Source organism: Nicotiana sylvestris, chromosome 8 (genome assembly GCF_000393655.2).
Source record: "Nicotiana sylvestris chromosome 8, ASM39365v2, whole genome shotgun sequence".
Classification (NCBI taxonomy): Eukaryota; Viridiplantae; Streptophyta; class Magnoliopsida; order Solanales; family Solanaceae; genus Nicotiana; species Nicotiana sylvestris.
Genome location: NC_091064.1, coordinates 47,031,165 through 47,103,253, shown reverse-complemented (window position 1 = coordinate 47,103,253; position 72,089 = coordinate 47,031,165). Strand labels below are relative to the sequence as shown.

Sequence of the window (72,089 nt, the reverse complement as noted above, 5' to 3'; positions counted from 1 at the left end):
CAGGTACTTCCTTCTTCTATCCGTTCGAGGACGAACGGTTGTTTTAGAGGTGGCTGTTTTCTTATCCATTCTGTGCTTCTAAGGCCCTGAAAACCTCATTTAGAGTCACCTCGATTTCGTGCACAGTCCGGGCGCATAGCCGGAAAGCTTAAATATGAAATTTTGTGAAAAATGCTAAGTTTTGATGTTAAAATGAATAAGTTTGACTTTGGTCAACATTTTGGGCAAACGGACCAGGACCCGTGATTTGACGGTCCTCGAGGGTCCGGAATCGAATTCTGAGGTCCCAAGCCCGAGAAATGAATTTTTAAGTAAAATTGTTTTCTGAAAATGTTTAAGGAAATTGGAAATGAAATCTTATTAGAAAGCGATGGTATCAGGCCCGTATTTTGGTTACAGCGCCCGGTACAAGTCTTATATATGTTTTAAGCTCTTCCTGTAAAATTTGGTTGAAATCGGACGTCGTTTGACGTGTTTAGGACTTAAATTTCTAAATTGGAAACTTGAGGATGTTTGAGGAAATTTTTTTGATTTTGAGGTTATTTAGGCGATTTGATCGCACGGATAAGTTCATATGATGTTGTTGACTTAGTGTATGTGTTTGGTTAGGAGCCCCAAGGGCTCGGGAGTGTTTCGGAATGGTTTTTGGCTTTAGAAGTGTTGCAGATTTTCTGCTATTGTGCCCAGGGATTTTGTTCTTCGCGTTCGCGTGGTCTCACTCGCGAACGTGTAAGGCAAAGATCCTAGGTGCCCAGTTTCTTCTTCGCGAACGCGGAGGTTGAGACGCGAACGCGAAGCTCATGGGGGAGACCCTTCGCGAACGCGTCCTTCCACTTGCGAACGAGTAGGGTTCAGGGGGAGGGGCCACCAGTTTTTTCTACACGAACGTGGCCACTGGCCCGCGAACGCGAGGGCTCGAGGAGCTAAAGCATCGTGAACGCGAGCCCAGTGTCGTGAACGCGAAGGTCTTCAGACCTGACTCATCGCGAACGCATTGAGCTTATCGCGAAGGCGAAGAAGGATTTTGCCCAGTTATTTTAAAGTCCCAAAACAGAACCCATTACGGGATTTCACCAAAATTTCACAAACTCTTTCTTCTCCAAAGTTCTTGGGCGACTTTTGAAGCATCCTTTCACCATAAACTCTTAGGTTAGTAATCTTTAACTTATTTACTTCCAATTTCATCAACATCTATTGAATTTCTAGGCCAAAAACATGTAATTAAAGGTAGAAATTAGGGAATTGGGTAGAGTTAGGGCTTTTTAATTAATTGTGATTTAGACCTCGTTTTGGGGTCGAATTTTTGAAATAATTATATATTCGGGCTCATGGAAAAATGGGTTATCGGATTTTGGTTTGAACCTAGTGTTTTGACCAAGCGAGCCCAGGGTCGATTTTTGGGATTTTGGGAAGAATACTTGGGAAGCTATAATTAGGCATTGGATTCAAATTGTTTAGCATTTATTGATGTTATGAAGTCATTTGTGTATAGATACAATCGATTTGGAGCTGAATTCGAGAGGAAAAGCGGTAATTGAGGATTGAATTAGCCGTGGAAGTTTGAGGAAAGTGTTTGGTCTAATCTTAGCTTGAGAGATTAGGAGTTGAGTCCTATTTTCTATGTGATAATTATTGAGTACGCCGTATAGGCATGGTGACGAGTATCTATACGTTGGTGTCTAGCATGACCGTGATTCGTTATGTTGTGAATATCCTGATTTTGTTTTGCCTTTCATGCCTTAGTGATGATTTCTTTATGTTGTGAAAAGCTTGTGAAAGAAATTATGACCTTTGAACTTCGAGGAGCATTGGCTCGAGTTATATTACAAAGTGTGAAAGTATGAGATGATTGAACCCTTTGGAGCATTGGCTCAAATGGTATAGTGAGTAATGAAGTAAAAGTGAAAGTGTCACGACCCCAACCCCGGTCGTGATGGCGCCCAACACAGTGCTAGGCAAGACTGACCAACTAACAACCTCAATCCATTTTTTTATTAAAAAAACATTATCAGCTAACACAGTTAAATTGCTAAATTACCATAATAAGAGTTTAAGACAACGAGTTAAATATGAAGAAATTCAGATGATAATACCACTACATATCCCATACAGATCTGGTGCCACAAGTCTCGAGGATCTAGTACAAGTTTAACAGCCTAATACATAATCAGTCTAGGAAATGCGGATAAAACGAAAGGATAGAAGGGAGAGATTCGGGTTGTGGACACCGTGTAGCTACCTCGATGCTCCCGGATATGAACTGATCGATTAAAAATCCTCACTTAGCCTCTGGAACACCTGGATCTGCACGCAAGGTGCAGGGAGTAATGTTAGTACTCCGACCCAGTGAGTAATAAGCATAAATAATGACTAAGAATAAGAAATCACGGAAACACACAGAGTAATCTATAATGCAGCAGTTTAAGCAAGTAATATGAAAGCAATAAACCAATGGAAACGAAATGTTGTAATGCTACAACAAATAAACAGTTAAGTGACAGACATATAAAGAAAATCAACACATAGAACGGCACCCTATAGTACCCGCTGCGGCGTGCAGCCCGATCCATATATTTCTTCGATGGCGCTCACTGGGGGTGTGCAAACTCCGAGAGGGGCCCCTTACGGCCCAAGCGCAATATCAAGCCATCTCGTGGCATCAACTAGGCCATCAGCCTCATATCAATATCAGTATAACACTACTGCGGCGCGCAACCCGATCCTATAGTATCCTCACATCTGGCCATTGGTCGTACTCAGTCCAGAAATCATATAAGCCCCTCGAGATTTGTAAAATAGTAGTTCTCATCCCAAAACATCAATTAATATATCATTTTAGTTTCAAAACTGAGTAAAAGTGGCTGAGTTGTAGAACAGTGGAAAACGGTACAACTGAGTTCCAGTAGTAAATTAAAACAGTAAGGAAATAGTGATAAAACTCGCCGGAGGGTTCAAATAGTTGGCACGAAGCCCAAATATGGCAATCAGTCCAACTAATGATGATAACAAATAAGCTTTAATCAAATATGCGGTAAAAGCATCACCCGGGACAGACCAAGTCACAATCCCCAATTGTAAACGACCCCACGCTCATCATCAAGCGCATGTCTCACCTCAATATAGCACTACGATGTGTAAATCCGGGGTTTCAAACCCTCAGGACATCGTTTAAATTCATTACTTACCTTCAACCGGCAAAAACTCAAGCTCGCTACACCTTTGCCTCTCAAATCGGTCTCCTCGCACGTCGAATCTGACCAAAACCAGAACGAATACGTCACAATATGCTAAGGTAACATAACCCAAGCTAAAACAATCGAAAAATATCAAAAATCCTGAAATTAGCAAAACCCGAGCCCCGGGCCCACTTCTTGAAACTCTGAAATGTTTACATCAACGGGTTCCTTATCCTTCCACGAGTCCATACACGTCAAGAGTTCTCAAATCCGACCTTAAATGGCCCTTCAAATCCCAATTTAAAATTTCAAAATCTCAAGCCCTAGTTCTTCCATTTTTAGCTAAATTTCCATGAATTTCTAGGTTAATTTCACAATAAAATCACGTTTTATGCTCATAAATCTTACCTCCAATCACTTCTACTCGAATCCCTCTTCAATTTCCCTCAGAGAGCTCTCAAAATACTCAGCTGTGGTGGAAAAATGACTCAAAATCGTGGATGAAATGTTTAATAAACTCACTGCCCAGACATAACTGCATCTGCAGTCCAATAGCCGCTTCTGCAGTACCGCTTCTGCGGTCATTTTTCCGCATCTGCGGAATTTCACTTACAGGGCCATCACTGCATCTGCGGTCCTCTCGTCGCTTCTGCGGCTCTGCAGGTGTGGTCCCCCTTCCTCATCTGTGGTTCCAGGCATTCCTCAGCCTTTCCGCTTCTACGACCCAAATCACGCATCAGCGATACCGCATCTACGGTCCCCAAACCACAGGTGCGAAAATGCCAGAAGCAGTAGAAAATCTGCTATCACCCAAGTTCCAAAACTTTCCCGTTAGCTATCTGAAATCACTGCGGGACCTCTATTGTTATTTGTTTACTCCTTTGCCCCTTTGTTTGTGATTGTTGTTTGGGTGAGGAAGAGCATTAAAGTGTGATGACCCAACCGGTCGTCTCATGATTATCGCTCCATTTCTCCCATTTCTGCTTGTTTATGCTTCGTTATCCGTGTTTTATATGACCGAGTTGATTATTTTGCGTTCGGGGTGGATTTGGTAAGAAATGAGACACTTAGTCTCTTTTAAGAAGATTTAAGTTGGAAAAGTCAACCGTATGTCGACTTATATGTTAGAGGGCTCGGATGTGAGTTCTGATGGTTCGGTTAGCTTCGGGAGGTGATTTATGACTTAGGAGTGTGATCGGAATTTGTTTTGGAGGTCCGGTGTAGAATTAGGCTTAAATTGGCGAAGTTAGTATTTTGGCGATTTCCGGTTGGTAGGTGAGATTTTGATCCGAGAGTCGGGATGGAATTACAAGAGTTGTAGTAGCCTCGTTATATCATTTGGGATGTGTGTGCAAAATTTCGGGTCATTCGGACATGTTTTGGTTGGGTTTTTGATCAAAAACGTATTTCGGAAGATTTCTAAAAAATTAGGCTTTAATCCGATGTGTTTTGAGTAATTTGATGTTGTTTGAGGTGCTTTGATTATTGGAACAAGTTTGAATAAGGTATTGGGTCAGGTTGGTGCTTTTGGTTGAGGTCCCGGGGGCCTCGGGGTGAATTTGGATTATTAACGGAGAAGTTGGAACCTTGTTGCAGCAGCTGATATTGCTGCATCTGGTGTTATTGCACCTGCATTTTGGGGGCCGCAGGTGCGGCGCCACATATGAGGTTGGGTTGTTGCATAAGCGAAAATGAGCCTGGCCAGCAGGCACCGCAGAAGCGGTCAGGATGGCCGCATCTATGAAGCCGCAGATGCGAAAGTCCTACCGCATATGCGATTTTGGATCTTAAGTGAGGGACCGCAAAAACGATGGTTCAACCGCATATGCGGTACTGTAAAAGCAGCAATGGAGGCCGCATATGCGGAACAACTGGGCAGAAGAATTAAAAGAGCCCTTCGCGAAATTTTGGGTCATTTCACCATTTTTTACCTGGGCTTGGGAGCTTCTTGGGCGATTTGTGAGAGGGATTTCAAGAGAACTTCATTGAGGTAAGGATTTTGGACCTGAAACTTGTTCCTATGCTATCATTTCATGGATTAGAGCTAGAAATCATGGAAATTAAGGGTGAAAAAAAATGGAGGTTTAGGGCTTGAGTTTAAGAGGGTTTAAATTGAGGATTCGAGGGGTCATTTGAACTCCGATTCTTGTGTTTTTAATATGCATGAGCTCATAGAGAAACGAGGAATCTAATAATGTGAAAATTTTTGAGTTTCGAGAAGTGGGCCCGGGGCTCGGGTTTTGCTAATTTCGGGATTTTTGATATTTTTCGATTATTTTCGCTTGGGCTTTGCTCCCTTAGCATATTGTGATGTATTCATTCTGATTTTGGATAGATTCGACGCGCGTGGAGACTAATTTGAAGGGAAAAGGCATCGCGAGCTATAGATTTCGCCGGTTCGAGGTGAGTAATGATTGTAAGTGATGTCATGAGGGTTTGAAACCCCGGATTGCACAACGTAGTGCTATATTGAGGTAAGACACACGCTTAATGGTGGGCGCGGGTCATTTACTATTGGGGATTGTGACTTGATCCATCCCGATTAATGTTTTTACCGCGTATTTTACTGAGACTTAATTGTTATCATCATGACTTGGGCTTATTGCCATATTTGGTCTTTGTGCCAACTATTTGAATCCTTCGTGGACTTTTATCACTGTTTCCTCACTATTTTGATATACTACTTGAACTCAGTCCTATTGATTTACACTGCTTTACAAACTCAGCCACTTTTACTTGAATTTGAGACTTAAATGATCTTTCAAATGTTGTTTGGGCTGAGCACTACTGTTTTACTGATGCCCATGGGGCTTGTGATGATTTCTGGACTAAGTGAGGTCGAGGGCCATATGTGAGGACATGCTGAGTGATATGAGATACTTTCTATGCCACGAGGTGGCTTGAGTGATGTGAGGCCGAGTGCCAAGTGATGTTGCCACGAGGTGGCTTGATATAGCGCTTGGGCCGTAAGAAGCCCCTCCGGAGTCTGCATACCCACAGTGAGCGCGGGTACCCATTGTGATCTGAGAGTGAGCCCGAGGGGCTGATATTGTTCTGAGAGTGAGCCCGAGGGGCTGATACTGTTCTGAGAGTGAGCCGAGGGGCTGGTGCTGTTCTGAGAGATTGCCCGAGGGGCAAACCTTTATGTGTTCATCTTTCATATTGACTTGGCATTTTACCTATTATACTGTGGTATTTTTGCCCGAGGGGCGGATGTTCTGTGCTTATCGGCACTAAATATTTTGCATTTATTTGCGTAATTGTTGAAAAAGTCATTTTCGAAAGAGGTTTTTAACTGAGCTAAGATGTTTCTAAAGATTTCACAGCTTCATTGTTTTTCTCAAAGGTTTTACACTGCTTCTATACAGCATGTTGGTTTGCCTTACGTGATTTCTTACTACTCAGTCTTTATTTACCTTTATTACCCACAGAGTTGGAGTACTCACTTTACACCCTGCACCTTGTGTGCAGATGTAGGTATTTATACACCCGGTAGTGGGTTTTGGCTATCGGTGGCAGAGTTATCAGATTTTAGCAAGGTGGCTGCCAGCGTTCGCAACACCGTTTTCTCTCCCTTTTTGCTCATCAGTCCTATTTTTTTGTATATTCAGATCTTGTAGTTGTATTTATACTCTAATAGATGCTCGTGACTTGTGAAACCCTGGTTTTGGTTGTATTTCGCACTTAATAAAGAAAACTTTTGTTTAGACTGTGGTTATTTAATTATGCTAAAATTGTTTATTAATATTAACTATTCTCAAAAGGTGAAATGGGTTGGTTGGTTGGCCTTGTCTTCATGAGAGGCGCCATCACGACCGGATCAGGGTCTGGGTCACGACAAGTTGGTATTAGAGTCTAGGTTACATAGGTCTCACGAGTCATGAGCAGGTTTAGTAGAGTGTCATGGATCGGTACGGAGACGTCTGTATTTATCCTCGAGAGGCTGCAGAACCTTTAGGAAAACTTCACATTCTTGAATTCTTATCGTGCATCCTTGATTCAGCTTGAAAAGTAACTCTTGAAATTCCTTCCACGCGTTCCCATGCGCGCATGAGCGCTCAGTATCAGATGTGCCTTGATGGCTTGTGATCCCCTGATCGAGGAGCGAGATGTTATCTCTGTGAGTTTGATGTGGGGCCAGTATGGAGGACTTGAGGCCGGATCTTTGCCTATGGCTTGGGCACCGAGGTGTTAATTGTGTGAGTAAGTGTTTTGAACTTATATGTTCGGTATCGTCCCTATTAGTGGGAGTGACGGCTAGATAAATATGTGATAAGTATGTTAGTACTTCAAGGTGTATTCATATGATTTGGAAACGACGAGAAGGGTCTGCTGGAGGATAGATGAACTATTAAGTGTTTGATTTCCATTGTGATTGGATGTGTAGCCCCGAGTTATGGGTGCGTGAAGAATCTTTTCATGTCTCCTGGTTGGGAGTGAAGTAAATTTCATGTTGCGGTATGAGTTCAGACTCAAGAAGACTAAGTGACTGCGTACGGTTTATGACGGTGAAAGGTATACAAAAATGTTAATTGAAGGCAAAGCAGGTGGGTTATCTCTTGCAAAGAATTCTGGGGTTGTGTGATCCTAATATGTTTGTTAGAAGATCTCATTTACCAGTGAAATATAAGTGTTGAAATTTGAATGTGGGTCACTTCAAAGAGCAGGCTTGACTGTTGCGCGAGTGAATTGCGAGATTTGCAAAAGAGTTAAAATTCTAGATGATCTGTGTTTTCCCCGGCTTATAAAGGATTAGAGTTTAATCTCACTATGGTATTGTGGCATCAATAGAGTATAAGTGCTATGAGTTATCGAGTGTATCTTGATCTATGGCTTCGAGCCAAGTGAGGGAGTCTGCTGTTGATTAGTTGAATGCACGGTTAGGTGCCATGTTGGTTCCAGTTTGAGGCGTGCGGATGAATCAGTTATGACTTGTGGAAATTGAGACCGAGGATGGTTTGAGTAAGGGAAAATTTTGACAAAGGTTATATTATGCTTCATAGGGTAAGAAAACCACGGGATGTCTTAAGTTGTGGTTGGTAAGGAATGCTCGGTGCATAGAGCAGGAAGTTGCTTAGTTTTATTGGGATGAGGACTTCATTCTGCGGTGTCGGAGTTCCAATGAGGCACGGGTGGTTCTGTTTGTTGGGTCAATAAATTGCAGTTTGAATAAGAGTGAATGACTCTCGAGAATGATTCAAATGTGTTCAAGATTCTACAGGGAGCAATCGGGTATTTTAGAGTTGTATATACGGTTAGAAACTGAGTTTTCATTGAAAGAGGTTAGAACTTGTGGTATTTCTATGTTACTTATGGGATTCTATGTATCAGTATTAGGAAAGTAAAGGTAACGGAGTTAGATTTGCAGGTTGCTCTTCAGAGTAAAGTATTTTGGGATGTGGTGTTTCTGGGAGTATTTGAGAGAGTATTCAGCGGCTTATGGGTCTTAGACAATGTGTTTTTATGCTTAGGTCTCATGTGGTAAGCCTGGGTTGAGGCATTGTGGTGCTACATCAAGAGGGAATATCCAGTTGAAGATGAATCAGAAGGAAATTTCGATAGATGGAGTAGCTTGATAGTAGATCGGACCGGTAGGGTAAGGATATGATTAATTTTGTGTGTGTGTTCGAGGTAATGGGTTCTTGCAGGTATTTTGCGGCAATGCTCTTAGGTGTTGATGGCTTGCTTAGCTTGGTCGAGTTAGAAGGATTCAGTCCTAGCAGGTCTGATTTGTGCAAGGGGAACCCGGAGAATTCTTGATGGTTTTGCCGCGGTCTGGAGATGTATATTTTCTATGGGCATGCGGAGCATGGGATGTATAATGATTTTCTTCTAGATGGGACCAATGGAAATCTCTTGACTAGTTGAGTATGTAGATGTCTGTGGCTCGGAAGGGAGATGAAGTTCTCATGTTATCCTAGGATGGTATGGTATATGCGGTATGTTGTGAGGATCGAGATTGCGTGTGTAAGGTTATGGTTCAGTTCAGAAAAGAAGTTCATGAAACTCTTAAGCAGCGGGTAGCCTCAGATGATTAAGGAAATGGTATTGCTAATTGGAACTGATTTGACGAGAGTATATGTTCTAGAAAAGGGGCAATATGATTAAGTTGATGGCACTTCGGTGGTATTGCGGCACTTTCTGGCTAGATCGACTATTGATATTCGAGTTTTCTTGGTGGCACAGAAGAATTTTTGAGTATCTCCCGTGAAATGATTGGGCATTAGAGGTGTGGTATGTATTCGGACGGCAAAATTGGGATCGGATTTGGTGATTCATGTTCCGTGTGGAATTGGAAACGGAAGTTCTCATATTCAGTCTATGTTGTGGTTGTAGATCATGTGTATCGGCACTGTCTATTGACTATCAGGGTTTGTATCAGGGTTTGGAGACTCGAGAAACCTTTTGTTGCTTGGTAGACTAGATTTTGGATGTGATATTAGGTTCAGCCTAGTGGTCTCCGTGTGGTGTTATTCTGGACTATTGCGCTGCCACGGGTTGAGTGGCGATGTTCGACGGAGTATGTCCTATTGGAGAGATTTTATATTTCGAAGACCCAGCGGACGGCTGGAAAGGATTTGTCTTTCTTATTTGGGCTCTTGTGATGGGTGCCAGTGCTGAGGCTCCTCATATTGATTTAGTTCCGGTGGTGAGAGACTTTTCGGATGTGTTTCTTGTGGCCAGGCATGTCGCCGGACAAGGTTGTCGATTTCGGTATTTATTTGGTGTTGGGCACCGTATCGTATGGCACCGGTAGGAGTTATAGTAGTGGGAGAAGCAGCTTCAGGCTTCTTTGGTAAGGAGTTCGTTGGCAGGCCAATGTGGATGCGTGTTCTAGCTTGAGTTGGATTGGTTGTCCCCGAATTGTAGTGTTGACGGATAGGTTGATTCGACTATTAATGAGTTTATTAGTGATCTGGGGAGATCTATGAGTTGCCTTTCTGAGTTGCGAAACTTTATGAGTTGTTGGTAATGAGCACATATGGTGCGGTTCATTTGGGGGTCTCATAGTGGAAGTCAAGCGGGAAGAGTAATTGGGTGTTGCTCGGTGAATGGCGTATCAGTTATGTCCTATCAGATTTGCGTGGTATATATTATTTACTTCACCGTGGGTATGACAAGTTGCTTTGGTTCCAGACATCAAATTGTGCATGGTTGGCAATTTCGAGCATGGTGACTTGAGATGTTTCATGCGGAGCAGTGATTGGGTAGGATCGCGCATTTGTAGCGAAGCTACGTGGAGATATGACCTTGCGGGTTAGGTTCATGTCTTCTATTTCTATGATGTGAGCTGGGTTTTCAGCCTTGTGTTGTGGTGGTTCTGGTGAGCTTGAGGTGCAGCTCTTTCGTTTAAGTCATTTTCATGATTTGAGTATGTTAGGACTGTTGCCTATTGGTGCATGTATTATACAAGTTGTGGCTGAAGCCTGTATTGATGTGTCCTGTCGCCAGAGTAGTGTGTTGGAGTAGAGGAGATCATTGGGATAATTAATAAATACGGACAGATTCGATTTCAGTGTGTGGACGGATAATATCGAGGTTCGGCTCGGAAATTTGCTATGGTATTTGCCAAAGGAGAAGTGGCTTCATGAATAGTTGATCTGAGAAATGGTTATGGTTTATTGCGTGTTTCAATTATCATTGGCAGTATATGGAAGTGATGGAATGAGACATTAGTTGATAAGAGGTTTTCTACCAGTATTTGGTTTTGTGGGTAGTTGATGTGAATAGAAGTATCGCTATGAGTGTTTGAGTTATGTGGTATATCAAGTGATTGCACCTGAGATTGCGAGTATGGGTGATTACAGCTTGTTCGGGCTTATTCTAAAAAATAGGTGTGAGATTCTGATCTTGTGAATGATTTCAGAAGAGGAAATGTGGTTCTAACGCTTATGGGCTAGATTGGGTTGTGAAATTTCAGTTGCAATGTGTTATCGGACCTATATGAGATAGGGTGATGTGGGATCACCCCCGGGTATATGCATGGTAAGGTTATTCAGCGATTGGTTGGCTATTAGAACAACTCTGGGCACGTTCGAGGATGAACATATGTTTAAGTGGGGGAGGATGTGATGACCCAGCCAGTCGTCTTATGAATTACCGCTCTGTTTCCCCCATTTCTGCTTCTTTATGCTTCGTTATCCGCATTTTATGTGATCGAGTTGATTAGTTTGCGTTCGGGGTGGATTTGGTAAGAAATGAGACACTTAGCCTCTTTTAAGAAGATTTAAGTTGAAAAAGTCAACCGGATGTCGACTTATGTGTTAGAGGGCTCGGATGTGAGTTCTGATGGTTCGGTTAGCTTCGGGAGGTGATTTATGACTTCGGAGTGTGATTGGAATTGGTTTTGGAGGTCCGGTGTAGAATTAGGCTTGAATTAGCGAAGTTAGTATTTTGGCGATTTCCGGTTGGTAGGTGAGATTTTTATCCGAGACTCAGAATGGAATTCCGAGAGTTGTAGTAGCCTCGTTATGTCATTTGGGATGTGTGTGCAAAATTTTGGGTCATTCGGACATGTTTTGGTTGGGTTTTTGATCAAAAACGTATTTCGGAAGATTTCTCAAAAATTAGGCTTGAATCCATGTGTTTTGAGTAATTTGATGTTGTTTGAGGTGCTTTGATGATTGGAACAAGTTTGAATAAGGTATTGGGTCATGTTGGTGCTTTTGGTTGAGGTCGGGGGCCTCGGGGTGAATTCGGATGGTTAACGGAGAAGTTGGAACCTTGTTGCAGCAGCTGATATTGCTGCTTCTGGTGTTTTCGCACCTACAGTTTTGGGGCCGCAGGTGCGACGCCGCATGTGCGGTTGGGTTGTCGTAGAAGCAAAAATGAGCCTGACCAGCAGGCACCGCAGAAGCAGTCAGGATGGCCGCATCTGCGAAGCCGCAGATGCGAAAGTCCTACCGCAGATGCGATTTTGGATCTTAAGTGACGGACCGCAGAAGCGGTGGTTCGACCTCATATGCAATATCACAGAAGCAGCGATGGAGGCCGCAAATGCGGAACAACTGGGCAGAAGAATTAAATGAGCCCTTCTCGAAATTTTGGGTCATTTCACCATTTTTGACCTCGGCTTGGGAGTTTCTTGGGCGATTTGTGAGAGGGATTTCAAGAGACCTTCATTGAGGTAAGGATTTTGGACCTAAAACTTGTTCCTATGCTATTATTTCATGGATTAGAGCTAGAAATCATGGAAATTAAGGGTGAAAAAATGGAGGTTTAGGGCTTGAGTTTAAGAGAGTTTAAATTGAGGATTCGATGGGTCATTTGAACTCCGATTCTTGTGTTTTTGATATGCATGAACTCGTGGGGAGACGAGGAATCTAATGATGTGAAAATTTCTGAGTTTAAGAAGTGGGCCCGGGTCTTGGGTTTTGCTAATTTCGGGATTTTCGATATTTTTCGATTGTTTTCGCTTAGGCTTTGCTCCCTTAGCATATTGTGATGTATTCATTCTGATTTTGGATAGATTCGACGCGCGTGGAGACCAATTTGAATGGCAAAGGCGTCGCGAGCTATAGATTTTGCCGGTTCGAGGTGAGTAATGATTGTAAATGATGTCCTGAGGGTTTGAAATCCCGGATTGCACAACGTAGTGCTATATTGAGGTGAGACACACGCTTAGTGGCGGGCGCCGGGTCGTTTACTATTGGGATTGTGATTTGGTCCATGCCGATTGATGTTTTTACCGCATATTTGACTGAGACTTAATTGTTATCATCCTGACTTGGGCTTATTGCCATATTTGGGTTTCGTGCCGACTATTTGAATCCTTCGTGGACTTTTATCACTGTTTCCTCACTATTTTGACATACTACTTGAACTCAGTCGTATTGATTTACACTGCTTTACAAACTCAGCCACTTTTACTTGAATTTGAGACTTAAATGATCTTTCAAATGTTGTTTGGGCTGAGCATTACTATTTTACTAATGCTCAAAGGGCTTGTGATGATTTCTGGACTGAGTGAGGCCGAGGGCCATATGTGAGGACATGCTGAGTGATATGAGATACTTTCTATGCCACGAGGTGGCTTGAGTGATGTGAGGCCGAGTGCCGAGTGATGTTGCCACGAAGTGGCTTGATATAGCGCTTGGGTTGTAAGGGGCCCCTCCGGAGTCTGCACAACCACAGTGAGCGCGGGTACCCATTGTGATCTGAGAGTGAGCCCGAGGGGCTGATATTGTTCTGAGAGTGAGCCCGAGGGGCTGATATTGTTCTGAAAGTGAGCCCGAGGGGCTGATACTGTTCTAAGAGTGAGCCGATGGGCTGGTATTGTTCAGAGAGATTTCCCGAGGGGCAAACCTTTGTGTGTTCATCTTTCATATTTACTTGGCATTTTACCTGTTATACTGTGGTATTTGTGCCCAAGGGGCGGATGTTCTGTTCTTATCGGCACTAACTGTTTTGCATTTATTTGCGTAACTGTTGAAAAAGTCATTTTCGAAAGAGGTTTTAAACTGAGCTAAGATGTTTCTAAAGATTTCACAGCTTCATTGTTTTTCTCAAAGGTTTTACACTACTTCTATACAGCATGTTAGTTTGCCTTAGGTGATTTCTTACTACTCAGTTGTTATTTACCTTTATTACTCACTGAGTTGGAGTACTCACTGAGTTGGAGTACTCACTTTACTCCCTGCACCTTGTGTGCAGATGCAGGTATTTATATACCCGGTAGTGGGTTTTGGCTATCGGTGGCAGAGTTATCAGAGTTTAGCAAGGTGGCTGCCAGCGTTCGCAACACCGTTTTCTCTCCCTTTTTGCTCATCAGTCCTGTTTTTTTGTATATTTCAGATCTTATAGTTGTATTTATACTCTAATAGATGCTCGTGACTTGTAACACCCCGGTTGGGCTGTGTTTGGATTGTATTCCGCACTTAATAAAGAAAACTTTTGTTTAGACTATGGTTATTTAATTATGCTAAAACTGTTTATTAATATTAACTATTCTGAAAAGGTGAAATGGGTTGGTTGGTTGGCCTTGTCTTCATGAGAGGCGCCATCACGACCGGATCGGGGTCTGGGTCGTGACATAAAGCACGAAGGGTGATGCTGTGCATTGTTTGCTATGGTGAGGAAAGAGTGTAAAGCACGAAGGGTGATGTTGTGTCGTACGATGTACCATTTTGTACCGATTATCATTGACTATATGGTGAGGAAAGAGAGTAAAATCACGAAGGGTGATGCCGTGCACACTTTTGTTATAAAATATTATTTGGTGAGGACGAGAGTAAAAGCATGAAAGGTGATGTCGTGCACGTTATTATTATATGATTGATTTAGTGAGAACAAGAGTAAGAGCATGAAGGGTGATGCCGTGCAAATTGTTGCTTTATGATTCTTGATGATATTCTAGTTATGTTGTTACTTTCCTTACCTGATGCTTTCTATTCGGAACCGTTATTTCCCCACAACATGTTTTCCCTTCCCAAATTTACTGGTTATTTCTGCATTTTCCTTTCCGCTGTATATATTTAAATTGCACAGGTTTATTTGGTAGTCTGGTCCTAGCCTCGTCACTACTTCGCCGAGGTTAGGCTAGACACTTACCAGCACATGGGGTTGGTTGTGCTGATACTACACTCTTCACTGTGTGCAGATCCCGGCGCAGCTTACGGACAGTAGTTGGAGGGCTTCCTTCATTCCACCCGGACCTGCAGGCGTTCGCGGGCCCTGGCGTCTCCCTCTATCTCTGTTCCCTATTTCATTTTCTTTCGTTCATAAACAGTATATTGTATTTTCTTCAGGCCTTGTTTGTGGTGACTCTTAGACAGTCTGTGACACTGTGACACCAGGTTTTGGGTATGAGGTTTTGAAAGTTGTAAGAGACGTAGTCTTGAGTTATAAAAATGGTTGACTTTCGCTTATTTATTTAATTCCGCTGCTTTCATGTTATCGCTGGTAATTGAAAAAATAATAATTTGTTAATGAAAAAGGTAGTTGAGGGTTGGCTTGCCTAGCTCTCATTAGTAGGCGCCATCACGACTCCCGAGTGTGGGAAATCTCGGTCGTGACAAAAAAATCTGGGTTGTGACAGCGAGTCACTTACAATAACCTATACGCAGTATAAAATAATTACAGGAAAGAAAATATGGAAACAAAATAAGGCAGTTAACTCATGAAACAACTCAATCCTCAAAGGAAACTAGTAAATGCCAAAATTGCCAATCCTTGGAATCTCATACGAAAGTACCGAAAACAACACAATGCAATAAGGAATGTAAATCACATAAAATGTTGCAGTGCACAACACGATCCCACCGTACAACACAATTCTCCCTTATTCGTCCATATAGTTATCAGTAATAATAAATAAATATGTGTTGCATCATGCAATCCGATCCCACCATATAATCAGAGTCAATATCATAATTTACTTTTATTTCACCATATCAATCTACCCTTATTTCACTTGTTGCGGAGCGCAATCCAATCCTACCATATCCATATAAATTCACTCTTATTTCATTTGTTGCGATGTGCAACTTGATCCATAAATATATCAACAAGTGTAATCGATTTAACTGCCCGAATCACAAGAATTTCTATGATTAACGAATATGAAAGCTATAATTCAATAAGGAATCTCGTAACAAATCATAAAGGGCTACAATTAACACTGAACAATAAAACAAGTCAAATATATGGTGGTTAAAGGGTAGAAATAAGACAATTATCAATTAAGCATGAAAATATGGAAGGAAATCTACATTTAATAAGCGAGAATAATAGATGACAAGTAGCAAGTTAAGGCATAAGAAGCAACTAAGGCATGTAACAATTAAGACACAAAATAATATAATTAATAAAATATGGGTAGGCATGGAAACAAGTAATTGGCGGCGTATAGACACTCGTCACCTTGCATATACGCCGCTACATATGAAATTCACATTGCACATAGCTCAAGAGCTCCTATTTTCTTAAATCGAGGTTAGACCTAATACTTACCTCACTTCGAAATCAACTCAAAGTTCAACAACGGCCTTATCTTTCGAACAAGCCTCTAAACCAACAAAATCTATCAAATTATTTGACCAAACAATTCAATATAAGCTTTAGAATCTAGTTATGAATGAAAGAAACTCAATTTAGATGATTACTAAGAAAGTCAACCCCGAACCCTCTTTGTCAAAATCTAAAATTCGGACCTAAATTCGATTATCCATTCACCCCCGAGCCCAGTTATATAATTAGTTTCGAAATCCTATCTTATTTCGAGGTCTAAATTCAAATTTTATAAAAATCCCTAATTCTACCCAAATCCCCAATTTCTACCATGAAAACCTGATATTTAATACTGAAAACTTGTGAAATGTAATGGGTTGAAAGAAAGTGGATTAAGGTTACTTACTAATAAATTTAGGAAGAAAAGCTCTTGAAAAAATCACCTCTAAGGTGTTTAGGGTTGAGAATTTGAAAGAATGAGCTAAAATCCCGTCTTTTCCTTCTTTTGTCCAACGCAAATGTCACAATTGCGATGTTGCAAACCCCGCAAATGCAAGAAAGCCTTCGGAAATGCGAAGTTTCTTCATCTCTACTTCCATCGCAAATGTGATGGTTTTGTTCAATTGCGAACTTGGATTATCGCAATTGCGACCGTTTGATCGCAAATGCGAACCACTCTCCCCCAGTACTCCTTCGCAAATGCGAACTACTTGTTCGCAAATGCGAACTTGACAGAAGAAATGAACGCAAATGCGAACAATGACCTCGCAATTGCGAGATCAGATGTTGTACCAAAACCAAATTTTCACCAACTATTTTTCTTAAGTCCAAACCACTCTGAAGCCTATCCGACACTCACCCGAGACCTCGGGGATCCAAACCAGATATGCACACAAGTCCAAAAATATCATACGAATTTGCTCTCTTCAAAACACCAAAATAACACCTAGAACTACGAATTGGATACCAAAACGAATGAAATTTTCAAAGAAACTTAGGAACTTTCATTTCAACAACCGAACATCTGAATTACGTCAAATCAACTCCGTTTTGTACCAAATTTTGCAGACAAGTCATAAATACAGTAATAAACCTATACCAAGTTCCGAAACTAAAATCTGGGCCCGGTAGAAACAAAGTCAAACTTCGGTCACACTTATTAATTTTTTAAACCTTTAAGCCTCTAGTTTTAAATAAATTGCAATAATTTGAGCTAGGGATTTCCGAATTCGATTCCGGACATATGCCCAAGTTTCAAATCACACGGACCCGCCGAAACCATCAACGCATAGATCCAGATCCGTTTGCTCAAAATGTTTACCGAAATCAATTCAAATGAGTTTTAAAGTACGATTTCACATTTTAATCAAAATTTCACATAAAAACCTTCCGGATTAAGAAGTCAACCGAAGTCAACTCGAGAAAGGCTAAACGGAACTATTCTGGATTTCGAAACACATAATTAAATGTTAAAACTATAAATGACCTATCGGGTCATCACAGATCATGTTATTACTTGCTTGGTCTTCCAAGCCCATAACGGGTTTCATAACACATACATGGACAGGGAATATTTAGAAGTAAAAGTATTATAATAATTTTGCGATGGACTTTTGGATAACTAATGCAAAAAAAATCTTATAATACTAGCAACAGGAAATTTATCCGCTCAGTTTAAGTTTTTCTTCGGGATGAAATTACCAGAAATTAACTATGGAAACCGTTGCTTAACGAGGGATTTTCAAAACCGTTGCTAAATTCTTAGCTACGCTGGTATTGTCTATTGATTGAAATCCCTGGCTAATCCATCACTGGAAGAGGTTTTAATAAGGGAAAATAATATTGTATAACTGCTATCAAAATAATAGTCGAATATATATATATATATATAATTCTGTATGTTATATACAAAAATTATAGAAATTTTATACACTTTTTCGGCTACCGAATGTAAATAGTTTCTGGCGAGCGCTGAAAGTGAAAAAAGCCTTTTTAATAAACTGTCGCTATATCAATTTTTTTTGTATAGTGAATTAGTTCTAAATGTGTTCTGGTCATGGTACATTTTATAGATAGCCCACGATTCATTTGAAGTAATATAATCAATATATCAAACAAATATTACTTTATTCGTTGTGTGAATGTATGTATAAAGATTTAAATATATATTAATAGAAAAAATAGAGAACCTCTATTACGATAAAATCACAAATTATTGAATATCAGGATGAAATAGGTGCAATAAGAGTAAAATGGATAGTGTTGTGATTCATATAGAGATACCAATTAGATTAAAATTGAGTTTGTTAGCGTGTTATATGTGTCACACCTCTTTTTTCTGCCCCGCGAGGGGTGAAGGAGTTTTTCCAATTAAAGGACAATCGAAACGGGATTTGTTTATTTATTTCAGAGTCGCCACTTGGGAGATTTAGGGTGTCCCAAGTCACCAATTTAATCCCGAATCGAGGAAAAGAATGACTCTGTATTACAGTCCGCGAACCAGAAATCCGGATAAGGAATTCTGTTAACCCGGGAGAAGGTGTTAGGCATTCCCGAGTTCCGTGGTTCTAGCACGGTCGCTCAACTGTTATATTTGGCTTGATTATCTGATTTTATACAAATATGGACTCATGTGCAAGTTTTATCTTTTTACCGCTTTCATTATTATATTTTTTAAAGAATGTGAACATCGTTTAAAAACATGTCTTTGGATTGCGTCACATGAAATGCACCCGCAATCCGGAACACATTTTTATTCAATGTTTTGGGATTTGGATTTGGGTCGCATGAAATGCACACCCGAGTTTAAGAAAATAAGATTAATTGAGACGCATCCTAAAGAACTAACGTGTTATTATTTGCGGGGAAAAACCATGAAATTTGCTAAACGGTCCGTCCCAGGATTTAAATGTTTAATATATACATCTAACGAGGGCCCCGCCATTTATGCGTTTTATTTGGGCGAGGCTCATCTCCTTTTATTTAAAGGCAAACCTAAAAGCAAACTATGATTTCCTATCTTTGTTTATCTCTAACAAAATGGAAAGGTCCTACTGTATTTACATACTTATGAGTTATTATAGTTAAGCTTCAAACGTGATTTATTGAAAGAGGGACGTGATACGGGCAGCCCATTTGGCAGTTATGGGCCCAGACTTAATGTGCATGGAGCTAAATTCGGCCTGGGCCGCTCTTATTCTAATTGGGCCTATTCAACTCATTTGATAGGCGTTTAACATTTATAAACAAACAAGGGGGAAAAAGCTGAAATGCGATGTACTGTTTGCCTTAATCAAACCATATTCCTAACAACTTAAAACAGATCATTTGTTTAAAGAAAGAACTGTTGGGTACCTAACATGCTTCTTGATAAACAAAATAATGAATTAATAGAACATGGCTACTACAACATCAATCCCTTTCCCTTATAAGCAACACATATAGTTTTCCAACTAAATGATAGGTATAAAAGTTCAACTACATCACAGCTAACCACATAGTTCTATTAGGAAAAATAAACTATCATGCAGGCAACCTATTCTTTCAATACATTTTCTAAAGCTAATTCGAAGTAACTTCAACATCTTCCAACTTTCTTTGTATTCATGCCTCAAATTTCTGCTTACATTGATAGTTTATCAGTCGTGTACCTGGTATAGGAAATCAAAAGAAGAAGGAGAATGATCAGCAGAAACAGTATGCAACAAACACAGCAACAGCAGCAACAGGGACAGCCCAATAATAGACCAAAAATCAGCAGCAACTTAAGTGAAAACCCAGCAGAAATTTCAGAAGAAACCAACAGCAACAGCCAGTGGACTTCTAGTCCAAAACAGAGAACCAAAACACTTAACTGGAGCAGTTTTTAGCAAGTAAAGAACCCAGGGAAGCTAACTGAAAACCAACAGTGTGTCCAAACAAACCAGACCAAAGCAGAGAAAGAAACAGGTGCAGAAACACAGTGGTTTCTGCTTGTTATGTTCAGAAAACCAACACTCTTTTTTAACTCTCAATACTTAAAATTATCCAGCCTCTAGTTTCTGATTTTTCCCTAGCCTTAAACTCTGATCTCCAGCCTTTTTCTTTTTATTCTTTTATGTCTAACCTCTTTTCTTCCCTCAAATGAACCTATTTATAGGCTAAATACAGGCCAGCCCTGCTGCCTTGTTTACCCCAACCCTCACATTCTGCCCATAACTCCTTAAAACTAAAAAAATGCCCAATGCCCATCCTCCTGACAACCCCTTAGCATGTGCTTTCTGCCCAAAGGCATGGGCAGCCTATAACTTTTAATTACCCCCATGCTACCAAGTTTGGTTCCCTACTATTGTATTAGTTTAATGCTATTTTAGTACCCTATTGTTAGCCCATCTTAAACTACTCATTTCTGCTCTTTTCACACCCCAAACTACCCCTATTAGCTCCTAATTATTACTGTATTACCCCACTGCAGCAGTAGGACATTTTGAACTTCTGAAAGTTCAAATTCAAGCTGCCCAAAACTGAATTCTAGCTATTATAGTGCAACTACAATCCATTCACAGATAATGTCAAGCAATCAACTAAACGACAATGATTCGATCAGTCATATGAAGCTATACAAATCAGAATTTTTGTACATTCAGTCTTATGAAACTAATCGACATCATTTATCTAATCGACTATACTAATTATGACATGGAATAATTAGTCGACCCAACAAACAACACGAACGGGGCATCAACTGCCTTCAACAACTTTGCACGACACAGGGAATCTATATGAATTATCTATTCGACGACATTAATTAACTCGAACATGTATATCACCATACGCATTCAAAACATAAACAGAATAACAATCGACCGGATAAAAGGTCTTACGAAGATAGAGAACAACTGACAGAAAAATAGAAATAACAAACAAACTGACTAAACATGTTGACAAACTCAAGCAACATTTAAACAAAAAGAGAAAGGAAAGAGGGAACTCACTCTGAAAGCTCAACAACAAACGACCCCAGCTTTGACTGGATTTGCCCATTTGAGGCCGAACAGACCTTAATCGAGGTGTTCTCAACTGAGAACACTTCGATTAAGGTCTATTAGACCCCAACCCTCATTTTAATCTGGCCGGATTCCAAAAATTCTTGAGTTCTAGGGTTCGAACAGTCCGATTTGGGGCTCGAGGATTTGTGGGTAGATTCGGAGCAAACCAAGCTTGGTTTGGTCACGAGTGAGGGCAGGATAGTGGCTGGTATGAATCCGGGGTGGGTTGGTGTAGATCGGGGTTGGGCTCGAATCTTCAAATCAAGATTCGAGATGAAGGGGGATGATTCGAGGCAAGGGGGTAACAGATTTGGGTTCAGGGAGTGAAGGAGGTGTTATGGTGTTAGAGGGGTGACCGGCGGCGTAGATGCCGCCGGGTTTCAGGCGAAGGAAGCTTAGGGCGGCTAGGGTTTGGGAGGTCTGGGTTTGGGACGATGAAGGGGGGGTGTTCGGATGGGGGCGTGGGGTGTGATGAATGATTTATATATGGGGTAAGGGATTAGATCCTGGCCGTTGGATCGAGTTGGATCTATGGCCAGGATCTATCTGGCACCAGGAAACGACGTCGTCTCCCTTAAATGGGAATGGGTCGTCCTAAGGTTTAAACGAGTCGGGTGCTGGGGAAATCTAGGGGATCGTTGGATTAGGTGGGACGGACGGTTCAGATCAAACGCCTCATACGGCATCGTTTGGGGGGCGTCCCTAGAAGACCTGGTTTGGACTGGGTCACTGTATTGGTTTGGGCCCGATTTTCAGTTGAATTTTCGGCCCAAATCAGATATTTTCCCTCTTATAATTTAGACAAAAATTCCTAAAAACCAAAATTAAACATACAAATATTAATTAATACCTAACAACAAATATCACACGAATTAAAACATTTTAATAAAATTACGATGACAACAAAAATGCGTATTTTGTGATTTTCGCTTTTAAACAACCAAAGTATAATTAACTAATTCCTAAATACACCAATTATTCCTAAATGCCTGCAGCATGTATTTTTGTATTTTCTAACTATAGCGAGGCGAGCATTTACGGACAGAACAATTATCAAAATGTCACATAAATCCTCAAAATTGTACCCGGGGGTAACTTGTTTTATTTCTTTTCCGATTTCTTTTGGAGTAGTTTCCATGAAGCAAAAATCATGTGCTCACAATATGGATTGCTGAAAACAAATAGAAAACAGGTAAAATGTTCGCCCGTATAATTAAAGAGAATTTTTCATAAAGAACCATCTTTTAGGTCTAATTAGCTATTTATAGATACCCTTTGCTATATTACGTGTTATAGATATCTTTTATGTTTTTATAAAATGTATTTCATGTATTTGAGATGTTGTATTCATTAATACAACAAAAAAAATAGGCGTAAAAACAGGAATTCCAGCTAACTCTGATATGTATTTAGTTGTATTTAAGCGGCTTTAACGTGAAATACAGTAACATATCTGCGCAGAATCTGGAAGGTTAAACTGGTTAAAAATGAAAGGAAATCAAATCACATGATATTCTCCTAAATTAACTCAACGAACTAAAACTAGTACACATTAATCTGTATTCTGCTCAAAGACAGCATCTCAGAAACGTGAATACAGCGAAAAAACAGAGCAACATCTGATCGAACTTCTTCCATTCTCTTCTCTTTTTTTCGATTGATACAAATTATATACAAAATAAGGTATTCATCCTCTATACATATGGAAAGTTTAACAGTTTTTTTGCGTCATTCTGGCAAGTGGAACGATGAGGGCAATTACATCGATTTTTCAATTGAGGGAATACTGATAAAGGAGTATGCCTCCTTTAATGATCTGGTTGTTTCAATTTCAAATCAACTGGGTATCGATTTGAGCTCCAAGACCATTAAAATACAATACAAAGTAGAAGAAAATTGCACACCAATGGAAATACACAATGATATGGGTTACAGAGTGTATGTAGAATTGAAAAAAGAGAACAACGAATTTGGGATGTATCCTTTGTGCATAACAACTATCAAAAAAGATCTTACATCCGGAGGTAGTTTAAATCAAGGCGACATTGTGCAAATAGACGAAGGAGTTCAAAGGTACGATTCCGATACAGATAATACACTGGCTCTAATTTTTGTCAATTCAGGAGAAGCGATTGGAGTGTTCGAACTCCACAAGGATTTGATAATTTCAAAAACTAATCAAAAGGAGGTTATGGCTGGAAAGGTTTATAAGGATAAGGCTACATTGAAAGAGGTGATGGAGAATTATGCTATAGCTCAAAGGTTTCAATTCCAGGTTGATAGGTCTAATGCTGTCGGGTTTGCATGTATTTAAAAAAAATCCGTTGTACTTTCGATTATTGGTTCGAGGTGTAAGTTTGACGTCGTTGTATTTATGCGTATTTGTGTATTTCATCTAGATGATCACAGATGAAGTAAACATATGTTTGTTTAGGGCATTTAAATACATGTATTCATATGTATTTTACTAGTATAAATACACAACAGTGGCTCTAATTATTTTCTTATTATGTCTACTATGGTATTAAGTGTATGCATATACAAACAAGTGTATTCAGTTGTATTCATTGTATTCAAACGCATATAACTATAATGGAATTCAGTAGTATAAAAATTTATATATAGAGATGTCAGGATGTATCTATGTCAGATTATATTTGTCTATATATGAGCTGCATTTTTTGTAAACACTTATGCTAATCAAATGTAAAATAATTAATTCTTTGCAGCTATGCATTATTATGCATTTCAGAAGATTGTGAATGGAGGTTTAAGGCTTCAAGTATTAACAAATCAGAACTATTCAAAGTGAGAGAATTCAATGATAACCATACATGTCCGCTGAAGGATAAGGTGTATGAGCAGCGGCAGGCTAGTAGCAGCCTTATAGGTGGTATGATAAGGCCTAAGCTTACAAACCATAAGAGGAAATACACTCCAAGGGATGTTATTGATGATGTGAAATCAGATTTAGGTGTAGATGTTAGCTACATGTTGGCGTGGAGGGCTAAAGAAAAGGCAATGAATTTTCTGAGAGGTGAACCGGCTGATTCATACAAAAAATTACCAGGATACTTATATACGATGGATATGACATATCCAGGTTCCCACATAAGAATGGTAAAATCACCAAAAAATGAATTCATGTACGTGTATATATCATTGTATGCCTTTATAAGGGAGTTTGATCATTGTAGACCCATTGTTATTGTGGATGGAAGTCACCTAAAATCTTACTACACCGGGACATTCATTTCGGCAAGCACGTTGGATGGTGCAGGTGAGTATCTGAATTATAATACAATCTGTTAATATTTTTAAATATTGAAATGCATGTTTTAAAAATAATTATATTCAATTGTATTTACAGGTCATATATTGCCACTAGCATATGGTGTTATTGATTCAGAGAACGATGTTGCTTGGACGTGGTTCTTTAAGCAATTCAAGATAGCATACGGTGAAAGGGAAAACATGTGCATCATTACAGATAAAAATGAGAGTATCATTAAATCTGTATCGAGAGTGTATCCATATGTACCGCATTTTGCTTGTATATGGCATCTATGAAACAACGTATATAAGAAATTCAAAAAGAGCCATGCCAAGTTGAGCTAGATATACTTCTCGATGGCAAAAGCATACACACAAGCTGAATTTGACAGTCTGATGGAGAAGGTGGAGAAGGTAGATATTAGAGTGAAAGAATACTTAGAGTTAGCTGGTTACGAAAATTGGACTAGGTTGTATGCACCTGTTAACAGGGGATGGAAAATGACGTCAAATATTGCTGAGTCAATCAATGTCTCACTAGTTTCAGCAAGGAAATTGCCAATATACGACTTCCTCAAAGAAGTTAGGAAGATGTTTGGACGTTGGAATTGTAGTAACCGCAAAGAAGCTACACAGACATACACGACGATTGGAAAAAAATACCAGGAGATGCTGACTTTGAATGAGGCAATGTCTACACGTATGACTGTAAGTTATATTTTAATGTCATTGTTGTATATAGCTTAATTGTTACTGAATTAATGGCATGAATACAACTGAATACAATGATTTTTTAAGTAGAACTACCATTAATACATATGAATACAACTATATTCAAACTCATAAAAGATATATTTATCCGTAGATCTGATATGAATACAACTGAATATAACTAAAAGCATGCTGCAAAAACTATTGGAATACATCAGAATATAACTAACAAAGATGTATTATCTGTAATTTTAATATGTATTGTCAATACGTATGATTCTAATGCTTTTGTTAGCATCCTTTTGCCTAAAGTACAGCAGAATTCGGATAAGTTCTGCACTAATTACATATGGTATTCTGTTGGTCTAAATATTTGATATATTCATCTATATGCAAAAATTTCAGTTGTATGTAACTTATTAATTCAGCATTATACATTTGGTAATTCAGATATATGTGCTCAAAATTTATATTTCTACTTTTAAATGTAGGTGGTACCATCAACTGAATACTTACATACGGTTAACGATGGTGGGAGGAATTACACAGTCTGCCTATTAGAGAGAAAATGTGTTTGTGGGAGGTTCCAATTTGATGAATTGCCATGCCCACATGCTTGGGCTGTATTGAAGAGCAAGTTTCTAATGCCAAAAGAATATTGCTCTAACTATTACAAACCAAATACAATTGTAATGACATATGATTTGCCAGTGTACCCGCTACCGGACAGAAATGACTGGAATATACCAGAACATGTTGTAGAGGAGGTTGTACTACCACCCAAATGGAAAAGACCTTCTGGAAGGCCAAAGAAGAAGCGCGATAAAACTTTAAGTGAATTGTTGCAGTCAAAAAATCAACATTCATGTAGCATATATGGGGGAGGACATAACAAGCGAACGTGTAGAAATGCTCCACGTAATAAATAGTTAACACTCTGACATGTATTAGTGCTTCAACGATTTGTCAATACTTATGTTAACATTGTCAAGTAATAAATTCTCATTGTCAAGTAATATATTTTGAAATGACTTTCGTGAATAGTTTCTGAATACATATAGTTGAAATATTTTTATACAGATAAATACATATGCACTATATAGTTGAGTATAACTGAGTATAGATGAATACTAAAAAATACAACTGGATACAGCTGAAGTATTTTTATGAATAATACAGTTGAGTAGCACTGAATGTAAATGAATACACCAAAATACAACTGAATACAGCTGAATAATACACTTAAATACAACTAACTACTGCTGAATAAAACAAGCTGAATACAACTGATTACGTAAAACCTGTTTAATACATTTGAAATTGTGTTCTTTAATATGTGTTATCTGAACTTGGAAGATACAGCTGAATGGATGTTGCTGAATACAACTGAATACAACTGAATTTGACAGTTAAATACGACTGAATACAACTGAATCCAGAAAAAAATACATCTAAATTCTTTTATATAACCTACCATCAGCATACATAAAGTTTCTGACTTTGACATTAACATGTTCATTAACTAAAATGTGTTCAAGCAAAGTTGCTTGGTATTAACATATACTTGAATCCTGTAAGATAAATATGTATCCAAACTGAAGAATAAGCATGAATACTTATGAATAAACCAGTGAAACAGTGATTGAAAAGTTACAATTGTCATACACTAACATTGTTGATAAAGTGATAAGTTTTTCAAACTAAATACCATCTACACCAAAAACTACTCAAAATAGTATTCATCTTGAAACTACACTCCAAAACTACAATAACCTAAAGCTACTCTAACACTATCTGCATATTTGAATCTGACTCCGTGATTTGTCTAGCAATCTTTGAAGGTGATTCATTCTCACTTATGGCATCAACGTCTATCTTTCGCATAGCATAGTCCCAGAGGAGATCACCATATCTTTGACGAAGTAGAGAGGAATCAAATGTTATTTGTGGAATCTCTCCAAGAGTGCTCAGAAACTCTGCGTATGCTGCAACATGCACCCCACAATCACTAAAAAATAATTGATTGAAACAATTAAAAATAATTCATACAATTAGATTTGTATATAACATACAATAATGATGCTTGAATACTTACATGCTACCAGCTTTCTGTTGAGGCAGATCTGAAATGAAAAAAACTTCAAAGGGATCATTATGTGACTTGTCAGTATATGCTGAGTAAGTAGACCAATCTATGCCTTGACTATCTCTGTAAAAGCCACTGATTGATAGATATAGAGGTACAAGCTTAGCTATCTTATAAATCTCAGAAACTACATAAGCATCATGACCTGCAGATCTGTACGAGTCATACACTTTGGTACATCTCTCCTTGAATGAGACAACAGCCAATACCCAGTGTAGTTTGTCCTTCAAGTTGACTGGTATCATGACATTATCCACAGTATGCCAAGGTACATTTGCATGCAATTTGTAGCCTCTTATGTACTCACATACCACATCCTCTTCTTTGGCTACATTAGCATTACTATCTGTATCAGCATACATGTTGAATATTTCAGTGATTCTTGTCTTGAATATACAATCAACAGTTGTATACTTGAAGTTGCTTGTTTGATTGTACTTTCCCTTTTTTCTCAAATAGTAGAATATGACGTCAATATGCTATACACAAAGTTAAGTACATGGTGTGAGTCCAATTAATCAAACTATTAAAGAATATAGCTGAATACAGAGAAATACATATGAAAAATATAGTTGAATACAATAGATTGTATGTGAATAAAATTGTTGACTACAACTGACTACAACTTACTACATCTGATTAAAACAATTGAAAACAACTGAATATAGCTGAATACAGCTGAATAATATTGAATAATACAATTGACTACTTACGATTTAAAGACTTCAATATGACTGTCTACAGTTGAATACAGAGAAATGCAGTTGAATACAGCTGACTATAGCTGAATAAAACATTTGAATTCAACTGAATATAGTTAAATACATCTGAATACAGGAGTTGAATAAAGCGGAATACAAATGCAGTTGAATACATCTGACTACAGCTGATTAAAACAGTTGAATTTAATTGAAATTAGCTGAATACAGCTGAATAAAGATGTTGAATAAAGCTGAATATAACAATTGAATACAGTTAACTATAGCTGATTAATACAGTTCAATTCAACTGACTATAACTGAATACATCTGAATACACCTAAATACAACTGAATGCAGAAGTTGAATAAAGGTGAATATAGCAATTAAATTCAGCTGACTATAGCTGATTAATACAGTTCAATTCAACTGACTATAACTAGAATACAGTTGAATATAGCTTAATACAGTTGAATGCAGATGAATAATACAGCTGAATATAGCTGAATAAAACAACATGTTGTTATTCAAAGAAAATTAGTCAGTTAGGGGAAAAAACTTACGTTGTCATCCCATAGCTTCCCGTCAAACAATAGAAGGTAAAATCAATTTTTTGAATTAACTTGATCAACACCAAAATCCAATGGTATATGAAGTGTTGACTTGTTCTTCTTGTAATGGTCTTCCAAATTACTTCTACAAGTATGGTATAAAAAATATTATATACATTTTTAAAAATATAAAAACTTAATACACATACCGGGGGAAAACTCACCTCTGATCATGTCTAGCGAGAAGACCATCACGAACCCATTTGTCATATTCCTGAATGATTAACATAGGATGTGGCCCCGTTATTGAATCATCCTGAAAGGGGTGTCTTTTTTCAAAAATGGGGGTCAACTTTACTGAGGTACTTGTTGTTCATTGAATTCGTGATTAGAGACTTTTAAATTTAAAAACCATGAGGAAAGCTGAATCTTGACTTTATAAAAATACTAACCTACGGAGTCGAAGTTAGACTCATAAGGCGAAAAGTACCATCTACTTGGTCGCCGATTCCCATGAGATGGTATTGGGGTTGATTCAGCTTTTTTTGCATTGTTGTGAATCACAATTCTAGTTTCTAGAATTTGACTGGGAAGAAACTTGTCGTCCAGCTCAAATTGAGATACATAGAATTCTGTAGATACACCCTCTTGACCAGTAGATGGTATGTTGGACGGCACCTCTGATGTAGTTTTCCCCTCCCCTCTATACTCCAAACATTGATCATTAAGCACTTGTTTCTGTTAGGTGTATGTATCATTGTTAGTGTATTAACTTAATGTTACAATACAGTTAAATACATATAAGTGTAGTAAGAAAATAGATTTTGGTAATGGAAATGGGAGTTTGAAATACATCACACATATTCAAGAAATACAAATCAGAATACATCAAAATACAGCTGAATATGTTTAAATACAGTAGTTAATTCCATTTACATATTAAGGTTAACACAGATATGAATACAGGTAAATACATGTGTTGGCCGATGCATTTATCAGTTTAGTGAGGCAGTTAAAGGCTAGTCGAATACATACAACATTTATAAATACAATTATTTAATTATAACAGCAAGCAAGAGATATAAACAAATGCTCAATATGTTAAGAATGATAAACCTTAACATTATCTCCGACATCTGTGTCAATGCCATCATCACGTCTCCCTATGGGTTCCTTTCTCTGGTGTAAACTTTCAGTTTGCTGATTTTGTTAAAGATGGTCAGAAGCTTCTTGAAGTTATCATTGATCAATGTTCTTAGAGACTTGAACTCTCCCACAACCTTAACAATACAAAAATAATTATAAGATTGCGCCAAAAATATATGAATGTTATTCATTAAACTGTAATGTTTAATTTGTGGTTAAATACTCACGTATTCTTTGAATGAATTTAGGTCTTTCCTCAAAGAAGATACTTCGTCATTTTAGGAATCTTGCAGCTGATTGTCATGCAAAACTTTATGTCCAAATTCGGATACACAAACAGGAGGAATCTTGGGTTGATATTCTGTTTCGTTAGGATGCCTTTCGTGTTCCTTGCGCTTTTTATGGGGCAGTGATGAATATGGACCAATACTTGCAACATGTTTCTTCTTACATTGAAGCTTGGGTGAAGGAGAAAAGTCATCTGAATCCTCTCCCGATTTGTCTGAATGAGCAGGAGAAGGTCTCTTCTCAACATCGGCGCCTACAGGAGGATTCTGAATAATGGCAAGCTCTATATCGCTTGGACTGATGTCCTTGTAAACAATTTGAAAAACGAAATACAATCAAAGTCTTACTATAAACATACAAATGCAGATCTGGAATACAAACTGAAATTTGTATTGAATATAAGGCAGCACTAATGATTTGGAAATAATATGCAATTGTATGAAGAATTAATAATGAAGGCTACAACAGTTATTTATTGATGTATGCATATGAATGCATTTGTATGCATTAGATGTATTCAAATGTATACAGTTTTTGTATATAAGGGTATGCAGCTATTTATTAGTCCCTATGCATTTGTATACATGTATCTTGAATCTGTATGCAAGTATTTATATCTGTAAGCATATGTATACAAATGTATATTGTTGTATGCATCCCCTGAAAATGTATGCAGCTGTATTTGGTGTCTGTATGCAGCTGATTATACAAATATTTTCTATCTGTATGTATTTGTATACAAATGTATTATGTTGTATGCATCCCCTGAAAATGAATGCAGTCTCTTGTATGCAAATGTATAAGTAATCCGGATGCATTTGTATGCAGCATATTTGTGAGAATATGACATCTGAAATTACAACAGGTATTACATCACCAAAAATGTATCTGAATGCAACGGCATACTTCTATATGCAAATGTATGCCTATTAATTATTAATAAAATATAAACTAGCAAGGATACAATTTGTATATTACCATGTTCTCGGTGTCATTGAACATGCCGTTCATCAGATAAGCAAAGGTTGGCTGATATCCGGTGGTTCTCCAATTGAGTATTCTGGGGACCACGTCATCAACTCGGAGTGCAATTTTGGAATCAACAACTGAACAGCACTCATAAAACCACACTTGCATAGCCAGTGGCATCCCAGCTATCCTGTAATACTTCTTCTCAGCATTCATCTTCATGCTAATCGATTTTGTCAACATTTCAAATGCTTTTAAACCCCAATGATATTCAGAATAGCGCCCACGCTCTACCAAGTCAAAATGTAGCCTTGGTATAGTTGTACTATTCTTCTCGGATGAAAAAATGAAGGTGTGTATGAAATACAACAAAGATATCTTCAAGGCATCACCATCATTGTCGGGACCCCAGTTCTTGTCAGCAAAGCATTTCATCAATTGTTCCTTCTTGACAAGATTAGAACCTCCAAAGTAAGTCTCAATAAGCCGGTTAGGAAACTTTTCACTAAACTCAAAATCTTCATCATTACCAACACATTTGAGGCTAGTCACAATCGCAAACTCCCTTAATGTGAAATGTAATGAAGTACCATTGACGTGTACTGCAAATACATTGTTAGGAGTGTCTTCTAACTGGAGAGCCATGAAGCATCTGAAGAGTTGATGTTGAACTTCACAGCGCTTCATTTGAAGAAATGAGCCAAAGCAAGTATTGCCAAGTTGTTGGTACTGATCAGGAGTAAGGTTCTCTTTTAGCTGGGAGACTATATCAGTATTAGTATAAACACTGATATGGGGTGCAAATTTTGGCTAGTGTTTCACAAAAAAATTAATTTCCTGTATTTAACAAGAATAAATACATGTAAATACAATTGAATACAAACCATATTTCATAGTAAATCTTACATGAATACATATGAATACAACTACAAACACTTAGAAGTATAGATATAACTAAATACACAGATATATTACAGTACATCTGACATGAATACATACGAATACAACTAAATACATTGACAAGGCTAAATACATATTAAAAAACTAGCTACAACACACATGACATAAAAAATAAGTAAGCAGAATACATATGAATACAATTAAAAACTTACTGAAAATTTGAACAATTGCAAACAAAAAATAACTAAGATGAATACATATGGATACATATGAATACAATTAAAAACATACTGGAAAATTGAACAGTTGCAAACTATCAAAATACATAAGAATACATATACATACTTATAAATACAGCTGAATACAGTGATACCAAATAGTACAAAAATGTGAAATTGAATAAAACTAAATATATTTAAATACAACCAGATACATACGAATACAATATCGTACATGTAAAATAACTTGAATAATTATGAATACATATAAGTTTCTTTGAATTCATATTGATGCAATAGCAATTACCTTTTGGTGTCGTGTATTTTTTTTTTTTTGCAGCGACTTCCTTTACATTGACACATGAAGAATCATTCATAGGTTTTTTCATCTTTGAAACAACTGAATTTTTTCTTTCTTTTGAAAATTTCTCAACGTGGACTTCTTTCGACTTGTCATTGTGTAATTTAGTTCTTCTCTGTGAAACTGTAGTTGCTGACTTACCTGCAAAATCCGACTCCCCTTTAGTTATTTGCAACGAGAAAGAGAGCCCATCAAAATTGAGAATTTTGGTGGGTATACCTCTGGTTATCATCTTGTGTGGCATTGAATCCGCCATTGAAAAGAAAAGCCAAAGCTTCTTGGTGAGTAAACAATACCAATGGTTATTGTTTCAGAAATTTATGAAAAATCTGTATAAAAATTAGAGAACCAAATTAATGATATCAAAGTTCGAAGAAGTAAACTTACCAGGAGAAAACAAATCGGCAGTAAAACAGTGATTTAAAATATATTTTGAATGTGGGATTGATAATGGCGGAGAAATAGAGAATTTGTGTGGGAGAAGAGTTATGAAACGTGGGTTTGTGGGAGAAGAGAGTAAAGTGTATGCAATAAGAGAGAGAGAACGTGTTTAGAGCAGGTATACGGTAATTATGTGAGAGAAAATACTAAAAAGGAGAGAGAAAAATATTACTTAGCATATATGGTGCCTTAAATATAGGATGTAACTATAATTAAATATTTTGCTATAAAGGATAAAAGTATTTATAGGATGTAATATTTTAAAATGGTATTTATTTAAAATAAATAGGGTACTAAGGTTTTCTATAGAGTGTAAAATTTCCATAATTAAACTAGTAATGGCAGCACGGGCCCAATAAACATATGCTAAATATTAGCCTCTAAATTTTGAGAGCTTCATACAGATTGACAGTTATTATTTTCTTTTTTAGCCGGTATACACAAAGTAGATACTAATGATATATGATTGTTCATAATATATATATATATATATATATATATATATATATATATATATATATATATATATATATATGGACGACTATATATGAATTATACATACAATTAGATGGACGACTATTTAGGTTAATTCTTCATACTTTTTCATTATTAAAGAACTTTTTGTTTTAAAAGTCCATCTTCAAAGAATCCTAAAGTTAATCTTAAACCACCTAAAATAATTGAAAAGCAAAAAATTAATAATTTTGTTTGTCCAAACTATTACCTGAAACTCAAATTTTAAAAGGAGTTTGCTTTATGATCATGTTGTGCTAATTAACTTGAGCAAATTTTTTGCTTAACTTATGCTGAATGATACAAAAATTCTTTTTATATATCGTAAAAAATTACATCTCATGACTTCTATGTTCTCTCTGCTTAACTTTGCTGAATGGTACAAAGATTCTGTTTTACAACATAAAAAATTACATACCATCTCTTCTTTGTTCTCCTTGCGAGTATTTGCTTCTAAAGTTCTTCTTTTATTTTCTTCGTCTCTTTCTCGGGTTTTATAGATGTTTTGCTTCTATTAAAGGTGCTCCTACAATTATCTTCACTGTCAACTTCTTGTATATCTTTGTAAGGTAGTTAATTTTCTTGCATTTTCTTTAATATGTCTTGAATACCAAAATAATTTGACTATAGTTTAATCAAAAAATTAGGTTAAATATGTGTCCTTAGTCTCTAATTGCTCCTCTTGCTCTTAACTTTGGACTTATGTTCTGTAAGTATTTATCTTTCTGAACTTATTCTTTCCTCAATTATATAAATTGCAATTTATTTCCTTTGTGGATTTTGTACCACTTTTATATTAATGTGTTATATTCATCGGTTCTTGATGTTGTGTCAATTTTTCTGACAAGAAAAATTAGGGGTTCAACTGAGCTTCTGTGCTGCCCAAAGTCTCCATAGCATCGCAACGCCCATCACCAGAAAAGAAGCTTAACACAAATTAAACTTGGTTTCTTTGTCTTCTGCAGTTCTATTTAGGCCATAAACATAGAGAATATCTTACATTTTGGTTTTTAATTTAAGAGGAGTTGAATTATCAATTGACAAAAATGGAATTGGTGAGGATATTTAAGACTCTGAGTGCTTCAACAACATCATCAATTGGATGGTAAAGTAAGTTACCAGGAACTTCAAGAAGATTAAGTGAAATAAAGAGAGGTTCTCAGTGCTGAGAGTTAAGCTACGATGAAGCAAACTGCTGATTGCCCTAGGATTCTTGTTTTCTTCGATTTTTTTATTTTATATTTTTATTAAAGAATTGCAATTTTAACATAATCTTAATAATACTTTACTGCTGAAATTATTAAAATCAACACTTAACTTAGCAATAAAATCAAACACATCAAAAAATCAAAAGGGGAAATCTCAATTGGGAACTGAACTCACGCAGAAGTTGTTGTCAGTTGCTATCTATCAAATAAGTTTACAAGGTAGGAGTACCTTTTACTTTTATAAGTTTTGTTGATCCACTTTACCTATTTAGTTCTCCAATTGTTATAGTAACAACGGACACAAGTTATTTAACAACCTTTTTCCTTCCAATGATTAAAATGAAGATAATCTTATATAGTTGCATTTATAATTTCATTTATCAATTAATATGATTTATTTACAAATAATCCAGGTAGGCGAAAAGTATAATAGTCGTATATAATTATTTGTCGAGTCATTCCTCTGTCATAGTATTAATTAACCGAATTAGGATCCTTTATTTTCTATAGTAACTGAAAAGCATATTAAAGTTGTTTTTCTTCATTTATCCATTTGTCATATTAATGGATAGAACTTGTTTTTCTTTTTTACCTCAAGTTGACTATGTTCTACTCTAACAAAAATTCTTAACCCAAAACAAAAATTACATTCTATTTAGGATTTTAGAGATAGGTATGCTAAAGTTAGATCAATTTTAATTTACAATGATGAAAATAAAAAAATTTAAATTTAATTTATAGAATGACCTTATCTTGTTTACCCAAAAAGGACCTACTATTAATTTTTATATACTCCAATTTTATAAATGAGTATGCTAAAGCTGGATGAAATTTAATTTGCAATGAAGGATACAAAAATGAGGTTCCTTTGTATACTTTTTAAAGTTTACGTAGGGCAAAAAACATTTTAAAAGCACATGTACTAAAAGATAGTAGTACTTATAAGTTAGAGACACTTGTGAATTTATGAGAGCATGTGTCACTTTCATGTGACCTCATCAACATTAATGCTTCTTTGGACGTTAAAACAAGGCTGTACCAGTCGTTGGATTTACAAAAATATACAAGTACAATTACTGTTAAAAAAAGCAAAAGTAGGGGCAAAATAAAACTCAAAAAATTGCTGCAATTCAATCTATTACCTGTACAAGGATACAGTGGGAATTAGAAGAAATAATGCTGATTTTTCAACAAAAGGTTAAGTCTTTAGACCAGACAGTGCAATACAGCTCAGCAAGGAAAGTCAACAATTTCAAAAATACTCCTACGCCAGGTAGGCATGTTGGCGAAGAGCTCCTTGCTTTCCCTCTTATTAGATAGTAAAAAAAAACATATGAATATAATTACGAGTCACCATCTGATATTTATTGTGGGATTGACAACAACATTGTAATACAAATAATATCGAAACTTCATATTACTCCAGAAAAAAGGAGTTAGTATAACTATTACAATACTATTACGTATATATTACTCCTACAATTTACTACTTTACCATCATTATACATAGTAAAATGAAAAAAAAAATTAATTGCAGCTCAATAATTTGCTATAAATTATAAATATTTAAGTGTATCCACGTGAAACTTTGGAATAGTAGTACTCATGTATCTATCTATATCTATATCTATATTATTATAAAAACTTGAATAAAATATTGGATTACAAAAATAACCTTTTAATATTAAGTATAATAACTCATAATAAAAGGACATAATCAGAATTCTTAGCCTTGTAATCCTATTAGTTTTAGGACATAATACTACATATTAGGAATCCTACATGATTACCTTTAAGAATCCTATTAGTATAATTATTTTTGGGAATATATATTAGCCTTGTAATCCTATTACTTTTAGGATATACTTCTTAAAAAATTCCTATTACTAATTCAACTTGAAAATATATTATATTGTCCAAAATTATTTAAAAATATGAGAGTGTATATTATTATAAAAGCACGAGTATAATATTGACAGACCAAAATAACTCTAAAATATTAAACAGAAGAACTCATAGGGAAAAGACATAGTTGTAGTAACTTATTTTTTTGAACTACAATAACTTCTATGTTAATTTTTTAAATATTTAAGATTTTAAAATTAATACAATCTTGTTTATTAAATTCTTATTAAAATATGTAGAAAGGTTTAGTAAAATCTATTTCATAAAATCCTCCATATCGGTAATATATTACCATTCTATAATATTCAATACCAAAAAACTAAAAGTAATACTAAACGGACTGCATAAAGCGTTGAAATTGAGAAAATAATTCCACAACAATATATTATTATATTATATTTAAACTGCTTTCCTCAAATAATATTTTTTATTATTAATTTTTCGTGTAATATCGAAAAATATACCCAATTATTAAAGAACAACTAAGAAAATTTTTAAAAATATAAATGTGTGAGAAAAGAAAGAAAAAGGTTGGTAAGAGCCAATACCACTAATGATTTTGCAAACATAAAGATCTAAAAGAGAAATATCATTAATCTTTTTACTCTTTAAAAAAAATTATGGTGGAAAAACTTATAATCACAGTTAAATATTCAAACATGAGATGAACTAATATTAAGAATCTAAATCAACAGAAAATAAATTATATTTTATGTTAAAATCAATTAATCAAATCTTTCAATTAATTATTTGCAAGAAAATATAATTAAATTATTTTTTAAATTCATCATATGAGTAAAATTATTTATCAAGTTAAAACAAATCTTAAGATACATAAATTTGTTCTATAAAAAGAGTGTTAGAATTTTTTTTTATAAAAAAAATAGATCACAAAGTAAAAAGATTAATATAATATTAAAAAGGCCATACAAGTGTTTGAGGAGGCACAGTCAAAGCTAAATCCTGAACAAGAATAAGCTTTCAAGACTATATTATAAATAATCGACTCTGGTCTAGCGGGATTATCCTTTGTGGATGCCTCCGACGGAATCGAAACAATATTCTTATATCACGCATTACTTGCAAATGTCATATCAAGAGGCATGATATTGTTAACAATAAGAACAAGTGGTGTACTGACAACGATTTTAGTATGAGAACGTACAAATCAATTCAGATTTGATATGTCTCTTCAAATAACTAAAATAACCATCACAAATATATCAAATCAGAGCAACAATGCTAAATTTATAAGGAAAGTAAAAGTGATAATATGGGATGAAGCGTTTTTGGCTAAGTGTCAAACGATCGAAACAATCGCCTAGAGTTTTAGTGATATAATGGATATCGATGAACCGTTTGGTGAAAAAGTGATAGTTTGGGAGGTGATTTCTGTCAAGTACGATTAATAGTTCCAAAATTGACCAAAGCAGAAACTGTAAAAGCTAGCTTGCCAAAATTATACATATGACCTCAAATGAAAAATATTCAAATGACAAGAAATATAAAAGTAAGAACAAATGCAACATTAACTGACTTCTTGATTCGTGTCAGAAATAAAGAGGAGCATTCAATAAAAGACTAGAACAATTGGTTATAACCCCAATGGTAATAGTAGTGCATTTAATAAGGAAAATATAGATTTTCATCATTAGATTAGAACGCAATTTGTGCAAATTACATGATAAAATTTAAAGAGCTATCTTAGCTAGCAGAAATGAATTTGTTGATTAACTAAATAAAAGGTCGATTGCTAAGTTTTATGGTAAAAATAAAATATTTTTCAGTTTTGACTCATCAGAAGATGATGCCAACAATAACTACTAAGAAGAATAGTTAAATATTTTAATACCTGTCACACCTCCTTTTTCCGCACCCGAAAGGGCGCAAGGGAGTTTTTCCAATTAAAGGACAATCGAAAGGGGATTTATTTATTTATTTCAGAGTCGCCACTTGGGAGATTTAGGGTGTCCCAAGTCACCAATTTTAATCCCGAATCGAGGAAAAGAATGACTCCATATTACAGTCTGCGTACCAGAAATCTAGATAAGGAATTCTGTTAACTCGGGAGAAGGTGTTAGGCATTCCCGAGTTCCGTGGTTCTAGCACGGTCGCTCAACTGTTATATTCGGCTTGATTATCTGATTTTATACAAATGTGAACTTATGTGCCAATTTTATCTTTTAACCGCTTTTATCATTCACTGTTATTTTTATAGGACTTGCAACGTCGTGAAAACATATCTCGAACCACGTTACATCAATGCACCCGTGGTTATTGACATATCTCGACTCAGTTGAGATTTGGATTTGGGTCACATAAATGTGCACCCGAATTTAGGGAGATATCATTATTAAAGTCGCGCCTAAAGCAACTAGCGCATTATTATTTTGGGGTAGGGCCGTGAAATTTGCTAAACGGCCCGTCCAGGAATCTAAGTATTTAATACATATATTTTGTGAGGGCCCCGCAATTTGTCCCTTTTATTTGGCGAGGCTCGCCTCATTTTATTATTATTATTTTTTTAAAAGAATTTGCAACGTCATGGAAATGCATCTCAGACCACGTCACAATCAATGTACCCGTGATTAGAAACACATTTCGACTCCGTTGAGACTTGGATTTGGGTCACATAAATGTGCACCCGAGTTAAGAAGGTAACATTATTAAATACGCGCTTAAAGCAACTAGCGTATTGTTATTTTGGGAAAGGCCGTGAAATTCGCTAAGCGGCCTGTCCCGAATTCTAAGAATTTTAATAAGGTTCCTATTAGTCCTAACTTTGCTAACGTATTGTTATTGTTATTAAACCCAACTTCTATTACTAACAAATGAGAAATAAGGTTTAAACGCTAGTAGTCATGATTTTTCATTCAGACGTTCACATACCTATTACAACGAGAGTACATAATATATGCGAGCACATATGTTCGCAACAAATCACTGGATGTCAAATTGTTCCCTTAATAAACACAAATATATGCATAGAAGTAGACATTCTCGTAAAAAAACTTAAGTTCACAATATGTTCTCACATTTACTTTAAGCATATGCAGTAACTAATCATAAGATGAACATTTTTAACAAAAACGACAAAAAATGCATTGTTGACATTCATCTTAAACCATAATATGCGAATCGAACGAAATGAAACAAAGGACGAAGAACACTAACCTTCGAACCTCGACAAACCTAGAATGACAAATAGCGCCCCCGACGGAACTTCGAACCTGACCTCAATAAACGAGGAAACAATGACGAAACCTCAGACAAACACCTCGGCGAGCAAAAGCAACCTCACCGGAAAAACAGAAAGCTCGGACCAAAGTCGACCTCGACGGAAAATAGAAAACTCGGCAAGGCAGAATCGCGGCAACCAACAGCTGCCCGAAAACGCAGCAACGACTGCTTGGCACGCAGCGATAACTACTCGTTGGACAGGAAATGGTGAAACGACTGGTTTTCGTTCGGGCTGTGCGTAGAGCTGTCGAACTGGGGAGGTTTCGCGGGTGGCGGGGAGCTGGTGGCCTAGCTGGTAACGGCAATGGCTGGGGGACTGTTTGGTCAGTCGGGAAGGTGACGGGATGAAGGGAGCTGGGCGACGGTGGTCGTGGTGGGTTTGGACGTGGTGTTTGGACATTGGCGGAGGGTCAGTGACGACGAACAGTAGTGTCGTCGGGGTAGTGGTCGAGGACTGAGCTAGTAACGGCAACAATGGCGGATTCAAGGAGGAGGAAGGCGATGGTCGTTATTGTCGCGACTGGTTTTAGTTACGACGGGGTGAGGGCTGCTGACGGGTTGACGATGCTGCTGCCGGACTGGTTTGGGTAACAATGGTGGTTTGTTGACGGTGGTGATGGAGGAGGCAGAAGGGGTGGTTGTTTGGGTGGTTTGACGGAGGTGGAAGCAGGTGGTTAGGGTTGTTTGGTTCTTCTTCTTTGTGAAAAAGAAGATCAACAGTGTATCCGTTCTTTTTTTTAAAAAAAATTTCCAACTTCCCTCTCTTTTAGCTTTGCCCGTGCATTTGTAAGCTTCTGCCAAGAAGAATGAGCCCCACGCGTGGTGGGGTTCGAGACTTGTGTCCCCCACGCGTGGTGGGGTTCCCCGTGTACGGTGTTCCGTCCGTGTTCCCCACGCATGTCCCCTCACGTGTGGTGGACTCGAATTATTATGGGCTAGGTCCGAAATTAGGCCTAAAATCGGGTAGTTTGAACCCGAATATTATTCTTTTGCCCGGACCCGAGAAATAGGAATACGACGTTGCTTAACTGATTATGTAAGCAAAATAACTACAAAAAATAAGACTAATAATTAACACAAAACTAGATCTTTTTTTTTTAAATATTTTTTCAAGGTTAAAATAACTACAAAATACTAATAAAACTATTTTTTTGTAATTTTCGTTTTTAATATAAAGATAAAATATAAAGTAACATTTTTTGTATTTTTCAAAAATTAAAATGACTATAAAACATTAATAGAACTATATTTTTGGTAATTTTCGAAATTATATAAAGTACAAAAATAAAGTACAATTTTTGCATTTTTTCAAGTTTATGAGAAATACATAAACTAAAATTTATATATATATTTTGTAATTTTCCTCTTTTGCGACGAAAATAAAGTAAAAATAGTCAAAATAGTTATATTAGACCTAAATTAAATATTTAAGCTAAAAATGTGAAAATTCTCGGGGAGGGTCAAAAATCAGGTGTCTACAGCTGCCCCTCTTTGATTGGAAACACGAAGAGTTTTCCGACAAAGAAAGACTAGACATGTTTTTGACCCGACCATTACTTGGACGGACTACACTTCAGGAAAGGGAGGGAATGTGACCGAGCCCTGGTATCTGAGCTGCCTACATATCCTTGGTTATACAGGAATCAGGCCACGTGTAGTTCGGAAATGAGAGAGATGGTAGAGTGTACCGAGGTGAAGAGCCGATCGAGGTGCCGTTCCGCTGAGGTTCCGGTCTGTGGTCCTGTCATTACATCAAAAATGATAACTGAAAAAGACTAACTAAACCTATCAGCTACTAGTTACAAGGATTCCTATCTTCAAGTCTTCTGAAACTTGATCTTGAGTCTTGAATGGTGCTTCATACAGACTTTGGATTTGAACCTTGCCACTTGCTAGTTGTAGGTGCTAGTTCTTGAGCAGACCATATTTGTTCTGCCTACATATCCTTGAGCATACCTTGATACCTTTTTTGTGTCCAGCTTTTGTTGACCACCTCAGCATGTTGACTCGCCTTCTTGAGGCGAGCTTCTGCTATTTATAACTTGGTTTAATGCTGGTGATTTTAGCTGTAGCCTTCTGCTTCCCGGTGATGGGGATTCCTATTGTTTCCTGTGGGGGATTCCTGTTGTATTCCTCTGCTTTATTGATTCTAAGTGTGCTCCCTTCTCATATGAGCGGGCTTTTGGCTTCAATACTTCAATTGTATTCTCTTATTCTCCAGGTGGGTGCCTGATTTCTATTTCTTTTCTTTATCCTTGTTCTCCAGGTGGACGCCTGATTTCTTCCTTCCTTTGTCCTTGTTCTCCGGGTGGACACCTGATTTCTTCTTTTCTTTGTCCTTGTTCTCCAGGTGGACGCCTGATTTCTTCTTTTCTTTGTCCTTGTTCTCCAGGTGGATGCCTGATTTCTTTTTCTTTGTCCTTGTTCTCCAGGTGGACGCCTGACTACTTCTTTTCTTTGTCCTTGTTCTCCAGGTGGACGCCTGATTTCTTCCTTTCTTTGTCCTTGTTCTCCAGGTAGACGCCTGATTTCTTCCTTGTCGGCTTGCGTTTTCCTCCGATGCTTTTATTTTGTGAACTTGAGGTGGGCGCCTATTTAAACTAAGACATGAAAATTATTCCTCTCGTTATACAGGTGGGCGCCTATTTAAACTAAGACTGAAAATTATTCCTCTCGTTATACAGGTGGGCGCCTATTTAAACTAAGACATGAAAATTATTCCTCTCGTTATACAGGTGGGCGCCTATTTAAACTAAGACTGAAAATTATTCCTCTCGTTATACAGGTGGGCGCCTATTTAAACTAAGACATGAAAATTATTCCTCTCGTTATACAGGTGGGCGCCTATTTAAACTAAGACTGAAAATTATTCCTCTCGTTATACAGGTGGGCGCCTATTTAAACTAAGACATGAAAATTATTCCTCTCGTTATACAGGTGGGCGCCTATTTAAACTAAGACTGAAAATTATTCCTCTCGTTATACAGGTGGGCGCCTATTTAAACTAAGACATGAAAATTATTCCTCTCGTTATACAGGTGGGCGCCTATTTAAACTAAGACTGAAAATTATTCCTCTCGTTATACAGGTGGGCGCCTATTTAAACTAAGACATGAAAATTATTCCTCTCGTTATACAGGTGGGCGCCTATTTAAACTAAGACTGAAAATTATTCCTCTCGTTATACAGGTGGGCGCCTATTTAAACTAAGACATGAAAATTATTCCTCTCGTTATACAGGTGGGCGCCTATTTAAACTAAGACATGAAAATTATTCCTCTCGTTATACAGGTGGGCGCCTATTTAAACTAAGACTGAAAATTATTCCTCTCGTTATACAGGTGGGCGCCTATTTAAACTAAGACATGAAAATTATTCCTCTCGTTATACAGGTGGGCGCCTATTTAAACTAAGACTGAAAATTATTCCTCTCGTTATACAGGTGGGCGCCTATTTAAACTAAGACATGAAAATTATTCCTCTCGTTATACAGGTGGGCGCCTATTTAAACTAAGACATGAAAATTATTCCTCTCGTTATACAGGTGGGCGCCTATTTAAACTAAGACTGAAAATTATTCCTCTCGTTATACAGGTGGGCGCCTATTTAAACTACGACTGAAAATTATTCCTCTCGTTATACAGGTGGGCGCCTATTTAAACTAAGACATTAAAATTATTCCTCTCGTTATACAGGTGGGCGCCTATTTAAACTAAGACATGAAAAATATTCCTCTTGTTATACATGTGGGCGCCTATTTAAACTAAGACATGAAAATTATTCCTCTCGTTATACAGGTGGGAGCCTATTTAAACTAAGACATGAAAATATTCCTCTCGTTATACAGGTGGGCGCCTATTTAAACTAAGACATGAAAATTATTCCTCTCGTTATACAGGTGGGTGCCTATTTAAACTAAGACTGAAAATTATTCCTCTCGTTATACATGTGGGCGCCTATTTAAACTAAGACATGAAAAATATTCCTCTCGTTATATAGGTGGGCGCCTATTTAAACTAAGACATGAAAATTATTCCTCTCGTTATACACTTGGGCGCTTATTTAAACTAAGACATGAAAATATTCCTCTCGTTATACAGGTGGGCGCCTGTTTAAACTAAGACATGAAAATTATTCCTCTCGTTATACAGGTGGGCGCCTATTTAAACTAAGACATGAAAAATATTCCTCTCGTTATACAGGTGGGCGCCTATTTAAACTAAGACATGAAAATATTCCTCTCGTTATACAGGTGGGCGCCTATTTAAACTAAGACATGAAAATTATTCCTCTCGTTATACAGGTGGGCGCCTATTTAAACTAAGACATGAAAATTATTTTGTTTTCCCGTTCCTCCGAGAAAATTTTTGACAATGGCAGAAAATTTTCTGCCCCTGGTTTGGTGACCTTTCTGGTATCGCGTTCCTCTGCCTTCATCGACCTTTATTTTCCTGCAGCAGACAGAAAGACTTAATTAGTTTTAATCATGGTGGGGCAACGGTGATCTTTCCGTTGGGGGATGATTTCTCCCTTTTCTTTTCCTTGCTCTGTGCACCAATAACTGGTTGGTGGACGACGTCGCTTGCTGGGGTGGTTTTTCCATTTAACCCCCTTTCTGCTTCTCTTTTTAGGACATGCCGTGGGAGTCTGCTTTTAATCCCGAAATTACCCCCTTCAGGAGTTCACTTCCCCCGGAATTGTGAGGCATAGAATTGCATTTCCTGGGGATATCTTGCACTGGATTGATTTCCCTTTCTTGTGGCGTCTGACTACTTTGGACTGGTAGTAAACTTTGAAAAATCTCTTTCAACACGAACTCTTAGAAAGAAAAACGAAAGAAATAGAAAAAGGAAGAAAATCTTTCTGAACCAATACTTGGTGGAAAAAGGAAAAGAGAAAAACTTATCTGGACAACAGGACTGGTCCTTGTGATCATGACGTGCACCATAGATTACCGACCCAGTCTATTTGTATCAATCAACTTGCCAGATGACCTTACTTGCTGGGGATAAATGGGCGTCCATTTCTCTGTGAACGCGGATCCCTTTTGTTGATCTGTCTCGTCGCCTCATAGTGCCCTTCGAGGGGTTTTCACTAATGAGACTCTCTCTTTTCTCTCAGCTCCCGACGCCTTATAGTGCCTGTGAAGGTTTTCACCAGTAAGACTCTCTCGTTTTATATCCCTCATCTTTCGTCGCCTTGTGGTGCCTGCGAAGGTTTTCACCGCCAAGACTCTCTCATTTTATTATATATTTTCAACGGAGGATGGGAGTGCTGTCGATGTGACCCTCTCTTCTGGAGATCAATTCATTTCCCGTTTTATGCTCCTCTTCTTTGCCGGGGATCAGTGTATTACTCTCGGCTTTATTTGCCTGACTTGGCGCCTCTTGGATATTGATCGGGAGGTCTTTTGGACGTCGATGTTGGTTTCGGTGTGGGCTAAAAGAAAGGCTATCAAAATAAAATAACTTGATGGGTGATACGCTACAACTTTTGGAATCAAAACTTTGTTGGAACCGTAAAACATAGCCTCTGCCCCAGTTTTTCTTGCTTGGGGGATTTTATTTTTACTCTATGTTGAATTATGTGCGTTCGCACACTGTGCCTATCATGCGTATTTGTGTATACTATGCACACTATGTACTCTATGATGCACACTATGACCGAGCCGTGAGGCGCCTACGTATCCTTTTTGAGGAATCAGGTCAAACGTAGTTCCCACTGTTTTGTGGTTCTTATCTTTTTCTTTTTCTTTTTCTTCTTCTCTTTTTTTTCTCCCTTTTTTTCATTTTCTCTTAAAATTTTCTCTTCTTCTTCTTTCTCTTTTCATATCTTTTCCGTTAGTGATTCCAAAAGAGGGGTATGAAAGAATAACTTAAAGCTCAAAAGGGGAAAACAAGGGTAAAAGTGTTTGGATAGAAGAAAGAATTGCCTCCGTCATTTCATTATCCAATAAGTACCAAGTACAAACAAACGAACCAACAACTGCCATAATCAAAAGAAATTACGCATAATATCTCTTGACTGCATCCGAATTGATAGCCATGTCAACACATCTTCCATCGATATCCGTTAAACACAAAGCTCCATTGGACAATACTCTGGTCACGATATAAGGCCCTTGCCAATTTGGGGCGAACTTGCCTTTTGCCTCGACCTGGTGTGGGAGGATCTTCTTCAATACCTGCTGCCCTACTTCAAACTTCCTGGGACGTACCTTCTTATTATATGTTCTCGCCATTCTCTTCTGATACAGCTGACCATGGCACACCGCTGCCAATCTTTTCTCGTCTATCAGGCTCAACTGTTCCAATCGAGCTTTGACCCATTCGTCATCATCGATCTCGGCTTCAACGACAATCCGGAGGGATGGAATTTCGACCTCCGCCGGTATTACGGCCTCAGTTCCGTACACCAACAAATAAGGAGTTGTACCTATGGAAGTTCGGACTGTAGTGCGGTAACCCAACAAAGCAAAGGGTAATCTCTCGTGCCATTGTCTGGACCCTTCCACCATCTTTCGCAGTATCTTCTTGATGTTCTTATTGGCTGCTTCGACCGCTCCATTCGCCTTGGGACGATATGGGGTGGAATTGCGGTGTGTAATCTTGAATTGTTGGCATACCTCTCTCATCAGGCTGCTGTTAAGATTCGCACCGTTATCCGTAATGATTACTTTTGGGATCCCAAATCTGCAGATGATATGGGAGTGCACAAAATCCACCACTGCCTTTTTAGTTACCGACTTGAAGGTTTTAGCCTCAACCCATTTGGTGAAGTAATCAATGGTTACTAGAATGAACCTATGACCATTGGATGCTGCTGGCTCGATAGGTCCAATGACATCCATGCCCCATGCCACAAACGGCCAGGGTGCTGACATCGTATGTAACTCTGTTGGCGGAGAATGAATCCGATCTCCATGTATCTGACACTGATGGCATTTCCTCACGAAAGTGATACAGTCATGTTCCATGGTGAGCCAATAAAACCCTGCCCGAAGGATCTTCCTTGCCAATACATATCCGCTCATATGTGGCCCGCAAACTCCAGCATGTACCTCTGCCATAACCGTCGTGGCTTGACCGGCATCTATACATCTCAACAATCCCAAATCTGGGGTCCTTTTGTATAGCACTCCTGCGCTGAGGAAAAAGCCATTTGACAAACGCCGAAGGGCTCTTTTTTGGTCTCCAGTGGCCTGTTCCGGATATATCCCCATTCTGAGGTATTCTTTGATATCATGAAACCAGGGCTCGCCATCTGCTTCCTCTTCTACGGCGTTGCAATAAGCGTGCTGATCACGGACCTGGATGTGCAGAGGATCAACATACATTTTGTCAGGGTGGTGCAACATTGATGCTAAGGTGGCCAATGCATCCGCAACCTCGTTATGAACTCTCGGGATATGTTTGAATTTTACCGATCGAAATTGCTTGCTCAGATCGTGCAAGCATTGTCGATAAGGTATGAGTTTCAAGTCCCGTGTTTCCCATTCACCCTGAATCTGATGTACCAAGAGGTCCGAGTCTCCCAAGACCAAGACGTCTTGGACATCCATGTCCGCAGCCAATCGTAGACCCAAAATGCAAGCTTCATACTCGGCCATATTATTGGTGCAATAGAAGCGTAGTTGAGCCGTAACAGGATAATGGCATCCCGTTTCAGAAATGAGTACTGCTCCTATTCCAACCCCTTTCGCGTTTGCAGCTTCATCAAAGAAAAGCTTCCAACCCGGTTCCTCGGGTAACTCCAGCTCATTTGTATGCATTACCTCTTCGTAGGGGAAATACGTTCTTAAAGGCTCGTATTTTTCATCAACAGGATTCTCTGCCAAATGATCGGCCAGCGCCTGGGCTTTCATGGCTGTCCTCGTCACATAGACGATATCGAACTCTGTGAGCAGAATTTGTCATTTTGCCAACCTCCCTGTGGGCATAGGTTTCTGAAAGATATACTTCAATGGGTCTAAACGGGATATTAGATAAGTAGTGTACGAGGACAGGTAGTGTTTCAACTTCTGAGCTACCCAAGTTAGGGCGCAACATGTTTTCTCGAGTTGAGTGTACTTGACTTCATATACTGTGAATTTCTTGCTAAGATAGTAGATGGCCTGCTCCTTCCTTCCTGTGTCATCATGTTGCCCCAGTACACAACCAAAAGAATTTTCCAGGACCGTCAGATAAAGAATTAAAGGCTTCCCTGGCTGAGGCGGGACCAATACGGGTGGATTAGACAGATACCCTTTGATTTGGTCGAAAGCCCCTTGACACTCTGCCGTCCAACTTACCGCAGCATCTTTTCTCAGCAACCGAAATATGGGCTCACAAGTTGCCGTGAGTTGAGCGATGAACCTGCTGATGTAATTGAGTCTACCCAGCAAACTCATTACCTCTGTTTTGTTCTTTGGCGGTGGCAGATCTCGGATGGATTCGATTTTGGATGGGTCTAACTCAATCCCCCGTCGACTGACGATGAATCCTAACAACTTTCCTGATGGAACCCCGAATGCGCATTTGGCCGGGTTAAGCTTGATATCATACCTTCGGAGTCTTTGGAAGAATCTCCTTAGGTCTGCTACATGGTCTTCCTGACGCCAAGACTTTATGATCACATCATCGACGTACACCTCAATTTCTTTGTGTATCATGTCGTGAAACACAGCAGTCATTGCTCGCATGTACGTTGCCCCAACATTCTTTAGTCCGAACGGCATTACCCGATAGCAGTAAGTTCCCCATGGCGTGATAAATGCTGTCTTTTCCGCATCTCCTTCGTCCATTAGGATCTGATGATAACCCGCATAGCAATCCACAAATGATCCGATCTCGCGCCCAGCGCAATTATCGATCAAGATATGGATGTTGGGTAATGGAAAGTTGTCCTTGGGACTGGCTTTGTTGAGGTTGCGGTAGTCGACGCACACCCTGATTTTCCCGTCCTTCTTTGGAACTGGTACCACATTGGCCAACCACTCGGGATATCGAGTGACCCGAATGACCTTCGCTTGCAACTGCTTAATCACCTCTTCTTTGATCTTTACACTCATTTCTGTTTTAAATTTCCTTAGCTTTTGCTTGACCGGAGGGTATGCCGGGTTAGTGGGCAATTTGTGAACCACTAAATTGGTGCTTAATCCTGGCATATCATCATATGACCATGCAAAAACATCTTTGAATTCCATGAGGGTTTTGATCAATTCTTCCCTGACATTCGGCTCAATATGGATGCTGATTTTGGTTTCTCGGACATTATCAGCGTCCCCTAGATTCACAGCCTCAGGTGTCATTTAGGTTAGGTTTGGGTTTTTCTTCAAATTGGCGCAGTTCTCGGTTTATCTCTTCGAAGGCTTTATCTTCGTCATATTCAGATTCATCGTCGCAAACGACCTCTTGTGTCATTAAGTCGGATTCAGATTGATTTATTAGACTAGGTCGACGATCCGCTGTGCATGCCATGTCATTAGAACCAGTAAAAAGAGAACTGTTCAGAAAGAAAAAGAACAAAACAAAATTAAAATGGGCAAAAGAAGAGAACTTTATTAAACTTGCGGGATAAAAGGGTTCACACTTTTACAAAACAAAAGTAAAATTTGGATTACACCCTGGAATAATCCGAACAAAACAAAACAAACAAAACATAAATCAAAGCCTACTACCAAGACTCCCCTCGGACAGGAAGAGGAGTAACCGTCCAGTTGTTGGTTTTGGCATTAGGCCCCACAAACTGTATCTCTGCTCTGCTGGAACCTTCTCCAGCTTCTACCATACTGATATCAGCGAATAGCCTCTCGAAACTCTGATTCAGGTCCCCATCCATACCAATCAATGGTCCTAGGATCTTCGGGACTGGTGACCCCCTAGCACTGGCTCTGACAAAGGACCTTGAGAGACGTGGCACCGGTTTGGGCAGAAACCAAACCCTCTTCTTCATTTTTCGTGCTTGCTTCCTATCTGCTGCGGTTGGTTTGAACCCCAATCCGAAAGTTTCCAGATTTTTAGGCAGGGTGACAGGTTGGACAATCCCCTAAAGCTCGACTCCCAGGCCTCTTCCCGGCACAAATCCATTACCCAGCATTTTCGAGACCATCATGACTGTCGCGGCAGCTACCCTAGGGTACGGGATGATTTCTCCTTCAGAAATTTTGTTTGCCGACACTGTATCGAAAATCTGGTAGACCCAAGGACCTTTGTCATCATCGGTCTCTATGAAAGGTACAATGGCGCCACCCATGGTGCACGTCGTGTCCTCGCCGTGTAGCACGACCTCTTGCCTTTCCCACTCGAACTTCACCATCTGATGTAGGGTGGAGGGCACTGCTTTGGCTGCATGAATCCATGGTCGTCCTAACAGAAGGTTATAAGATACTGTGGCATCTAGCACCTGGAATTCCATGGTGAACAGGACTGGACCGATGGTCAATTCAAGTACAACATCCCCTACCGTGGCTGTTCCATTTCCGTCGAATTCTCGGACGCAGATGCTATTCTTGCGAATTCTTCCGTGATCGACCTTTAACTGGTTCAGAGTGGATAATGGGCAGATATTGGCACTTGAACCGTTATCCACCAATGCCTGAGTAACTACCGAGTTTTCACATTTGACAGTTAGGTAAAGAGCTTTATTATGCTCTGTACCTTCCATCGGTAGGTCATCATCTGAGAATGTTACCCTGTTCACCTTGAAAATCTTGTTGACAATGGTTTCCAGGTGGTTTACAGAAATCTCGTTGGGCACATGAGCTTCGTTCAATATCTTCATCAGGGCCCGACGATGCTCCTCAGAATGGATCAGTAATGACAACATCGAGATCTGGGCCGGTGTCTTCCTCAGCTGTTCGACCACGGAGTAGTCCTGTACCTTCATCTTTCTCAGGAACTCCTCAGCCTCTTCTTCAGATACATGTTTCTTGATTGCAGCCGGGTTGGTTCTTCTCAGCTCCGCCGGAGCAAAACACCGACCTGATCGAGTCAGCCCCTGTGCTTCACAACTAACTTCCTCCACCTGTTTTCCTTTGTACATCACTACTGCCTTCTCGTATTTCCAAGGCACAGCCTTGCTATCAATCATTGGCAGCTGGACTACAGGCTTTATAGTGACCAATTCTCTGTATACCCCCTTCAACGCAACCGTAGGTGTGGGCGGAGTCCCTAATATTACCAACTTGTTTGGCTCGGGTTTGCTTGTTATGGCGGACGGGCTCTTCCCCAATATCACTACTGGCTTGACGCCTTCCCTCTGCGACTGTACCCTCGTTCCCCCACTGGTTGATTCTTCTTTCGGGGCGGCTTGAATCATCATCACTGTCTGTGAGGGTTTTCTCAACTCTCCTCCCTCATACACCAACTCAATCATGTGAGTCTCGTGGTGTGCTGGCAGTGGGTTCTGGTTGATGTTGGGAACCTCCGGTGTCTGGACCTCAATTTTGTTAGTATCAATGAGGTCTTGTATCGCCTGCTTCAATCTCCAACATTTTTCAGTTTCATGTCCCAGCATCCCTGAGCAATATTCACAGCTTATCGTCCTGTTCATATTTTGAGGCGGGGGGTTTTGCTCTCTGGGTTCGACAGGACTTACCAAACCCAATCGTTTTAACTTGTGGAATACGGCGGTATAGGACTCTCCCAGCTCAGTAAAGGCTCTATGTTTCTGTAGCCTATCCATTTTAGCCGCTTGACTCCCTCGAAAACTTGTCTCTAGAGGGTTCCTGTGTGCTCTGGGTGGAGGGTAAGTATTTTGTGGTGGTGGGTAGGTATTATGTGGTGCTGGGTATGTAGTGTGGGGAGCCGGCGCACGCCATTGTGGGCGAATCGAAGGTTAGGTGTATGTCTGGGCTTGATGGACGGTGAAATGCAGTTCTTGGGGGGGATAGTAGTGATGTGGTGGGTTGTATGGGTAGTTTGTCCTGTGAGGTCTGGGTTGGTTGTAGTGTGGCCTGCCAGATCCGGACCAACTGCCTGCTTCGATCAAGGCAACTTCTTCTTTCTTTCTTCTCAGCGCACCTCCCGTGCCGTTCTGGATAGCCTGGGTCGTTGCCTTGAGTGCCGAGTAGTTCAGGATTTTGTCAGACCTCAGACCCTCTTCTATCATGACCCCTATCTTGACCACCTCGTTGAAGGATTTTCCAACCGTTGTCACCAAGTGACCAAAGTAGGTTGGATCCAATGTTTGTAAGAAATAGTCCACCATCTCTCCCTCTCTCATGGGAGGATCGACTCTGGCCGCTTGCTCTCTCCAGCGGAAACCGAACTCGCGAAAACTTTCCCCGGGTTTCTTCCCAGTCCTCAACAATGTGAGACGGTCAGGGACTATCTCGAGATTGTACTGGAAATGACCTGCGAAAGCCTGCGCCAGATCATCCCAAGTGTACCACCTACTGGAATCCTGCCTGGTATACCATTCTAGTGCAGATCCGCTCAGACTTTGGCCGAAATAAGCTATCAGCAGCTCATCTTTGCCGCCTGCCCCTCTCATTTTGCTACAGAATCCCCGCAAATGTGCCATGGGATCGCCGTGCCCTTCATATAAATCAAACTTAGGCATCTTGAACCCCGCCGGGAGTTGGACGTCCGGGAAAGGGCATAGATCTTTGTAAGCTACGCTGACTTGGTTGCCCAAACCGTGCAGGTTCCTGAAGGACTGCTCCAGGCTTTTGAACTTTCTCAATACCTCATCCTGTTCAGGGGCTTTAACCGGCTTTTCAATCTCTGCCGGTACCTCCAAGTGCGGATTGTAGGCCTGGGGCTTCGGGGGCATGGAATGTAGGCTCAGGGGGGTAGTACTGCGTATCGTGGGCCTGAAACAATGGCTCACTGGTCGTTCTTTGCAAGGTGGCTGATGGGGGTCCCACAAAAGTGGGAATATTTGGTGTTGGGAGAGGTTGATGGGGTGGTGGAGCTTGGGAATCATGAGGGCTTCTTTCTTGATGATAACGGGGATTCGGGAGGCTTGTGGAAGGGCCGGAATGAGGGTATTCCGGCATGCGCCCCAATGGCTCAGGACTCTTTTGTGCTTTGGCTAAAGCTAGCTGCATTGCATTCATCTCTAGTCCCATCCTTTCAATCTTTTCCATCGCTTCTTTTAACAACTGGCTCATCGGCCTTTCTTCCTCGTTACTATTCTCTGAAGTAGTCATGCTTATTGCTACCGGTCCTTTGGATCTGGTTTGGTAAGGGTGTGTTGCCAGAATTCTTTAACAACTAACTGTCTTGATCAGACAACAACAAACTTTGTTAGCGTTAGAGTTTAACGGATTTAATCTCAACACATAGAGGATGCAATGCTCCTAGGCAGTTAACCGTTTCTACATGTTTCTCTTTAAACAACATGCGTCATCCCGGTTTGCTCATTTATCCCCTTTTCTGTTTTTTTTATATTTTATTTTTGTATTTTTTTTCTTTCTTTATTAAAAGCGGTCGAATCTTATGGGGATTGCCTACGTATCACGTCCCCGCGCGAATCAGACCAGGCGTAGTTCTGCCTTAAAGTAAAGAAACACAAAATTCTTGTGAAATCATTAAATTCATTCTCAAAATTTTGCTATTACAAATTACTTCAAACAAGGAATAGCAATAGTACAGACTCCACAGTTCTTAACCCGTTTTGACTAAAAGAAAAGAAAACAACATATGGAAAAGCAACAAAGCCAAATAAACAAGACTCAACCAAAGATTAATTTTCCAACTTAGGGGCCCGCGAGGCATCATTCGGCCTTTCCGCGGCCCTTGGTGTGAGGTCCCTCTGCAGGCTTTTCAACTCATTCATGATTCGGTGGACGCAACCCATGATGGAAGCAAGGAGGGTCTTCCGAGGCATTTGCTCGCATGCCAGGCATCTCATGTAGATGTAATGCCCAATCTCGTCGATCCTTCCTCGAATGTTGTCCCTTTCTGTGAACAACTACCTTATCTGTCGGTTCTTCAATCCTAGTGTTTGCGCATTGTTGGCAAGTTGATCCTGGAACATCTCCATTTGTCTTTCCATTCTGGTCATTGCATCGTAACATCGCCTTCTGTCGGATTGGGCATCTCGTGTTTGCTTGAAGATCCGCTCTTGAAGAGTGGAATTCGTTTCCCTTAATGTCCCGATGCTCAGTTCATAATCCCTTATGACTTGTTGCAGGCGCTGCCTCCGGGCCATTGTACCCTTTGCCCACTTGGTCCGCAATCTTGCTGTGCTAGCCTTGGCTCTTTCCAAATCTTCCTGGCATTCCGCAACCTGATCCTTTAACCCCGCTATCAATCTTTTATCCGCCCGGCTTCTCAGCTGGTTATCAGCCTCCTTTTTCATCCTCCGGATCTGAGCTTTGAGGATCTCGCCTTCTCTGATTAATCTGTTCTTTTCTCCCTTGTGGGCAGCAGACTGTAATTGGCATTCAAACCTCATATCCTGAACTTGTTGCTTCAGTTTGCCTGTTTCGGCAAGATATTCCCGCTCTTTGGCCAACCAGCCCCACTGCTCTTGTGAAGATTTGGCAAATTCTTGCAGGTGAGGTCTTTTGGTCGGCCTTCCAGATGATGTCTCCCCTTTGTACCAGGCCTGATACCCGGGCGAAACTTCCCCTTTTGCCCGATTCATTACACAAGTATTTGCTTCTAAGTATTGACATTGGCTCCAAATTTGGTGAACCCTTGCTTCAGGAAACTGGCCGTCGGGACTGATCTCAATCACCTGGGTGCTTAGATCCTCGTCTTTCGACACTATCTGACACCTCCCAAGTTGCCTTAAAACCCGATGCGGCGCGTATGGTTGAATGCTCTTAAGTCCCATTAAGAGAAAATGGGGCCTGGCGGCTGGCATGTATATGACTTCGTCGATCGGTAACCATCCTAGCGCCCACTGTATTTGACTGGCGTTGAGGGTATGGAAATATGAGGTCCATGCTGTGACTCCTTCCGGTAGGTAGGTCTCATTAACTCTGGTATAGAACTCCTCTATGCAGGTCTTTTCAGCGGATCCATGGCTCAGAAACTGGGCTCGGTGACATAGGTGTTCGGTCATCCACATTTGCAACAACAAATTGCAACCCTCGAAAAAGCTTCCTCCGGCTTTGCAAGACGTGAGAGCCCGGAACATATCAGATACTATCATGGGCGCCAACGTACTATCTCTCTGTGTGAGCAACGTACTGACGACCCCTGCTATCTTTATGTCAATATTCCCGTCTTTTCTTGGGAATACTAAGAGTCCTAAGAAAGTTATCATGAAAGCAATCCGTCTATGTTCTTCCCACTTTTGACGATTACTTTTGTTGCACAACTGGTTTTCTGGCTTGTCGAATCCTCCTATGTGACCATATCTTTGATATATGAAACTCATGCTGCAAAAACCTTTTGCCAAGTCAGGGTTATGAATTGTTCTGACTATCTTTAAGGAGTCCAGAAACCGGTGTATTGCTACAGCTCTTGGAGCAATCAGATATTTGTGCCTCAAAGGAGTCTCAGCGCTGCCGATATACCCTGCTATTTCTTCTAAAGTTGGGGTAAGTTCAAAGTCCGAGAAATGGAAGACATTGTGCGCAGGATCCCAGTGGGGGACTAGTGCCCTTATGATATCTCCCCGTGGCCTGATATCCAACAAACTCGTGAGGCCTTTCAGATACTTCTTGATTTCGTCATGCCCTTCTTTGCCTAAATCATTCCACCAGAGCCGCAATTGGAGGGGGATTTTATTCATGATTGAAAAGGGTTCATTTGGAGTCGTGCTCATTCTGCACATTTATTAATAAGATTTTAACAAACGAAACTTATTCTGATAAAAACAAAAATATATGCGAATTTTTCTCAAAAGGATTTCTGAACACGACCTCTCAGCACTTCATGAACGAAGATTTTTAAGGTTGTGTGAGGAAAAAAAACGAGGTGGCCGTCTGTACCAAGGCAGCCTTCCGGAGTTCCTTTCGGGAACATTTGGCTATTTTTGACATAAGCGGCATCACCCGGACTTGTTTATGAAAATTAAAATTTGACATATTTGTTTTTGCTATTTTTTTTTGTAAAAGGGGGAAGTTACATCGCTAGACTTATTTACGACAAAATTAAAAATCTTTAACATGTTTTTTTTGTTTTTTCTTTTTTATATTTGTTTTTGGCTTTTTAGCAAAAGGTGGGGTTGGATCCGATGAGGGTTGCCTACGTATCTCACATCCGGTGAGAATCAAACCCGCGTAGTTCGGGTAATCAAGAATAAGTAGATGAACTAACTTTTTTTTTCTGAATTTGTGAAAGAACTACTTTAAAAGAAGAAAGGAAGTATATTTTTTTGATTTTTGATTGATTTTCTTTTTAAAAGAAACACTTCTAAGATATATTTTTTGAATTTTCATTTGCATTATTTTTTATTCTAAAGAAAAGAAGTTAATATTTTTTGGATTTTTACCTTTAATAAAAGAAATGCTTCTAAAATGTTTTTTTTGAATTTTGAATTTTCTTTTCAATTTTGAAAGAAGAATCAAAATATTTTCGGATTTTTTTCTTCTTATTATACATTTTTTTTAAAAAAAAATAATTAAAAGACTTTCTAAAGAAGTTAATAATGGAAAATATTTTTGGATTTTTTTTGTTTTTGAAAATTGGGAGTCTAAAAACTTTTCTAAACTTTTTGGCAAGACAAATATTTTTGCAACAAATAAAGACATATATATATTTTTTGGAAATAAATTTTTTTGGATATATATATATATATACATGTATATATTTGTGACAAATAATGAAAGACTCTTTTTTATTATTATTATTTTTTGAATTTTCATAAAATAAAACCATTTTAAAATAAAACTCTTTTTTTAATTTTTATTTTTATAACAAGACAAACTATATATTTCTATGTTTTTCTGAAAAACAAAACAGAACAACGATTTTTCTATTTTTTCTTTGCTTTTAATAAAACAAACTAATAAGACGTTTTTTTTCATTTTCTCAAAATTTCGGCAGAGTTTTGGCAGTATTTGGGTATTGGTTTTTTTCAAAAATAAACAATCAATTCCTTAACCGTTATTTCCCTTTTTTTCAATTTCACAAAATTCATAATATTCAAACACCGGTCAGCATGCGGGTACGAGACAAATAAATGCACGGAAAACAAATAGGATGCATCAGGATGGCCTTTTCATATCAGGTCGCTAGTCCTAGACGGACCCAACCCCTGTGTTGAGTCCCCTGAGTCAAATGCAACGTGATGCAAATAAGCGTTCCTACTAGGGATCCGGCATGAAGTCACGTTATTCTATGTTCAAAAACCTGGGTCGGTGTTCTAGACAGTGTACCCGAGCGGACAACTCGAGCTGAGGAAGGAGCTCCTTTCCGGGAACCAAAAGGCCAGCCGGCTTAGAAACTTTCCGAGCCTCTTTTATTCAGGGTATGACACTAACAGAATAGGGAGTCTCAACCAGTAAGCACATCCCCGGAGGTAAGAAGAGAAAGGTTTCGGCACAATTTATATACAGTTCAAATAATATCAAAGCGGTAAAAGCAGCATTTAGCACATTAGGCTCAAACATGTAAAAATCAGATAATAAATAAAGCCAAATAATAACAATTATTCTAAGCTCGAATTCTTAACCCTGAACCAGTGATTCTGGGTGTTTATCCCCAGCAGAGTCGCCAGAGCTGTCACACCTCCTTTTTCCGCACCCGAGAGGACGCAAGGGAGTTTTTCCAATTAAAGGACAATCGAAAGGGGATTTATTTATTTATTTCAGAGTCGCCACTTGGGAGATTTAGGGTGTCCCAAGTCACCAATTTTAATCCCGAATCGAGGAAAAGAATGACTCCATATTACAGTCTGCGTACCAGAAATCTAGATAAGGAATTCTGTTAACTCGGGAGAAGGTGTTAGGCATTCCCGAGTTCCGTGGTTCTAGCACGGTCGCTCAACTGTTATATTCGGCTTGATTATCTGATTTTATACAAATGTGAACTTATGTGCCAATTTTATCTTTTAACCGCTTTTATCATTCACTGTTATTTTTATAGGACTTGCAACGTCGTGAAAACATATCTCGAACCACGTTACATCAATGCACCCGTGGTTATTGACATATCTCGACTCAGTTGAGATTTGGATTTGGGTCACATAAATGTGCACCCGAATTTAGGGAGATATCATTATTAAAGTCACGCCTAAAGCAACTAGCGCATTATTATTTTTGGGTAGGGCCGTGTGTAAGCACGTGATTTTTGCTTCACGGACGATCGCTCCAAAAGAAAATAAAAAATAGTGACAAATGGCTTCGCTGCACAATTTTTCGATCTTTCCGTAACATGTGTTGTTGGTCATTTGTGTGTCTGCCCATTTTGCATCCAGTCACTATCAAACAAAAATACAAAACTATGTGTCGGTAAAAGAAAATTCAAAAAATATATATATGTGTGCATCGTTCGTTCTAGGCTTTTAGTTAACTTACTTAAATATTTTTGTGATAATTGTGTTAAAATGTTACATTGTTGTTTAGTTTTAATTTCGTTGTTTTATTATCTATTATTTTTATTTTTGTTGTAAAAGAAAAATGAAAAAAAAGAAAGCAAAAGAGTGAAGGATTAAAATCGATTTGGGCCCAGAAATTGAAACAAAAGGGGCCCAAAAACGGCACTCAGACCCAGTCCAAATCCAGCCTGCCCAAGCAAGGACTCAAACGACGTCGTATCGGCATCCCCATTTGAAGCCGTTGATCTGATTCAAAGGAACGGTCCAGATCAGGCTGTTCAACTCACCTCAACGACGCCGTTTCAAGCGAAATGATCTGAGACGTCTGAGCCTCTTGATCCAACGGTCCACACACGCACCCTGACCCAACCCCTCACTTAAACCAAACGACCCCGTTTAACTACCAAACGACCCCGTCTCATTTCTCAGCATCAGATCCAAGCCGTTGAGATCATCTGATCTAACGGCTCAGATCCAATCAGCCTCCCCATATATAAACTCAACCCTTCACCCCACGCCCCCTATCCGAACCCCCCTTCGGCCACTGTTCACCATCTTTCCCAGGACCCCTTTCCTCTCAAACCCTTAGCAGCCTAGGTTTCCCCTGTGAGCCCGGTAACCATGGTTCCGATGACCACCAAAATAACATCCTCGATGCACCCCAACCACCCCGAACATGAATCTGTCAACCGTTCACCTCGAATCACTCCGAATCTTCTCGAATCTTCAAACGAAGATTCGAGCAAAAACTAGATCTACACCGATTGACCCCAAATTCACACCACAACCCCTCCTGACCTCCCTCACCCCCGGAGTGGCTTTGGTTCCGTTCGAATCTGACAGGGATTGAACGGTTCCCAAATCGAACCTCAAGAGCCCTAGGATTCAGATCTATGGGTTTGTCCGAATCAGTGGCAGGATCAGGGCCTAGCAGACTTTTACCGAAGTGTTCTCAGTTGAGAACGCTTCGGTTAAAGTCCATTAGACCCCAAAATCACCTGGCCCGAGTTCGAACTTGAATCGATCTTAGTTTCATTTTTCTGAGGTATTTTTCCTTTTTCTTTTGCCCTCCTAAAATCTATCTGTCGTTCGTGTTCTGGTTTGTTTGTTCCGCGACTCGTCTGTCCATGTGTGTACGTTTTAAGTTAATAATGAGTTGGTTGTTGGTTTTATTGGTTGCTTGCTGTGTATTATAGCTTGTATAGTCATCTAAATAAGCGTCGTCAACTGAATTCACTTGAAAGATGTTATAGCTTGTGTAGTCATCTAAATGAGTCTACATTTCAGTATTGATTACTATGCCTGTTTCTTGTTGGTGTTACTTGTATCGACATGACCAACTTGTACCCTTTAATTGACACCCTGTTTGCTTAAAGTTTGAATCATTGCCTGAACTTAGGCAGAGAATTGGCAATTAGCTTCAGAAATCTAACAAATCAGCCTGAAAACAGTTTGAGTTTAATTAGCTAGTAGTCAGGTATTGGCTGAAATTAGAGAGGTCTATATACTAACTATTAAGAGTTAGGGTAATACAGTAATATGCAAGGTGTAAGGGTAATCTTGGCATAAGACAGGGTCTGATTAGGGGATAATTTCAGAATGTGTCAAGTGGTAATTAAAATAGGATTAAATTAATGCTAATGGGGGACCAGACCTAAGAGTATGGGAATTAATTGAATACTTAACTAAACCCATAACCCTTGATTAGAGTAATATAGACAGGGCATGGGGGCTGATTAAGGATTCCAAGAAAGATGCCTTTAGGCATGGGGAGTTAAGGGGTATGGGCAGTCTGCAAGTAGGAGGGAGGCAGCTTAGCTGCCCTTGGTCATGTGGCTTATAAATAGGCCATTTGATAACTTAAACGAGGCTGGACTTTTTAGTCTTCAGAAAAAAGAGAAAAACAAAGTGAAAATTTTCAGTCTTAAGGCTAGAGTTTTAATCTGAAGAGAGGTTTACTGAGTTTAAAGAAAGCCGAAAAACATAAGTTAGTTTCCAAATAGATTGTAACCAAACACCATCTGAAAGTTGAACAAGAATTCATATTGGTCAAGCTGTCTTGGCCAAGTTCTGTCGTCTGCCGTGACTGAGCTGTTTGTTGGTTGCTGAACTATTGGTATTTGCTGCATTAAACTTCTTTTACTTCTGGTGTTCATTACTCTTCGTCTGGAATTATTGGTTTGGCACTCGACTATTTGCTGGTTTCATTTATTCTGGGAATCATTGTTGGTTGTTCGTGGACTGTGGAAAACAATCTTGGTTGTTGGTTTGTTGCTGTGCTGTTGCTGTGTATCTGTTGATGCTGTGATTACTGCACACTACTCAACTGATCACTCTCCTTCTTCCTTTTCCTTTCCTTACCAGGTACACAGTTGATACCACCAATGTAACTGAGAGTTTGAGCATGAATGCAAAAGAGAGGACCTGCAGATTGTTTTTATGTATACATGAACTGCTACATTAAATGACATAAAATAGTTACATTTTCGTTTGTATAATAGAAGTAGCCTACATGCTCAGTATATCAATGTAGGTTAATGAATGATAGTCATGTATGTATGCTGTCAGGTGAAAAACATTCCCAGGGTAATAGATTGTATTTTAGACTTAGTCTGATGGTGTAGTACATTCTATAATGTAGGCCAAAAATAGGAAAACTACCCACATGAGTTAAAGTTCTTTCCCCTTTGTTAGTTTGTCACATATAAATTGATAAAGAACAAAGAATCAGTTCTAGGCCTCAACCTCAGGAAGGCCGAGCCCAAATCGAAAAAAATCAGTTAGGCCTGTATCGGAAAAACAGGGCCCAAGTCTGGCCATCTCGCATGAGCTAGGTTTGGGCCCATAATTTGCAGCTAGTTGTCCATAAGTGCAGTCACGTTTTATTATTCTGTAAAAGCACTTTAAATCCGGTTTTATAATCAACTAAGGCTATTTACTGCTTTCAATTGATAGAGACAAACACGACAAGAAACTTAGTTGCTATAGGGTATCCTTTAAAAATAACAACGAGATGAGCCTCGATAAAAATAAACAAAACGCAGATGCGGGGCCCTTGTTAAATGTATATTATTGAAGCATTTAGTTTCCAGGACGGGTTGCTTAGCAAATCTCACAACCCTCCTAAAATAACAACACGATAGTCTCTTTAGGATACGCTTTAATAAACCTTACCTTCTTAAACTCGGGTGCACATTTATGTGACCCAAATCCAAATCTCGACGGATTCGAAATGTATTTCTAATCACGGGTACATTGATTGTGACGTGATCCGAGAGGCATATCCATGACGTCGCGAATTCCTTTTAAAAGTAGAACGAGACGAGCCTCGTCAAATAAAAATATACACAGCTGCGGGGCCCTCTAACTGTATATACATTAAAACACTTAGAATTCGGGACAGGCCATTTAGCGAATTTTTCGGCCTTACCTAAAACAACAATACGCTAGTTGCTTTAGGCACGTCTTAATAATTTATTCTCCTTAATTCGGGTGCACATTTATGTGACCCAAATCCAAATCTCAACCGAGTCGAAATATGTCAACAACCATGGGTGCATTGATGTAACGTGGTTCGAGATATGTTTTCACGACGTTGCAATTCTTGATAAAATAACAGTAAATGACAAAAGCGGTTTAAAAGTTAAATTTTGCACATAAGTTCACACTTGTATAAAATCAGATAATCAAGCCGAATATAACAGTTGAGCGACCGTGCTAGAACCACGGAACTCGGGAATGCCTAACACCTTCTCCCGGGTTAACAGAATTCCTTATCCGGATTTCTGGTACGCAGACTGTAATATGGAGTCATTCTTTTCCTCGATTCGGGATTAAAATTGGTGACTTGGGACACCCTAAATCTCCCAAGTGGCGACTCTGAAATAATTAAACCAATCCCGTTTCGATTGTCCTTTAATTGGAAAAACTCCCTTGTACCCCCTCGGGTACGGAAAAAGGAGGTGTGACAGCTCTGGCGACTCTGCTGGGGATTTAGACCCAGAACCACTGGTTCAGGGTTAAGAATTCGAGCTTAGAATAATTGTTATTATTCGGCTTTATTTATTATCTGATTATTACATGTTTTGATCCTAGTGTGCTAAATGCTGCTGTTACCGCTTTGATATTATTTGAACTGTATATAAACTGTGCCGAAACCTTTCTCTTCTTACCTCCGGGGATGTGCTCACTGGTTGAGACTCCTTATTCTGTTAGTGTCATACCCTAAATAAAAGAGGCTCGGAAAGTTTCTAAGCCGGCTGGCCTTTTGGTTCCCGGAAAGGAGCTCCTTCCTCAACTCGAGTTGTCCGCTCGGGTACACTGTCTAGAACACCGACCCAGGTTTTGAACATAGAATAACGTGACTTCATGCCGGATCCCTAGTAGGAACGCTTATTTGCATCACGTTGCATATGACTTAGGGGACTCAACACAGGGGTTGGGTCCGTCTAGGACTAGCAACCTGATATGAAAAGACCATTCTGGTGCATCCTATTGTTTTCCGTGCATTTATTTGTCTCATACCCGCATGCTGACCGGTGTTTGAATATTTGGAATATTATGAAAAAAAAGAGGAAATAACGGTTAGGAATTGATTGTTTATTGTTGAAAAAAAAAGAAAAAAAAACAAATACTGTCAAAACTCTGCCAAAATTTTGAAAAGTCGTTGTTCTATCTTTCAAAAAATAAAATATCAATAGAAATATATAGTTTGTCTTGTCATAAAAAATTAAAAAAAAAAGACCCTATTCTTAAAATGGTTTTTTTTTATGAAAATAATAAAAGAGTCTTATTTTGTCTTAACTTTTATTATTTGTTGCAAATATATGTATATATATATAAGTGAAAAATTCAAAAGTTTTTCTTTACTTCAAAATGTATATATATCTTTATTTGTGGCAAAAGTATTTGTCTTGCTAAAGGTCTAGAAAAGTCCTTTCAGGCTCCCAGTTTTCGAAACAAAAATCCAAAATATTTTCCGTTATTAACTTCTTTAGAAAGTTTTTTTATATATATATACGAAAATTCAAAATTCACAAAAAAATCGCATATATTTTGTTTTTATCAGGATAAGTGTCGTTTGTTAAAATCTTATTAATAAATGTGCAGAATGAGCACGATGCCGAATGAACCCTTTTTAATCATGAGTAAAATTCCCCTCCAATTGCGGCTCTGGTGGAATGATTTGGGCAAAGAAGGGCATGACGAAATCAAGAAGTATCTGAAAGGCCTCACGAGTTTGTTGGATATCAGGCCACGAGGAGATATCATAAGGGCACTAGTCCCCCACTGGGATCCTGCGCACAATGTCTTCCGTTTCTCAGATTTTGAACTTACCCCAACTTTAGAAGCGACTCGTCTGTCCATGTGTGTACGTTTTCAGTTAATAATGATTTGGTTGTTGGTTTTATTGGTTGCTTGCTGTGTATTATAGCTTGTATAGTCATCTAAATAAGCGTCGTCAACTGAATTCACTTGAAAGATGTTATAGCTTGTGTAGTCATCTAAATGAGTCTACATTTCAGTATTGATTACTATGCCTGTTTCTTGTTGGTGTTACTTGTATCGACATGACCAACTTGTACCCTTTAATTGACACCCTGTTTGCTTAAAGTTTGAATCATTGCCTGAACTTAGGCAGAGAATTGGCAATTAGCTTCAGAAATCTAACAAATCAGCCTGAAAACAGTTTGAGTTTAATTAGCTAGTAGTCAGGTATTGGCTGAAATTAGAGAGGTCTATATACTAACTATTAAGAGTTAGGGTAATACAGTAATATGCAAGGTGTAAGGGTAATCTTGGCATAAGACAGGGTCTGATTAGGGGATAATTTCAGAATGTGTCAAGTGGTAATTAAAATAGGATTAAATTAATGCTAATGGGGGACCAGACCTAAGAGTATGGGAATTAATTGAATACTTAACTAAACCCATAACCCTTGATTAGAGTAATATAGACAGGGCATGGGGGCTGATTAAGGATTCCAAGAAAGATGCCTTTAGGCATGGGGAGTTAAGGGGTATGGGCAGTCTGCAAGTAGGAGGGAGGCAGCTTAGCTGCCCTTGGTCATGTGGCTTATAAATAGGCCATTTGATAACTTAAACGAGGCTGGACTTTTTAGTCTTCAGAAAAAAGAGAAAAACAAAGTGAAAATTTTCAGTCTTAAGGCTAGAGTTTTAATCTGAAGAGAGGTTTACTGAGTTTAAAGAAAGCCGAAAAACATAAGTTAGTTTCCAAATAGATTGTAACCAAACACCATCTGAAAGTTGAACAAGAATTCATATTGGTCAAGCTGTCTTGGCCAAGTTCTGTCGTCTGCCGTGACTGAGCTGTTTGTTGGTTGCTGAACTATTGGTATTTGCTGCATTAAACTTCTTTTACTTCTGGTGTTCATTACTCTTCGTCTGGAATTATTGGTTTGGCACTCGACTATTTGCTGGTTTCATTTATTCTGGGAATCATTGTTGGTTGTTCGTGGACTGTGGAAAACAATCTTGGTTGTTGGTTTGTTGCTGTGCTGTTGCTGTGTATCTGTTGATGCTGTGATTACTGCACACTACTCAACTGATCACTCTCCTTCTTCCTTTCCTTTCCTTACCAGGTACACAGTTGATACCACCAATGTAACTGAGAGTTTGAGCATGAATGCAAAAGAGAGGACCTGCAGATTGTTTTTATGTATACATGAACTGCTACATTAAATGTCATAAAATAGTTACATTTTCGTTTGTATAATAGAAGTAGCCTACATGCTCAGTATATCAATGTAGGTTAATGAATGATAGTCATGTATGTATGCTGTCAGGTGAAAAACATTCCCAGGGTAATAGATTGTATTTTAGACTTAGTCTGATGGTGTAGTACATTCTATAATGTAGGCCAAAAATAGGAAAACTACCCACATGAGTTAAAGTTCTTTCCCCTTTGTTAGTTTGTCACATATAAATTGATAAAGAACAAAGAATCAGTTCTAGGCCTCAACCTCAGGAAGGCCGAGCCCAAATCGAAAAAAATCAGTTAGGCCTGTATCGGAAAAACAGGGCCCAAGTCTGGCCATCTCGCATGAGCTAGGTTTGGGCCCATAATTTGCAGCTAGTTGTCCATAAGTGCAGTCACGTTTTATTATTCTGTAAAAGCACTTTAAATCCGGTTTTATAATCAACTAAGGCTATTTACTGCTTTCAATTGATAGAGACAAACACGACAAGAAACTTAGTTGCTATAGGGTATCCTTTAAAAATAACAACGAGATGAGCCTCGATAAAAATAAACAAAACGCAGATGCGGGGCCCTTGTTAAATGTATATTATTGAAGCATTTAGTTTCCAGGACGGGTTGCTTAGCAAATCTCACAACCCTCCTAAAATAACAACACGATAGTCTCTTTAGGATACGCTTTAATAAACCTTACCTTCTTAAACTCGGGTGCACATTTATGTGACCCAAATCCAAATCTCGACGGATTCGAAATGTATTTCTAATCACGGGTACATTGATTGTGACGTGATCCGAGAGGCATATCCATGACGTCGCGAATTCCTTTTAAAAGTAGAACGAGACGAGCCTCGTCAAATAAAAATATACACAGCTGCGGGGCCCTCTAACTGTATATACATTAAAACACTTAGAATTCGGGACAGGCCATTTAGCGAATTTTTCGGCCTTACCTAAAACAACAATACGCTAGTTGCTTTAGGCACGTCTTAATAATTTATTCTCCTTAATTCGGGTGCACATTTATGTGACCCAAATCCAAATCTCAACCGAGTCGAAATATGTCAACAACCATGGGTGCATTGATGTAACGTGGTTCGAGATATGTTTTCACGACGTTGCAATTCTTGATAAAATAACAGTAAATGACAAAAGCGGTTTAAAAGTTAAATTTTGCACATAAGTTCACACTTGTATAAAATCAGATAATCAAGCCGAATATAACAGTTGAGCGACCGTGCTAGAACCACGGAACTCGGGAATGCCTAACACCTTCTCCCGGGTTAACAGAATTCCTTATCCGGATTTCTGGTACGCAGACTGTAATATGGAGTCATTCTTTTCCTCGATTCGGGATTAAAATTGGTGACTTGGGACACCCTAAATCTCCCAAGTGGCGACTCTGAAATAATTAAACCAATCCCGTTTCGATTGTCCTTTAATTGGAAAAAACTCCCTTGCGCCCCCTCGGGTACGGAAAAAGGAGGTGTGACAGCTCTGGCGACTCTGCTGGGAATTTAGACCCAGAACCACTGGTTCAGGGTTAAGAATTCGAGCTTAGAATAATTGTTATTATTCGGCTTTATTTATTATCTGATTATTACATGTTTTGATCCTAGTGTGCTAAATGCTGCTGTTACCGCTTTGATATTATTTGAACTGTATATAAACTGTGCCGAAACCTTTCTCTTCTTACCTCCGGGGATGTGCTCACTGGTTGAGACTCCTTATTCTGTTAGTGTCATACCCTAAATAAAAGAGGCTCGGAAAGTTTCTAAGCCGGCTGGCCTTTTGGTTCCCGGAAAGGAGCTCCTTCCTCAACTCGAGTTGTCCGCTCGGGTACACTGTCTAGAACACCGACCCAGGTTTTGAACATAGAATAACGTGACTTCATGTCGGATCCCTAGTAGGAACGCTTATTTGCATCACGTTGCATATGACTTAGGGGACTCAACACAGGGGTTGGGTCCGTCTAGGACTAGCAACCTGATATGAAAAGACCATTCTGGTGCATCCTATTGTTTTCCGTGCATTTATTTGTCTCATACCCGCATGCTGACCGGTGTTTGAATATTTGGAATATTATGAAAAAAAAGAGGAAATAACGGTTAGGAATTGATTGTTTATTGTTGAAAAAAAAAGAAAAAAAAACAAATACTGTCAAAACTCTGCCAAAATTTTGAAAAGTCGTTGTTCTATCTTTCAAAAAATAAAATATCAATAGAAATATATAGTTTGTCTTGTCATAAAAATTAAAAAAAAAAAAGACCCTATTCTTAAAATGGTTTTTTTTTATGAAAATAATAAAAGAGTCTTATTTTGTCTTAACTTTTATTATTTGTTGCAAATATATGTATATATATATAAGTGAAAAATTCAAAAGTTTTTCTTTACTTCAAAATGTATATATATCTTTATTTGTGGCAAAAGTATTTGTCTTGCTAAAGGTCTAGAAAAGTCCTTTCAGGCTCCCAGTTTTCGAAACAAAAATCCAAAATATTTTCCGTTATTAACTTCTTTAGAAAGTTTTTTTATATATATATACGAAAATTCAAAATTCACAAAAAAATCGCATATATTTTGTTTTTATCAGGATAAGTGTCGTTTGTTAAAATCTTATTAATAAATGTGCAGAATGAGCACGATGCCGAATGAACCCTTTTTAATCATGAGTAAAATTCCCCTCCAATTGCGGCTCTGGTGGAATGATTTGGGCAAAGAAGGGCATGACGAAATCAAGAAGTATCTGAAAGGCCTCACGAGTTTGTTGGATATCAGGCCACGAGGAGATATCATAAGGGCACTAGTCCCCCACTGGGATCCTGCGCACAATGTCTTCCGTTTCTCAGATTTTGAACTTACCCCAACTTTAGAAGAAATAGCAGGGTATATCGGCAGCGCTGAGACTCCTTTGAGACACAAATATCTGATTGCTCCAAGAGCTGTAGCAATACACCGGTTCCTGGACTCCTTAAAGATAGTCAGAACAATCCATAACCCTGACTTGGCAAAAGGTTTTTGCAGCATGAGTTTCATATATCAAAGATATGGTCACATAGGAGGATTCGACAAGCCAGAAAACCAGTTGTGCAGCAAAGGTAATCGCCAAAAGTGGGAAGAACATAGACGGATTGCTTTCATGATAGCTTTCTTAGGACTACTAGTATTCCCAAGAAAAGACGGGAATATTGACATAAAGATAGCAGGGGTCGTCAGTACGTTGCTCACACAGAGTGATAGTACGTTGGCGCCCATGATAGTATCTGATATATTCCGGGCACTCACTTCTTGCAAAGCCGGAGGAAGCTTTTTCGAGGGTTGCAATTTGTTGTTGCAAATGTGGATGACCGAACACCTATGTCACCGAGCCCAGTTTCTGAGCCATGGATCCGCTGGAAAGACCTGCATAGAGGAGTTCTATACCAGAGTTAATGAAACCTACCTACCAGAAGGAGTCACAGCATGGACCTCATATTTCCATACCCTCAACGCCAGTCAAATACAGTGGGCGCTAGGATGGTTACCGATCGACGAAGTCATATACATGCCAGCAGCCAGGCCCCATTTTCTCTTAATGGGACTTAAGAGCATTCAACCATACGCGCCGCATCGGGTTTTAAGGCAACTTGGGAGGTATCAGATAGTGCCGAAAGACGAGGATCTGAGCATCCAGGTAATCGAGATCAGTCCCGACGGCCAGTTTCCTGAAGCAAGGGTTCGTCAAATTTGGAGCCAATGTCAATACTTAGAAGCAAATACTTGTGTAATGAATCGGGCAAAAGGGGAAGTTTCGCCCGGGTATCAGGCCTTGGTACAAAGGGGAGACATCACCTGGAAGACCGACCAAAAGACCTCACCTGCAAGAATTTGCCAAATCTTCACAAGAACAGTGGGGCTGGTTGGCCAAAGAGCAGGAATATCTTGTCAAAGCAGGCAAACTGAAGCAACAAGTTCAGGATATGAGGTTTGAGTGCCAATTACAGTCTGCTGCCCACAAGGGAGAAAAAAACAAGTTAATCAGAGAAGGCGAGATCCTCAAAGCTCAGATCCGGAGAATGAAAAAAGAGGCTAATAGCCAGTTGAGAAGCCGGGCGGATAAAAGATTGATAGCAGGGTTAAAGGATCAGGTTGCGGAATGCCAGGAAGATTTGGAAAAAGCCAGGGCCAGCACAGCAAAATTGCGAACCAAGTGGGCAAAGGGTGCGATGGCTCGGAGGCAGCGCCTGCAACGAGTCATAAGGGAGTATGAACTGAGCATCGGGACATTAAGGGAAACGAACGCCTCTCTTCGAGAAAGGATCCTCAAGCAAACACGAGATGCCCAAGCCGACAGAAGGCAATGCTACGATGCAATGACCAGAATGGAAAGGCAAATGGAGATGTTCCAGGATCAGCTTGCCAACAATGCGCAAACACTGGGGTTGAAGAACCAACAGATAAGGCATTTGTTCGCAGAAAGGGACAATATCCGGGGAAAGATCGACGAGATTGGGCATTACATCTACATGAGATGCCTGACATGCGAGCAAAAGCCTCGAAAGACCCTCCTCGTTTCCATCATGGGTTGCGTCCACCGAATCATGAATAAGTTGAAAAACCTGCAGAGGGACCTCACACCAAGGGCCGCTGAAAGGCCGAATGATGCCTCGCGGGTCCCTAAGTTGGAAAATTAATCTTTGGTTGAGTCCTGTTTATTTGGCTTTGTCGCTTTTCCATATGCTGTTTTCCTTTCTTTTTAAGAACTGTGGAGTCTGTACTATTGCTATTCCTCGCTTGATGTAATTTGTAATAGCAAAATTTTGAGAATGAATTTAATGATTTCACAAGAATTGTGTGTTTCTTTACTTTGAGGCAGAACTACGCCTGGTCTGATTCACGCGGGGACGTGATACGTAGGCAATCCCCATAAGATTCGACCGCTTTTAATAAATAAAGAAAAGAAAATGTAAATAAAATAAAACGCAGAGTTTCGCAAAATACTTTAAAAGAGACGAATGAACAAGCCGGGATGACGCATGTGGTTTGAAGCAAAGCATGTAGAAACGGTTAACTGCCTAGGCGCATTGCATCCTCTATGTGTTACGATCAAATCTGTTAAGCTCTAACACTAACAAAGTTTGTTGTTGTCTGATACCAGACAGTTAGTTGTTAAAGAATTCTGGCAACACATTCATACCAAACCAGATCCAAAGGACCGGTAGCAACAAGCATGACTACTTCAGAGAATAGTAATGAGGAAGAAAGGCCGATGAGCCAGTTGCTAAAAGAGGCAATGGAAAAGATTGAAAGGATGGGACTAGAGATGCATGCAATGCAGCTAGCCCTGGCCAAAACACAAAAGAGCCCTGAGACACTGGGACACATGCCGGAGTACCCTCACTCTGGCCCTTCCACAAGCCGCCCAAATCCCCTCTATCATCAAGAAAGAAGCCCTCATGATTCCCAAGCTCCACCACCCCATCAACCTCTCCCAACACCCAACATTCCCATTTTTGTGGGACCTACATCAGCCCCTTTGCAGAGAACGACCAGTGAGCCATTGTTTCAGGCTCACGACACCCAATACTATCCCCCCGAGCCTACATTCCACGCACCGGAACCACAGGCTTACAATCCCCATTTGGAAGTACCGGCAGAGGTTGAGAAGCCGGTTAAGGCCCCTGAACAGGATGAAGTGTTGAGAAAGTTCAAAAGCCTGGAGCAATCCTTCAGGAACTTGCACGGGCTGGGCAATCAAGTCAGCGTGGCATACAAAGATCTGTGCCCTTTCCCAGATGTCCAACTCCCGGCTGGGTTCAAGATGCCCAAGTTTGATTTATATGAAGGGCACGGTGATCCCATGGCACATTTGCGGGGATTCTGTAGCAAAATGAGAGGGGCAGGAGGCAAGGATGAGCTTTTGATAGCTTATTTCGGCCAAAGTCTGAGCGGATCTGCACTGGAATGGTATACCAGGCAGGATTTCAGCAGGTGGTACACGTGGGATGATCTAGCACAGGCTTTTGCAGGTCATTTCCAATACAATCTGGAGATAGTCCCTGACCGTCTCACGTTATTGCGAACTGGGAAGAAACCCGGGGAAAGTTTTCGCGAGTTCGGGTTCCGCTGGAGAGAACAAGCAGCTAGGGTCGATCCTCCCATGAGAGAGGGAGAGATGGTAGACTATTTTTTGCAGACATTGGATCCAACCTACTTTGGTCACTTGGTGACAACGGTTGGAAAATCTTTCAACGAGGTGGTCAAAATAGGGGTCATGATAGAAGAAGGTTTGAGGTCGGACAAGATCTTAAACTATTCGGCACTTAAGGCCACAACCCAGGCTATTCAAAGCGGCACGGGAGGTGCGCTAAGAAGAAAGAAAGAAGAGGTTGCCACGATCGAGGCAGGCAGTTGGTCCAGGGCTGGCAGGCCGCACTACAACCAACCCAGGCCTCACAGGTCAAACTACCCATACAACCCACCACAAAATTTCTATCCACCTCGAGAACCACATTGTTCCGTACACCAAGCCCAGGTATACACTCAGCCTCCGGTTCGCCCACAATGGCGCGCACCGGCTCCCCAGAACATATATGCACCGCCACAAAACACCTACCCTCCACCAAGGGCATATAGAAACCCTTCAGGGGCAGGTTTCCGGGGAAATCCAGATGCTAGGAATGACAGGTTGCGGAAGCAAAGAACCTTCACCGAACTGGGAGAAACCTACACCGCTGTGTTCCACAAGCTGCGGCAATTGGGTTTGGTTAGTCCTGTCCATACTCGGGAACCAAATCCCCCACCTCAGAATTTGGATCGTTCAATCAGTTGTGAATACTGTTCAGGGATGCTCGGGCACGATACCGAGAAGTGCTGGAAGTTAAGGCATGCCATACAGGATCTTATTGACACCAATAAGATCGAGGTCCAGACACCGGAGGCTCCTAACATCAACCAAAACCCACTGCCAGCGCACCACGAAACTCACATGATTGAGTTGGTGTGTGAGGGAGGAGAATTAAGAAAACCCTCACAAACAGTGATGATGATCCAAGCCGCCCCGAAAGAAGTCTTAACCAGTGGAGGAACAAGTGTACAGTCGCAGGGAGAAGGCGTCAAGCCGGTAGTAATATTGGGGAAGAGCCCGTCCGTCATAGCAAGCAAACCCGAGCCAAGCAAGTTGGTAATACCAGGGATCCTGCCCACACCGGCAGTCATGTTGAAAGGGGTATGTAGAGAACGGGTGACCATAAA

The 72,089-nt window shown here is 39.3% G+C and overlaps 3 protein-coding genes across 3 annotated transcripts; 2 read left to right on the top strand and 1 right to left on the bottom strand.

The window, feature by feature from the left end:
- The first annotated feature begins 22,853 nt into the window (after positions 1–22,853).
- LOC138874992 (uncharacterized) lies at positions 22,854–24,721 on the top strand. The gene is made up of 3 exons (XM_070153795.1): positions 22,854–23,449; positions 23,881–24,431; positions 24,522–24,721. The coding sequence occupies exons 1-3, from the start codon at positions 22,854–22,856 to the stop codon at positions 24,719–24,721; spliced, it is 1,347 nt and encodes a 448-aa protein (XP_070009896.1).
- Positions 24,722–24,781: 60 nt separating this feature from the next.
- Positions 24,782–26,064, top strand: LOC104220352 (uncharacterized). The gene is made up of 2 exons (XM_009771195.2): positions 24,782–25,132; positions 25,627–26,064. The coding sequence occupies exons 1-2, from the start codon at positions 24,782–24,784 to the stop codon at positions 26,062–26,064; spliced, it is 789 nt and encodes a 262-aa protein (XP_009769497.2).
- An 850-nt stretch (positions 26,065–26,914) lies between these two features.
- Positions 26,915–32,668, bottom strand: LOC138874991 (uncharacterized). The gene is made up of 9 exons (XM_070153794.1): positions 32,359–32,668; positions 30,943–31,697; positions 30,009–30,269; positions 29,647–29,730; positions 29,021–29,268; positions 28,034–28,167; positions 27,912–27,916; positions 27,231–27,760; positions 26,915–27,143 (listed from the first exon to the last, which is right to left on the bottom strand). The coding sequence occupies exons 1-9, from the start codon at positions 32,666–32,668 to the stop codon at positions 26,915–26,917; spliced, it is 2,556 nt and encodes an 851-aa protein (XP_070009895.1).
- Between the last annotated feature and the right edge of the window lie 39,421 nt (positions 32,669–72,089).

Coding starts and splice junctions, on each gene's coding strand:
- LOC138874992 (XM_070153795.1), top strand. CDS start 22,854: ATGGAAAGTTTAACAGTTTTTTTGCGTCATTCTGGCAAGTGGAACGAT. Junction 23,450..23,880: donor GATAGGTCTAATGCTGTCGG/GTTTGCATGTAT, acceptor AATTCTTTGCAG/CTATGCATTATTATGCATTT. Junction 24,432..24,521: donor AAGCACGTTGGATGGTGCAG/GTGAGTATCTGA, acceptor TTGTATTTACAG/GTCATATATTGCCACTAGCA.
- LOC104220352 (XM_009771195.2), top strand. CDS start 24,782: ATGGCAAAAGCATACACACAAGCTGAATTTGACAGTCTGATGGAGAAG. Junction 25,133..25,626: donor CAATGTCTACACGTATGACT/GTAAGTTATATT, acceptor TTTTAAATGTAG/GTGGTACCATCAACTGAATA.
- LOC138874991 (XM_070153794.1), bottom strand. CDS start 32,668: ATGGCGGATTCAATGCCACACAAGATGATAACCAGAGGTATACCCACC. Junction 29,731..30,008: donor CCAAGATTCCTCCTGTTTGT/GTATCCGAATTT, acceptor TAACAAAATCAG/CAAACTGAAAGTTTACACCA. Junction 29,269..29,646: donor ATGTCGGAGATAATGTTAAG/GTTTATCATTCT, acceptor TACACCTAACAG/AAACAAGTGCTTAATGATCA.